At 41.8% G+C, this 58107-nt stretch overlaps 1 protein-coding gene across 1 annotated transcript; it reads right to left on the bottom strand.

The window, feature by feature from the left end:
• Window positions 1-36438: 36438 nt before the first annotated feature.
• il34 (interleukin 34) lies at window positions 36439-57778 on the bottom strand. Its single transcript, XM_084168202.1, has 7 exons — window positions 57473-57778; window positions 51606-51741; window positions 49693-49793; window positions 49435-49512; window positions 40643-40825; window positions 40383-40545; window positions 36439-37976 (listed from the first exon to the last, which is right to left on the bottom strand). The coding sequence occupies exons 2-7, from the start codon at window positions 51643-51645 to the stop codon at window positions 37927-37929; spliced, it is 615 nt and encodes a 204-aa protein (XP_084024328.1). The 5' UTR covers window positions 51646-51741; window positions 57473-57778; the 3' UTR covers window positions 36439-37926.
• Between the last annotated feature and the right edge of the window lie 329 nt (window positions 57779-58107).

The following is a 58107-nucleotide window of genomic DNA, read 5'->3' as shown; positions in this document are numbered from 1 at the left end:
ATGACTTTAAGATTGCTGTACACCAGCGGAACCCATCCAACTTGAAGGAGCTGGAGCAGTTTTGCCTTGGAAGAATGGGCAAAAATCCCAGTGGCTAGATGTGCCAAACTTATAGAGACATACCCCAAGAGACTTGCAGCTGTAATTGCTGCAAAAGGTGGCTCTACAAAATATTCACTTTGGGGGGGGTGAATAGCTATGCAAATTTTTTTGTCGATTTCTTGTTTGTTTCACCCCAGAAAATATTTTTCATCTTCGAAGTGGTAGGCATGTTGTGTAAATCAAATGATACAAACCCCCCAAAAATCTATTTTAATTCCAGGTTGTAAGGCAACAAAATAGGAAAAATGCCAAGGGGGGTGAATACTTTCGCAAGCCACTGTAGTGTACGTCAATAAAGTATCCCTGTGTGTAAATCTTAGGTTGAATCATGACCGGGGGCAGTGCTAGTTGGTCACAGACCAGCAAAATACGGAGAGCCAGGTCGCTTTTTCAAATGGTGAGTACAATGGTGTGCAATTATTGATGCACATACAGTGAGGGAAAAAATTATTTGATCCCCTGCTGATTTTGTACGTTTGCCCACTGACAAAGAAATGATCAGTCTATAATTTTAATGGTAGGTTTATTTGAACAGTGAGGGACAGAATAACAAAACCAAAAAATCCAGAAAAACGCATGTCAAAAATGTTATAAATTGATTTGCATTTTAATGAGGGAAATAAGTATTTGACCCCCTCTCAATAAGAAAGATTTCTGGCTCCCAGGTTTCTTTTATACAGGTAACGAGCTGAGATTAGGAACACACTCTTAAAGGGAGTGCTCCTAATCTCAGTTTGTTACCTGTATAAAAGACACCTGTCCACAGAAGCAATCAATCAATCAGATTCCAAACTCTCCACCATGGCCAAGACCAAAGAGCTCTCCAAGGATGTCAGGGACAAGATTGTAGACCTACACAAGGCTGGAATGGGCTACAAGACCATCGCCAAGCAGCTTGGTGAGAAGGTGACAACAGTTGGTGCGATTATTCGCAAATGGAAGAAACACAAAATAATTGTCAATCTCCCTCGGCCTGGGGCTTCATGCAAGATCTCACCTCATGGAGTTGCAATGATCATGAGAACGGTGAGGAATCAGCCCAGAACTACACGGGAGGGTCTTGTCAATGATCTCAAGGCAGCTGGGACCATAGTCACCAAGAAAACAATTGTGCCCACCATTTGCCTCATGCAGTGCGACACATCTCCTTCACATAGAGCAAAAATTCTTTTTAGACATTAATGGCTGTGTGTTGAGTTATTTTGAAGGGACAGCAAATGTACACTGTTATAAAAGCTGTACACTCACTACTTTACATTGTAGCAAAGTGTCATTTGTTCAGTGTTGTCACATGAAAAGATATACTCAAATATTTACAAAAATGTGAGGGGTGTACTCACTTTTGTGAGATACTGTATGTGATGAGTGTGGGAGTGTGTAAGTGGCGAATGTGTGTATGTGTTTTGTGTGTCTGTCTGTCTGTCTGTGTGTGTGTTTGGAGTGTCAGTGTAAGTATGTGTGAGTGTATTGGTAGAGTCCAGTGTGTGTGTATAGAGTCAAAAAGAGTCAAAGGTTCAATGAAGATAGTCCGGGTTGCTATTTGGTTAACTATTTAGGAGTCTTATGGCTTGGGCGAACAAGCTGTTCAGGAGCCTTTGGTCCCAGACTTAGCACTCCGGTACCGTTTGTTGTGCGGTAGCAGAGAGAACAGTCTATGACTTGGGTGGCTGTAGTCTGACAATTTTTAGGGCTTTCCTCTGACACCACCTGGTATAGAGGTCCTGGATGGCTGGGAGCTCATACACTAACCTCTGTTGCGCCTTGCAGTCAGATGCAGAGCAGTTGCCATACCAAGCGGTGATGCAGCCAGTCCAGATGCTCTCAATGGTGCTGTTATTGAACTTTTTGAGGATCTGAGGGTCCATGCCAAATCTTTTCAGCCTCCTGAGGGAAAAAGAAAATGTGAAGAAAATGTAAATGAGCCGTTGTTGTGAACGCTTTACGACTGTGTTGGTGTGATAGGTCCTTAGCGATGCGGACACCGAGGAGCTTGAAGCTCTTGACCCGCTCTAGTATAGCCCCATCAATGTGAATGGGGGCGTGTTCGGCCCTCCTCCGTTCGGCCATCCATTTCCTCTAAATATGTCTAAATCCCGCTGGCGAACTCATGGGACTTTTCTGTTTTTTGTCTTGGCCACTAGGGGGAGATTCATTGTTTTTATTCTGCATTAGGCTACCAGGAAAATGGAAGCCACCTCTTCCAGTTCAGCTTGAGTTAGTGGTTTATTGAAAATATATAAAAATACATTTTGAAATGTTTGATTAACTGCCCTGTGTTGACATTCAGCATTCATTAATTGGAGAGGGGTGAAATTTCCCCAGCCCCGTCCATCAGCTGTATACAAAAACTAATGTTTTGGACTGTGATGCGCCTTGTCAAAAGTCACACAGTCAAAAGTCACACTGGTGTCTTCTTCCTTTTCCACAAAGCTTAGCTATGCGAGTGTATAGCCTAATGCAGATTTAATGCGGCATACTGTTTAAACAATTGAGATTCAGTAGATACTGTTGATAAATGAATTACAGAACTTAGGCTACCTTAGAAGTTTTACATTTTTTAAGAAAGAGACAAGATTTTTCTATATAATAAGAGGCTGAAGCCATGACAATAGGATTAATGATGATGAAATATTATCTGCATTCTGTTGTCCTCTTCTTGATGTCAATCCTTCCTGTTTCTCCAATTAAAGTATATGTTTCTTCTTTGAGTGTCTTTCTTAGATGATTTAAGAATATTTTGCACTTGTTTGAATGTTTCTATGACAATCATTGCAAAAGTTATTGCAAGCAAGAGATTTAAATGCATTTTTATATGATTTGATTATTTATATCAGGGGTGTCAAACTCATTTTAGCTCAGGGGCCACATGGAGGAAAATCTATTCCCAAGTGGGCCGGACCGGAAAAATCATGGTATATATAACTTAAAAACAACAACTTCAGATTGTTTTCTTTGTTTTAATACGATCAACATACAACATAAAGCTGGAGCCTGAGGACAGTGTGTCCAAAATAGTACAAGCATAACATCACTATTAATCATAAAACACGTCAAGTTTATTTGAAAATTCTAAAGAAAAAGAACACACAAACACACAATGCCTCAGTGATTAACAGAACTGTTTCACAGATCACAGAACTATATCAGGGTGTCATTTCTCAGGCAGAAATGTAGATAAAAATAATGAAATCCTGTTCCCCAAACAAGTGCAAGAACCACAGAGTCAAGAATAGGTTAAATATACAAATAAAATAAAATAAATTTAAAACAATAGCACATCAACATAAAAACATATAAACATAAATCTGAAAGCGTTGCTCAAACTCCCGTAACGGTCCAGTTATTTTATCTTTGAACCGCTTCATGTCTGCCACATGTTGGGTCGCGCACACATTTTTCAGACAGGGGAAGTGAGCTGCATCACCACCGGCAAGTTGCGTCTCCCACAATGACAGCTTCAACTTGAAAGAACGTATGCTGTCATAATACTGCGTGACAACTTTGTTGCGCCCTTGCAGCTGTTTGTTCAAGTTATTCAGGTGCTCTGTAACATCCACCATAAATGCAAGGTACGGCATCCATTCTGCGGAATGAAATTCTAACACTGGTTTGCCCTTTTCTTCCATGAACTGTTCCATTTCTTCTCGTAAATCAAAGAAACGCCTCAGCACAGCACCTCGGCTTAACCATCTTACCTCAGTGTGGTATGGCAGGCCATAGATGTGGTCTTTCTCTCTGAGAAGGCTGTCAAACTGACGGTGATTCAGGCTTCTGGATCGGATGAAATTAACAGTTTGGATGACCACCTTCATGACGTTATCCATCTTTAATGACTTGCAACACAAAGCCTCCTGGTGCAAAATACAGTGAAAAGTCAAAAACTCACATCCTCCATTTGAAGATTGCAATTTCTCTCTGAACTTTGTCACAACGCCTGCTTTTTTCCCGATCATTGAGGGCGCACCATCTGTAGCCAGGCTGACAGCGCGGGACCAGTCCACTCCGACCCTGTCCAGCGCGCCGACGAGTGCGGTAAAAATATCAGCTGCTGTCGTTGTATCTGTCATCGGCACCAACTCCACGAACTCCTCGGTGACGGTCAATGTGTCATCAACTCCGCGGATGAAAAAATGGCCAGTTGTGCAACATCTGTAATGTCCGTGCTTTCATCAATTGCAACCGAAAACGCAATAAATGACTTTACTTTTTGCTTCAACTGGCTGTCCAAATCCACTGAAAGATCGGAAATCCTGTCTGCAACTGTGTTTCTTGTCAGGCTGATATTTGCAAAAGCCTGCCGCTTTTCAGGGCACACAATCTCCGCTGCCTTCATCATGCATGTTTTTACAAATTCACCCTCACTAAATGGTTTTGAAGCCACTGCGATTTCATTAGCAATGAGGTAGCTAGCTTTCACTGCAGCGTCACTGATGTCTCGGCTGTGAGTAAACACAGACTGCTGTTTCTTCAGACCCGCCAACAGTTCATTCACCTTCTCTCATCTCCGCTGTCCTTGAAAGTTGTCATATTTGTCGGCATGAAGACTCACATAGTGGCGACGAAGGTTATATTCTTTCAGCACTGCAACATGCTCTGAACACACCAAACATACAGCTTTCCCATTCAATTCCGTGATTAAATAGGATGACCATTTTTCTTGGAACACTCTGCACTCTGCGTCCACTTTTCTCTTTTTTGACAGAGACATATTGGGGCAATGAGGGTGCCAAAGCACATAATGTTAAAAGTAGAAGCCGTAATAAATATCGCGGGCAAAACAAAGTAGCTCATTGGCTGCACGTGCTTGACCTACTTGCTCTGCCCCGGTATAAACAGTTTGCTCGCTTAACACAATTGCTATTGCGCCATCCAGTGGACGCAATTGGAACAGCAGTTTATTTTATAGAAAAATTGCAGCGCATTTTTATACAAAAAAAAATATATATATATATATATATAATTTTATTTTATTATTTTTTCCGAAATCATCTCGCGGGCCGGATTAAACCCGTTTGCGGGCCTGATCCGGCCCGCGGGCCGTACGTTTGACACCCCTGATTTATATCAAATAAACAAATCAAATGTTGTAAAAGTAGGCCAGACCTTTTTAGAATAATTAACACTTGTTATGATGTTTCTGACAATCAATGCAAAAGTTATTGCGAACAAGAGATTTAACAGCGACTGTCTGTTGAATGTCTGATATAAAACCTGCTTTACCTTGGTCTTTACCTGGACAGACCCGCCAGTGTTTTCAAATCTGCGCATTGTCAGCTGTTGCACAGACAGACGCACAGACGGACTGACAGCCAGGAGCCAATATTATTAGCTTGAGTGCTTGTGAGGTCATAATGCTCGGATCAACCCGACTCCTCCGCCAGAGCGTCCAGTGTGCGCTCTGAACGCTCCGAGAGCAAAACGCTCTGAATTTACTAGTGACCCAGAGCGCACTCTGATACACTAGAGGCAATTTACGAATGCACCCAAAGCTGCTGTACTTATAATTAGTAAAAACGTCATTTGTATCACTTTGATGTGACCCAAATGGCTAATTATTCTTTAATCTATACATTTCGAGATACATTTTATTTATTTGGGACTCAGTGAGTCTGGCTTTAACTACGTCCCAATGGACCAATCATTATTGCCGAACTAAATTAAATATAGTTTTAAACATGAAAATGAGAACCCAATGTGCTGATGATAGTCAAAAGCATTTTTTTTCACAATGGCTGTCACATAGCATAATACCTTTCCAAATAAATAACTTGACATTGAGTATGGTTACATGCACACAATAATTTCCCTAAGGGAATGTACATTATTTATAATAAGGGTTACATGGAGAAAATCGGACCTTTGAAATGAAAAGGGATAAGCAAAATATATTTTACCTAAGCCCTCCCTGAATGCTTGAAAAATAAAAATAAAGTTACTGTCGTGTCCCGTCGGATGTTGGTGGCTATTGCTGTCAACCAAAGAGTCCGCTTAGGCTGCACCTTGATTAGAAGCTTTTATTAATATCACAAGTTTACAGCATAAGTTACAGACCCGCGGTGTCTGGAGAAGCACCGTCCCAAATTAATCTGAATGCTTCTGCCCGCTCTTTGTCTAGCTCCTACTTATAAACAATGGCAATAAATGGGTTGCTCCCTTTTTCGTCCAATCACCTATCCCCCCTGGGGCGTCACCCTACAACTGCTACATTTGAACTAAGATAAACAACATTCCATAATCCTAATACACTACATTTCCCCCCTTCGGGACTAACTAAAAGTCTCGAAAACAAACAGAATAGGATTATGACCAGTAACAATTTGTCTTATTGAGTAATAATAATAATAATAATATGCCATTTAGCAGACGCTTTTATCCAAAGCGACTTACAGTCATGCGTGCATACATTTTTGTGTATGGGTGGTCCCGGGGATCGAACCCACTACCTTGGCGTTACAAGCGCCGTGCTCTACCAGTTGAGCTACAAAAACATAGTAATGTATTCACACTTCATAAACAGTTATTCATATTTCATAGAAAGGTATTTACACTCTATAATGTGTGGAGAAGAGAAGCTTTGGTTATGAAGAATCAGAGTGAACCAAATCAACAATCACTGTTACAGCTTCAACTGAACAAGGCCAACCGCAATTGTACCAGCCACCAAGGGGGGTACCAGGTGTTCCATATCCACAGCCAGTTTCTGGACAGATAACGTCATGAAGGTGGTCATCCAAACTGTTAATTTCATCCGATCCAGAAGCCTGAATCACCGTCAGTTTGACAGCCTTCTCAGAGAGAAAGACCACATCTATGGCCTGCCATACCACACTGAGGTAAGATGGTTAAGCCGAGGTGCTGTGCTGAGGCGTTTCTTTGATTTACGAGAAGAAATGGAACAGTTCATGGAAGAAAAGGGCAAACCAGTGTTAGAATTTCATTCCGCAGAATGGATGCCGTACCTTGCATTTATGGTGGATGTTACAGAGCACCTGAATAACTTGAACAAACAGCTGCAAGGGCGCAACAAAGTTGTCACGCAGTATTATGACAGCATACGTTCTTTCAAGTTGAAGCTGTCATTGTGGGAGACGCAACTTGCCGGTGGTGATGCAGCTCACTTCCCCTGTCTGAAAAATGTGTGCGCGACCCAACATGTGGCAGACATGAAGCGGTTCAAAGATAAAATAACTGGACCGTTACGGGAGTTTGAGCAACGCTTTCAGATTTATGTTTATATGTTTTTATGTTGATGTGCTATTGTTTTAAATTTATTTTATTTTATTTGTATATTTAACCTATTCTTGACTCTGTGGTTCTTGCACTTGTTTGGGGAACAGGATTTCATTATTTTTATCTACATTTCTGCCTGAGAAATGACACCCTGATATAGTTCTGTGATCTGTGAAACAGTTCTGTTAATCACTGAGGCATTGTGTGTTTGTGTGTTCTTTTTCTTTAGAATTTTCAAATAAACTTGACGTGTTTTATGATTAATAGTGATGTTATGCTTGTACTATTTTGGACACACTGTCCTCAGGCTCCAGCTTTATGTTGTATGTTGATCGTATTAAAACAAAGAAAACAATCTGAAGTTGTTGTTTTTAAGTTATATATACCATGATTTTTCCGGTCCGGCCCACTTGGGAATAGATTTTCCTCCATGTGGCCCCTGAGCTAAAATGAGTTTGACACCCCTGATATAAATAATCAAATCATATAAAAATGCATTTAAATCTCTTGCTTGCAATAACTTTTGCAATGATTGTCATAGAAACATTCAAACAAGTGCAAAATATTCTTAAATCATCTAAGAAAGACACTCAAAGAAGAAACATATACTTTAATTGGAGAAACAGGAAGGATTGACATCAAGAAGAGGACAACAGAATGCAGATAATATTTCATCATCATTAATCCTATTGTCATGGCTTCAGCCTCTTATTATATAGAAAAATCTTGTCTCTTTCTTAAAAAATGTAAAACTTCTAAGGTAGCCTAAGTTCTGTAATTCATTTATCAACAGTATCTACTGAATCTCAATTGTTTAAACAGTATGCCGCATTAAATCTGCATTAGGCTATACACTCGCATAGCTAAGCTTTGTGGAAAAGGAAGAAGACACCAGTGTGACTTTTGACTGTGTGACTTTTGACAAGGCGCATCACAGTCCAAAACATTAGTTTTTGTATATAGCTGATGGACGGGGCTGGGGAAATTTCACCCCTCTCCAATTAATGAATGCTGAATGTCAACACAGGGCAGTTAATCAAACATTTCAAAATGTATTTTTATATATTTTCAATAAACCACTAACTCAAGCTGAACTGGAAGAGGTGGCTTCCATTTTCCTGGTAGCCTAATGCAGAATAAAAACAATGAATCTCCCCCTAGTGGCCAAGACAAAAAACAGAAAAGTCCCATGAGTTCGCCAGCGGGATTTAGACATATTTAGAGGAAATGGATGGCCGAACGGAGGAGGGCCGAACACGCCCCCATTCACATTGATGGGGCTATACTAGAGCGGGTCAAGAGCTTCAAGCTCCTCGGTGTCCGCATCGCTAAGGACCTATCACACCAACACAGTCGTAAAGCGTTCACAACAACGGCTCATTTACATTTTCTTCACATTTTCTTTTTCCCTCAGGAGGCTGAAAAGATTTGGCATGGACCCTCAGATCCTCAAAAAGTTCAATAACAGCACCATTGAGAGCATCTGGACTGGCTGCATCACCGCTTGGTATGGCAACTGCTCTGCATCTGACTGCAAGGCGCAACAGAGGTTAGTGTATGAGCTCCCAGCCATCCAGGACCTCTATACCAGGTGGTGTCAGAGGAAAGCCCTAAAAATTGTCAGACTACAGCCACCCAAGTCATAGACTGTTCTCTCTGCTACCGCACAACAAACGGTACCGGAGTGCTAAGTCTGGGACCAAAGGCTCCTGAACAGCTTGTTCGCCCAAGCCATAAGACTCCTAAATAGTTAACCAAATAGCAACCCGGACTATCTTCATTGAACCTTTGACTCTTTTTGACTCTATACACACACACTGGACTCTACCAATACACTCACACATACTTACACTGACACTCCAAACACACACACAGACAGACAGACAGACACACAAAACACATACACACATTCGCCACTTACACACTCCCACACTCATCACATACAGTATCTCACAAAAGTGAGTACACCCCTCACATTTTTGTAAATATTTGAGTATATCTTTTCATGTGACAACACTGAACAAATGACACTTTGCTACAATGTAAAGTAGTGAGTGTACAGCTTTTATAACAGTGTACATTTGCTGTCCCTTCAAAATAACTCAACACACAGCCATTAATGTCTAAAAAGAATTTTTGCTCTATGTGAAGGAGATGTGTCGCACTGCATGAGGCAAATGGTGGGCACAATTGTTTTCTTGGTGACTATGGTCCCAGCTGCCTTGAGATCATTGACAAGACCCTCCCGTGTAGTTCTGGGCTGATTCCTCACCGTTCTCATGATCATTGCAACTCCATGAGGTGAGATCTTGCATGAAGCCCCAGGCCGAGGGAGATTGACAATTATTTTGTGTTTCTTCCATTTGCGAATAATCGCACCAACTGTTGTCACCTTCTCACCAAGCTGCTTGGCGATGGTCTTGTAGCCCATTCCAGCCTTGTGTAGGTCTACAATCTTGTCCCTGACATCCTTGGAGAGCTCTTTGGTCTTGGCCATGGTGGAGAGTTTGGAATCTGATTGATTGATTGCTTCTGTGGACAGGTGTCTTTTATACAGGTAACAAACTGAGATTAGGAGCACTCCCTTTAAGAGTGTGTTCCTAATCTCAGCTCGTTACCTGTATAAAAGACACCTGGGAGCCAGAAATCTTTCTTATTGAGAGGGGGTCAAATACTTATTTCCCTCATTAAAATGCAAATCAATTTATAACATTTTTGACATGCGTTTTTCTGGATTTTTTGGTTTTGTTATTCTGTCCCTCACTGTTCAAATAAACCTACCATTAAAATTATAGACTGATCATTTCTTTGTCAGTGGGCAAACGTACAAAATCAGCAGGGGATCAAATAATTTTTTCCCTCACTGTATGTGCATCAATAATTGCACACCATTGTACTCACCATTTGAAAAAGCGACCTGGCTCTCCGTATTTTGCTGGTCTGTGACCAACTAGCACTGCCCCCGGTCATGATTCAACCTAAGATTTACACACAGGGATACTTTATTGACGTACACTACAGTGGCTTGCGAAAGTATTCACCCCCCTTGGCATTTTTCCTATTTTGTTGCCTTACAACCTGGAATTAAAATAGATTTTTGGGGGGTTTGTATCATTTGATTTACACAACATGCCTACCACTTCGAAGATGAAAAATATTTTCTGGGGTGAAACAAACAAGAAATCGACAAAAAAATTTGCATAGCTATTCACCCCCCCCAAAGTGAATATTTTGTAGAGCCACCTTTTGCAGCAATTACAGCTGCAAGTCTCTTGGGGTATGTCTCTATAAGTTTGGCACATCTAGCCACTGGGATTTTTGCCCATTCTTCCAAGGCAAAACTGCTCCAGCTCCTTCAAGTTGGATGGGTTCCGCTGGTGTACAGCAATCTTAAAGTCATACCACAGATTCTCAATTTCCCTGTAGAGTCATTCCTTCAATTCTGACCAGTTTCCCAGTCCCTGCCGATGAAAAACACTTTTAGTATCATCTGACCAGAGTACCTACTTCGATATGTTTGGGGAGTCTCCCACATGCCTTTTGGCAAACACCAAACGTGTTTGCTTATTTTTTTCTTTAAGCAATGGCTTTTTTCGGGCCACTCTTCCGTAAAGCCCAGCTCTGTGGAGTGTACGGCTTAAAGTGGTCCTATGGACAGATACTCCAATCTCCGCTGTGGAGCTTTGCAGCTCCTTCAGGGTTATCTTTGGAGAGCTCCTTGGTATTCATGGTGCCGCTTGCTTGGTGGTGCCCCTTGCTTAGTAGTGTTGCAGACTCTGGGGCCTTTCAGAAAAGGTGTATATATACTGAGATCATGTGACAGGTCATGTGACACTTAGATTGCACACAGGTGGACTTTATTTAACTAATTATGTGACTTCTGAAGGTAACTGGTTGCACCAGATCTTATTTAGGGGCTTCATAGCAAAGGGGGTGAATACATACAGTGGGGAGAACAAGTATTTGATACACTGCCGATTTTGCAGGTTTTCCTACTTACAAAGCATGTAGAGGTCTGTAATTTTTATCATAGGTACACTTCAACAAAAATCCAGAAAATCACATTGTATGATTTTTAAGTAATTAATTTGCATTTTATTGCATGACATAAGTATTTGATACATCAGAAAAGCAGAACTTAATATTTGGTACAGAAACCTTTGTTTGCAATTACAGAGATCATACGTTTCCTGTAGGTCTTGACCAGGTTTGCACACACTGCAGCAGGGATTTTGGCCCACTCCTCCATACAGACCTTCTCCAGATCCTTCAGGTTTCGGGGCTGTCGCTGGGCAAGACGGACTTTCAGCTCCCTCCAAAGATGTTCTATTGGGTTCAGGTCTGGAGACTGGCTAGGCCACTCCAGGACCTTGAGATGCTTCTTACGGAGCCACTCCTTAGTTGCCCTGGCTGTGTGTTTCGGGTCATTGTCATGCTGGAAGACCCAGCCACGACCCATCTTCAATGCTCTTACTGAGGGAAGGAGGTTGTTGGCCAAGATCTCGCGATACATGGCCCCATCCATCCTCCCCTCAATACGGTGCAGTCGTCCTGTCCCCTTTGCAGAAAAGCATCCCCAAAGAATGATGTTTCCACCTCTATGCTTCACGGTTGGGATGGTGTTCTTGGGGTTGTACTCATCCTTCTTCTTCCTCCAAAACACGGCGAGTGGAGTTTAGACCAAAAAGCTATAATTTTGTCTCATCAGACCACATTACCTTCTCCCATTCCTCCTCTGGATCATCCAGATGGTCATTGGCAAACTTCAGACGGGCCTGGACATGCGCTTGAGCTGGGGGACCATGCGTGCGCTGCAGGATTTTAATCCATGACGGCGTAATGTGTTACTAATGGTTTTCTTTGAGACTGTGGTCCCAGCTCTCTTCAGGTCATTGAAATATGAGAGAGGGCTGTGAGAGAGGGCTGTGAGATGGTGTGCTAAGAGTCTCCACCAGTTGTATGATTGAGTTTTCTGAGAGTTTCTTGATCCTGTTCTTTCTTGCTGTTGACATATCAGGATTCTTCAAAAGCTTATATTCTAAGTTCTGTCCTCGAAATATCATCTTCCATCATCTTCTTACTATTGGCCTTTCCTTGACCTCAATGTATTCTTCTCCTCCAATGCTTGGGATTATTTTCTCAGCAGGTTTTCTCCTTCTGTATCTTCTCTTCTTGAGTTGTTCATCCAGTTGTGTTACTTCTTCTAAACTATTCGCTTTATCCAGGCATGATAAGCATCGGTCTATATCTTCTTCTATTTCTTCTGTGCCAGTCCTTGTAGGACAAACTCCTTTTGAATACACAGCACCTTTAGTTTCCTCTTTATCGCTGTCTTCATCTGAACTCGAATCTCTTGTATCCTTCTTCCTTCAACTTTCCGAACCTCATTCTTCTCTTAGTTTCCAGACATCTCGGTTTTTCTTACTTCTGGAGTTTTGGATTCATCTTTCTGGTCGTTTCTGCTTGTCCTCTATCTATTATTCGTTCATCTTCATCTCTGATGCAATAATCACCCTCCTGGATGATCACTGGAAGCTGAGGATAAACATCCCTAAGCTCTACTTTCTTCTCATAAGGTGGGTGTCTTTTTGCTGAATCCGTATGTGAGAAAGGTGTACTAACTTCTGCCATTAGTTTTTCTGTCGCCTTTTCTTCCTTTAGCATTTTCTCTATACCTTTATCTTATCGCTGGAATCTTTTATCAGTTTTTGTTTGAGAATGAAGGGCAACTTTTATTTCATTTGCCGGATAACCTAACACTACTTTAGTTAAAGGATTGCTATTTTGTACTATATCAACCGGTGTAATGACTTTCATAGCCTTGCTGTCCTTTCTCCCCATTGTAACAACCCTTTTATATTCCTTTATTGTGAATTATTTTATTTTAGACTATATAGCCTATGGCTTCCCCCCTTTAATTATTAATATAAACCAAACAACCCAATTTTTTTTAAATCAACCAATAAAAATATGAATATGAAAAATTTCTATTAAAATTGTATTCAAAAACCATTTCTAATTAAAATAAAACATCAATTAAAAAATCAATTAAAAATTATGAATAATTAAAACCAATTTTTATTTCTATATCTTATCTTACCAATTTATATGTTCTAATATTAGTGGTGGTTATCTTACCACAACCCATCAGGAAAGTAAATGTAAGTTAGTCAACTTCAAAGCAATCCCAAAAACCAACGCCTTCTAACCTTACAACAATACAATTCCCATAAACCCCCTTGCTCTATAAGCACCTAATTATCTTAATTTTACCGAATAATGTCAGTACTCGATTCCCAACACAACTCCAATCAACCCAAGTGATGAACATAGCCTCCAAAATGCAATTTTTTATGAATCAGTATTTGCCAAGCCTATGTGAAATTGTCATAACATCAAACATCCTGTAGGGGAAGATTTTGTGAACAGAACCAGCCTCAAACCCTTGACTCGATCCTCTGTCGCGTCACGTGATGTCACGTCAGCACCCCCTGTCTTTCTCTCTCTCTCTCCTGTCGTATCGTCCTATTGCTCCTCTCATATGACAAAAGAACATAGACACAGACGAAGATTTTAGTAGTTAATGCAATACGGAGTTATTTCAACCATATTCAATATTCCCCCACTCACATTCGCGCTAAGACTTAACTCAGGACTAAACAGATCGCTCAAAAACATTTTTATTTTATTTTAATCCGTCATTTAATTTAATTCATTATAATCCGTCAACATATATCTAATTTATAAATTCACTACATCTCAACAAATAGTTTCATTTTCAAACAACAGCCGTTTAAACTAGAAGATCTAATTCATTTTCAAATATTTCCTCTTTGTTCCCTCGTCTGTGTTTCTCTGTCTCCCCCTGCAGCCCAGTCTAGTAAAATCCCACGCATGCGCGATACATTCAAAAATACTTTTTCACCGTGGAAGGGAGTTTAACAGTCCTGCTGTACCTCCGTTTTCCCCTCATAGTCAACAACATTTAACAGCGCTCACAAAACATAGAACCTGAATTACACACACACAAACACATTTAAGAGGGTTATCCTATCGCAATGGGACCTCTAAGGACACCCGTTAGCATGTAGCACGCAACACAATTAGCATTTAGCCTTAGCATTTAGCATTAGCCTTTATGTACAATGTGGCCTGAACCAGCATTTAGCATTAGCATTAGCATTAGCCTTTAGCTAACTGTGGCCTACCCCACACAATAAGCATCCTGCACTGCCCTTTTTCTTTTGACTTATTATCCTACCGTTTTGTGCTACCGTGGATTTAATGACAATTCACCGAGAAATTACACCCAAACAGACCCCCCGTCGGACGAAAGTCGAGCAATAATCACAAATCAGATAAATTCCATCAACCCGAGTTTTCTTTAAAACCCACCGACTGCACATTCTAACGTGCAACCGGATTTGTCGGCCCATTCTAAATGGCCCCCCCGGGGTCTTAAGCGGTACAGTGCTCTAATGTATGCACATATCTGCCTTAATTCCTACCATCGATTGCTCTAAAATTCCAATTATTTACCGTTTACCAATGCAACCACATTTTAGAATAATTATTACAGACTCCTAGTCGACCGCAATAGCACCACATCCGCACAATCCCAACTAATTTTCACTGTACACCTTCAATGCCCTCTCATGAATCAGCGGAATAACTAATGCCCAAATTTTGTGAGTAATCTCACCTTTAAAGCCGGCTTGAGCAGTAGTCAACTCGCGACTCAGGAAGGGAACCAAGAACGATGCAATCAGTATCCCGGACGAGCCCCCATTCTGTCGTGTCCCGTCGGATGTTGGTGGCTATTGCTGTCAACCAAAGAGTCCGCTTAGGCTGCACCTTGATTAGAAGCTTTTATTAATATCACAAGTTTACAGCATAAGTTACAGACCCGCGGTGTCTGGAGAAGCACCGTCCCAAATTAATCTGAATGCTTCTGCCCGCTCTTTGTCTAGCTCCTACTTATAAACAATGGCAATAAATGGGTTGCTCCCTTTTTCGTCCAATCACCTATCCCCCCTGGGGCGTCACCCTACAACTGCTACATTTGAACTAAGATAAACAACATTCCATAATCCTAATACACTACATTACCCTCCCCTTTACCCCAAATAATAATTACAACTAAGTGGATAGCAGAGAACATCTACCGTTAACCCTCACTTCATGGACAGACCAGAGCCTTTGAAAAGCGGTTTTAGAAACTGTTCTTCATCATGTTAGCATTGCATGGCAACACAGAAATATTGATAGTGCACATTGCTGCGGGACAGAAGGTTGTGGGTTCGCAGACCACAGTCGACAAGACTATGGAAAGATCTCCTTTATAGTAAAAGCGTTGCATGAATCTATCATCGTATCTGCAGGTCCGAGAAAAAAATGAATTTTTCATGCAATTCTACATCATTTGACATATTAGCAGAATCTTTACCGAAATGACAGGCTACGAATGGACAGAGAGATAGGTCTATGTGTTCATCTCATCATATTTCTCCAATGCCAAATCAGTGTCTTGTTTGCAACGAAACTGTCCCTGTTTGCAAATAATTAAATCTGAGACTTAATTAGCAATCCGAGCATGGTAGTTTCAAAAGTTAGGCCTTCCTTTACACCCCAGACAGAGTAGGCCTACCAATGTCTCCTTGGCGATAGAAGGTTGTAGCTCAGCCTCTGAATGCCAAAGAAACAAAACAATGATATCCAAATATGCAATGGAGTCACGTCTTTCTCAGGTATTTTACAGCTTGATGCTCGCATAAAGCATTGCGGACCAAATCGTTTGTATGGATCAATCTATATAATCATATCCGTTTTATTTTCTCCAAAATCTTAAACTAACAAGGGGTAGGTCTGTCCTTTTTGCAATTTTCTTTAATAAAAGGCAAGCCTATGGCACACCCTCTCGTACCCCTCAATTTGAGTCTTGGTTTTAACTTAACAGCCCTTCACTGACATGGAGGTAGCTAATTAAAGAGTGCATGGTGGGTGAGGAATTGACCAACAAATCTAAGGCTATAGCAGCCTACAGCCTAATTTAATCTGTCAAACATGTAGGCCTATCTCGTATTTCTTAAATAGGAAGAAATAAGCTCCAACACAAAGCCTTCTTGTTGCCATACAGATTGCAAAATAGTTGGGAAGAGATTTTCGATGTACCGATTCCATGGCACATGGTTTATGAACTGATACACAAAATGATGCTGGATTCAAAACTTTAGAGTTTATCAATTTTAAGTCTGGCAACCAACAGAATGGTATATACAGTTGATGTCGGAAGTTTACATACACCTTAGCCAAATACATTTAAACTCAGTTTTTCACAATTCCTGACATTTAATCCAAGTAAAAATTCCCTGTTTTAGGTCAGTTAGGATCACCACTTTATTTTAAGAATGTGAAATGTCAGAATAATAGTAGAGAGAATGATTTATTTCAGATTTTATTTCTTTCATCACGTTCCCAGTGGTTCAGAAGTTTACATACACTCAATTAGTATTTGGTAGCATTGGCTTTAAATTGTTTAACTTGGGTCAAACGTTTCAGGTAGCCTTCCACAAGCTTCCCACAATAAGTTGGGTGAATTTTGGCCCATTCCTCCTGACAGAGCTGGTGTAACTGAGTCAGGTTTGTAGGCCTCCTTGCTCGCACACGCTTTTTCAGTTCTGCCCACAAATGTTCTATAGGATTGAGGTCAGGGCTTTGTGATGGCCATTCCAATACCTTGACTTTGTTGTCCTTAAGCCATTTTGCCACAACTTTGGAAGTATGCTTGGGGTCATTGTCCATTTGGAAGACACATTTGCAACCAAGCTTTAACTTCCTGACTGATGTCTTGAGATGTTGCTTCAATATATCCACATAATTTTCCTTCCTCATGATACAATCTATTTTGTGAAGTGCACCAGTCCCTCCTGCAGCAAAGCACCCCCACAGCATGATGCTGCCACCCCGTGCTTCACGGTTGGGATGGTGTTCTTCGGCTTGCAAGCGTCCCCCTTTTTCCTCCAAACATAACAATGGTCATTATGGCCAAACAGTTCTATTTTTGTTTCATCAGACCAGAGGACATTTCTCCAAAAAGTACAATCTTTGTCCCCATGTGCAGTTGTAAACCGTAGTCTGGCTTTTTTATGGCGGTTTTGGAGCAGTGGCTTCTTCCTTGCTGAGCGGCCTTTCAGGTTATGTCGATATAGGACTCGTTTTACTGTGGATATAGATACTTTTGTACCTGTTTCCTCCAGCATCTTCACAAGGTCCTTTGCTGTTGTTCTGGGATTGATTTGCACTTTTCGCACCAAAGTACATGAATCTCTAGGAGACAGAACCTATCTCCTTCCTGAGCGGTATGACGGCTGCGTGGTCCCATGGTGTTTATACTTGCGTACTATTGTTTGTACAGATGAACGTGGTACCTTCAGGCGTTTGGAAATTGCTCCCAAGGATGAACCAGAGTTGTGGAGGTCTACAATTTTTTTCCTGAGGTCTTAGCTGATTTATTTTGATTTTCCCATGATGTCAAGCAAAGAGGCACTAAGTTTGAAGGTAGGCCTTGAAATACATCCACAGGTACACCTCCAATTGACTCAAATGATGTCAATTAGCCTATCAGAAGTTTCTAAAGCCATGACATCATTTTCTGGAATTTTCCAAGCTGTTTAAATGCACAGTCAACTTAGTGTATGTAAACTTCTGACCCACTGGAATTGTGATACAGTGAATTATAAGTGAAATAATCTGTCTGTAAACAATTGTTGGAAAAATTACTTGTGTCATGCACAAAGTAGATGTCCTAAACAACTTGCCAAAACAATAGTTTGTTAACAATACATTTGTGGAGTGGTTGAAAAATGAGTTTTAATGACGCCAACCTAAGTGTAATGACGCCAACCTAACTTCCGACTTCAACTGTATATGGGGGATACGACCATCCCAGCTCTGCAGATTTTGCTCCGGAAGAGACAGAATCATTATATAATTTGTTTTAGTAATGTCCATATGTAGCTTGTTTTTGGTTGCAGGTTCAGGAATGGCTGAAGAATTGCAACATTTACCTGGAGTGAACTCTGCAAATAGCACTGCTGGGTGATCTGAAAAGTCATAGTCAATCGATCAATAATATAATAATACTCTTAGCAAAAATGTTTATCTTTAATTTACAATCTGTAGAAACTATGAGAATAGAAAGGTTCAGAACTTTTGTGAAACATCACAGCACAGTTGAAAAATATATGGCAAATAGAAATAAAAACTGGATGGTGTTCAGAGATAGATGGGAGGGGTTGAGGGGAGCTGAAGGGTGGGACTAAAAATAACAAGAAAACAAGATAACTAATGTAAAATATACTGTGTCCGTATAATGTATAGCGATTCAGAACTTTTGTGAAACATCACAGCACAGTTGAAAATATGAGGCAAATAGAAATCAAAACTGGATGGTCTTCAGAGATAGATGGGAGGGGTTGAGGGTAGTTGAAGGATGGGACTAAAAACAAACAAAAGATAACTAATGTAAAATATACTGTGTCCGTAAAATGTATATAGTATGTACAGTGGCTTGAGAAAGTATTCACCCCCCCCCCCCCCCCCCCCCCCATGGCATTTTTCCTATTTTGTTGCCTTACAACCTGGAATTTAAATGGATTTGGGGGTTTGTATTATTTGATTTACACAACATGCCTACCACTTTGAAGATGCAAAATATGTTTTTATTGTGAAACAAACAAGAAATAAGACAAATAAACAGAAAACTTGAGTGTGCATAACTATTCACCTCCCCAAAGTCAATACTTTGTAGACCCACCTTTTGCAGCAATTACAGCTGCAAGTCTCTTGGGGTATGTTTCTATAAACTTGGCACATCTAGCCACTGGGATCTTTGCCAATTCTTCAAGGCAAAACTGCTCCAGCTCCTTCAAGTTGAATGGGTTCCACTGGTGTACAACAATCTTTAAGTCATACCACAGATTCTCAATTGGATTGAGGTCTGGGCTTTGACTAGGCCATTCCAAGACATTTAACTGTTTCCCCTTAAACCACTAGAGTGTTGCTTTAGCAGTATGCTTAGGGTCATTGTCCTGCTGGAAGGTGAACCTCCGTCCCAGTCTCAAATCTCTGGAAGACTGAAACAGGTTTCCCTCAAGAATTTTCCTTTATTTAGGGCCATCCATCATTCCTTCAATGTTGACCAGTTTCCCAGTCTCTGCCGATGAAAACCAACCAATGGTGTTCTCGGGGTGATGAGAGGTGTTGAGTTTGCGCCAGACATAGCGTTTTCCTTGATGGCCAGAAAGCTCAATTTTAGTCTCATCTGACCAGAGTACCTTCTTCCATTTGTTTGGGGAGTCTCCCACATGCCTTTTGGTGAACACCAAAAGTGTTTGCTTATTTTTTTCTTCAAGCAATGGCTTTTTTCTGGCCACTCTTCCGTAAAGCTCAGCTCTGTGGGGTGTACGGATTAAAGTGGTCCTATGGACAGATACTCCAATCTCCGCTGTGGAGCTTTGCAGCTCCTTCAGAGTTATCTTTGGTCTCTTTGTTGCCTCTCTGATTAATGCCCTCCTTGCCTGGTCCGTGGGTTTTGGTGGGTGGCCCTCTCTTGGCAGGTTTGTTGTAGTGCCATGTTCTTTCCATTTTTTAATAATGGATTGAATGGTACTCCGTGGGATGTTCAAAGTTTCTGATATATATTTTTAACCCAACCCTGATCTGTACTTCTCCACAACTTTGTCCCTGACCTGTTTGGAGAGCTCCTTGGTCTTCATGGTGCCGCTTGCTTGGTGGTGCCCCTTGCTTAGTGGTGTGCAGAATCTGGGGCGTTTCAGAACAGGTGTATATATACTGAGATCATGTGACAGATCATGTGACACTTAAATAAAGTCCACCTGTGTGCAATCTAACAAATTATGTGACTTCTGAAGGTAATTGGTTGCACCAGATCTTATATAGGGGCTTCATAGCAAAGGGGGTGAATACATATGCACGCCCCACTTTTCCATTATTTATTTTTTAGAATTGTTTGAAACAAGTTATTTTTTTCATTTCACTTCACCAATTTGGACTATTTTGTGTATGTCATTACATGAAATCCAAATAAAAATCAATTTAAATTACAGGTTGTAATGCAACAAAATGGGAAAAACGCAAAGAGGGATGAATACTTTTGCAAGGCACTGTATAAGGTCAAAGTAGAAGCCTAAGTGTTGTTGTCCATTAGTTTACTCCAATTGGGGAGGGGTGGTAGGGTTAGAGGAAAATAATAAAGGAAAATATATTTTAAAAATATACAGTACGTCAAAAGTTTGGACACACCTACTCATTCAAGGGTTTTTATTTATTTTTACTATTTTCTTCATTGTAGAATAATAGTGAAGACATCAACACTATGAAATGACACATATGGAATCATGTAGTAACCAAAAAAAGTGTTAAACAAATCAAAATATATTTTATATATGAGATTCTTCAAATAGCCACCCTTTGCCTTGATGACAACTTTGCACACTCTTTGCATTCTCTCAACCAGCTTCACCTGGAATGCTTTTCCAACAGTCTTGAAGGAGTTCCCACATACAGTGAGGGAAAAAAGTATTTGATCCCCTGCTGATTTTGTACGTTTGCCCACTGACAAAGACATGATCAGTCTATAATTTTAATGGTAGGTTCATTTGAACAGTGAGAGACAGAATAACAACAACAAAAATCCAGAAAAACGCATGTCAAAAATGTTATAAATTGATTTGCATTTTAATGAAGGAAATAAGTATTTGACCCCTCTGCAAAACATGACTTAGAACTTGGTGGCAAAACCCTTGTTGGCAATCACAGAGGTCAGACGTTTCTTGTAGTTGGCCACCAGGTTTGCACACATCTCAGGAGGGATTTTGTCCCATTTTACATTTACATTTACATTTTAGTCATTTAGCAGACGCTCTTATCCAGAGCGACTTACACATTAAGGTTTCGAGGCTGACGTTTGGCAACTCAAACCTTCAGCTCCCTCCACAGATTTTCTATGGGATTAAGGTCTGGAGACTGGCTAGGCCACTCCAGGACCTTAATGTGCTTCTTCTTGAGCCACTCCTTTGTTGCCTTGGCCGTGTGTTTTGGGTCATTGTCATGCTGGAATACCCATCCACGACCCATTTTCAATGACCTGGCTGAGGGAAGGAGGTTCTCACCCAAGATTTGACGGTACATGGCCCCGTCCATCGTCCCTTTGATGCGGTGAAGTTGTCCTGTCCCCTTAGCAGAAAAACACCCCCAAAGCATAATGTTTCCACCTCCATGTTTGATGGTGGGGATGGTGTTCTTGGGGTCATAGGCAACATTCCTCCTCCTCCAAACACGGCAAGTTGAGTTGATGCCAAAGAGCTCGATTTTGGTTTCATCTGACCACAACACTTTCACCCAGTTCTCATCTGAATCATTCAGATGTTCATTGGCAAACTTCAGACGGGCATGTATATGTGCTTTATTGAGCAGGGGGATCTTGCGGGTGCTGCAGGATTTCAGTCCTTCACGGCGTAGTGTGTTACCAATTTTTTTCTTGGTGACTATGGTCCCAGCTGCCTTGAGATCATTGACAAGATCCTCCCGTGTAGTTCTGGGCTGATTCCTCACCGTTCTCATGATCATTGCAACTCCACGAGGTGAGATCTTGCATGGAGCCCCAGGCCGAGGGAATTATTTTGTGTTTCTTCCATTTGCGAATAATCACACCAACTGTTGTCACCTTCTCACCAAGCTGCTTGGCGATGGTCTTGTAGCCCATTCCAGCCTTGTGTAGGTCTACAATCTTGTCCCTGACATCCTTGGAGAGCTCTTTGGTCTTGGCCATGGTGGAGAGTTTGGAATCTGATTGATTGATTGCTTCTGTGGACAGGTGTCTTTTATACAGGTAACAAGCTGAGATTAGGAGCACTCCCTTTAAGAGTGCTCCTAATCTCAGCTCGTTACCTGTATAAAAGACACCTGGGAGCCAGAAATGTTTCTGATTGAGAGGGGGTCAAATACTTATTTCCCTCATTAAAATGCAAATCAATTTATAACATTTTTGACATGCGTTTTTCTGGATTTTTTTGTTGTTATTCTGTCTCTCATGTTCAAATAAACCTACCATTCAAATTATAGACTGATAATTTCTTTGTCATTGGGCAAACGTACAAAATCAGCAGGGGATCAAATACTTTTTTCCCTCACTGTATGCTTAGCACTTATTGGCTGCTTTTCCTTCACTCTGCCGTCCGACTCATCCCAAACCATCTCAATTGGGTTGAGGTCGGGGGATTGTGGAGGCCAGGTCATCTGATGCAGCACTCCATCACTCTCGTTCTTTGTAAAATAGCCGTTACACAGCCTGGAGGTGTGTTGGGTCATTGTCCTGTTGAAAAACAAATGATAGGTCCACTAACCCCAAACCAGATGGGATGGCGTATCGCTGCAGAATGCTGTGGTAGCCATGCTGGTTAAGTGTGCCTTGAATTCTAAATAAATCACAGACAGTGTCACCAGCAAAGCACCCCCACACCATAACACCTCCTCCTCCATGCAGAGATCATCCGTTCACCCACACCGCGTCTCACAAAGACACGGCGTTTGGAACCAAAAATCTCAAATTTGGACTCATTTTACATTTCCATTTGAGTCATTTAGCAGACGCTCTTATCCAGAGCGACTTACAGGAGCAATTAGGGTTAAGTGCCTTGCTCAAGGGCACATTGACAGATTTTTCACCTAGTCGACTCGGGGATTAGAACGACCTTTCGGTTACTGGCACAGCGCTCTTAACCACTAAGCTACCTGCCGCCTCAAAGGACACATTTCCACCGGTCTAATGTCCATTGCTCGTATTTCTTGGCCCAAGCAGGTCTCTTCTTTCTTATTGGTGTTATCGTGTATCGCGTCGGATGCTGGTGATTATTGCTGTCAAACAAAGAGTCCGCTTAGGCTGCACTTTGATTAGAAGTTTTATTCATATCACAAGATGTCAGCATAAATTTACAGACCCGCAGTGTCTGGAGAAACAGCGTCCCAAAATAATCTGTCTGTTTCTAACACCCCCTGCCTCCAGCATATACTGGGTTGCTCCCTCTGCTGTCCAATCACCTGTCTCCCCTGGGGCGTCACCCTACAAATGGCTACTTTTGAACTAACATAAACATCTTTCCATTTCTTCATGAAAAACATTAACAAAGACATAATCCTAATACACTACATTCCCCCCTTCGAGACGAACTAAAAGTCTCGAAAACAAACCAAACAGGATTATGACAAGTAACAATTTATCTTATTGAGTATCTTTAACATTAAACCAAAAAAAACATTTTTCTCTAGAGTGTAAATACCTTTCTATGAAATATGAACAAATGTTTATGGAGTGTGAATACATTACTCTGAAATATGAACAAATCTTTATGGAGTGTGAGAGCGAAAAACTGTCTGGCAACCTTCGTTCCAAATCCATCCATCAATCAAGACAGTAAAATTCTCTCACGGTCCCTCTGCCCCAGGCAACCACCTAGGTACTCCCGATGAATTCATAAATCTTTATAAATGCATTTGAAACTATGATGCAATTAAATACACATGTAAGCCCCTGCAAACGAAATACTATCCAAAAAAATGTCCACTCTAAGGCTGGTCAACCCATCGGACCCTACAGTGGACTTCTATCCCTGCCTAGACTCCCTGTCCCTAAGCATTCACGAAATAAACAAAAACATCTAAGATCCCCACATGTATCAAATAACATGAAATATCATTCTACAAAAATTAATACCTAAGACTATGACACAAATTATGTATTACACATGCAAATATGTCTATATTTCATTGCAGACACTGGAATGTAGTCCACTACACTTCATCTCCCCCGTAGTCTCGACTTCCAATGCATTGTTGATGATGGAATCGGAACCTTTCCACCCCTTCCTTGTTCCATCTCCTCCAGCCATTGTCCTTTCATATTGTCCTTGTTTGAGTATTTCAATCTTTACATTTTCCCCCAAACGCTTCTGGAAGAAAAGAAAAGACCAAACAGTATCTTTTGCAAAACAAACACTTTCAAATTAAACATCAAGATCAACTAAGAATATAAAAATGATATATAAATGATGTATGAATCACATTATCCTATTCCCCCTTTGATTCATAAAATCATACTAAAAATCACACTAATATTGAAAAAAAAAATTTTTTTGAAAAATGATCAAATAATCAAAAAGGATATTTATCCATTAATACTCCATCCAGACCCCCTTGTCCATCTTCATCCAGATCAGGAACCGTCAACAACGGCATCTGAGTGTTGTCTCCAGGCATCACAACTCCAACCCATCTTAATATCATAGCTTTCGCAAATGTCAGTAACAAAGTACAAAAGCAAAACATCACACACAGCGCTATCAGAGCTGCAACTAAAATCTGAACCATCACTGCTCCTACTGGGCCTAACTGATCTTGCAACCAAGACTTCGCTGACCATCCAGCTCCTTCAGATCTACCAAACGCATCCCTTATATTCTTCAACGCATCTATAACACTCGTGATATTATCGGAACTATCTGGGATCAAAGTATAACAATCATCCCCCGTCAGATTCATAGCCAAACATAAGCCACCTTGTTTTGCTAAAATATAGTCAAGAGCCATGTCATGTTTCAACAGCGTCAGTCTGTGACTTCTTTGAGTATTTGACAGAAGGTTAAACCCTCTTATTGTTTCATTTGCAAACCCCTGCAAAGTATAGGTAATATTATCAATATGATCTGCCAAAAATGTTACACCATACCATGGAAAAAGTCAGAGTCCCCACTTCTCTCCTAGACTTATCCTCCAATGGTAGGCTTCAAGACTATGAAATGTCGCAATGTCTCTTTTCACCCTATTTTCAACCCTAGCTTCAGATTTATCTGTGTCCGGCGCTACCCCTCTTTTAATGGTAAAAGCCTCATATGGAAGCTTCAACGTTGACATGTAACAACATCCTGTCCATCCATAGGGTAAGAATATATATGCTTTATCACCACAAACCCACCAAATATCTCTAAAATTCCCAATAGTCACATTGCCAGGCAAAAGCTGATCTTTCACCATCAAAGTCCTGCTCTTCTTACTAACTGGTACATAAAAAGTTACATTATATTTGTCATCTCTAACCTTATGTTCATGCTTATCCAAAGTCATCATATAATCATCACAATCTGATATTCCCATGAACATACCCTTTCCATCATATGTTTTATTAGAACAAAAACAACTTTTAGCCCTCACTGCTTTCACCTCCAATGCTTCATATGCTTTCCATTTAGTTTCTCTTTTCCCTAACGAGCGGTATTGATCGGATGTATCTTCTGATGTTATGTTGAACTCAAAGAACTCATCCTGTACCTCCATGATATTATCTTGCACTATTTCAGATGAATCTATATTGTTCTCTACCACTATCTGCTGAGTCATTCCTGCTACATCCTTTAATTTCAGAAAAGTTGTTGTCGGTGTCGGTGTCATACTTCCTACATTTGTTATTGCCGTCATACCATTAATTCCTTCCAAAGTTACCATTAAAGTAGTTGATTTAGTTGATGAATTAACACCCTTAATTACTTCTAGTGGGAAAGTTACCGATATCCTCTGTGTATTATTTACTGTTGGAGTGGCTACTGTAACATACTTCTCCTGAACTCCTTTGGTGAATGTGGATGCTACAACAGACCTCAACTCTTCCATTATAAGCGTCACTTTATGGATTACATAGCCTTTTAACCAATAATTCTTAACCGGAACAAATTTTAATGCTTGCACTAGATAAGTACACATATATTCTCCCTGATCTTTCTCTGTAACATTACGCAAAATAAGTGAACAATCACTCATAACCCTCTTCCCCTTCATATTGTTGTACAAAATATACTTCCTTTGACTAGGGGGCACCGCTTCTACATCTGGTCCTGATAACAATACTTCTTCTCCATAATTATCTCTCCATGTGGGAGGAACGTCCCCTCCCCCACTCCATCTCTCACAGCTACAAGGAAGATGAGCTGTCTCACCCCTCCTAACCTTAATAACAGTCTTTTCTTCTAAAATTGGTGCTGGAGCTATTGGTTCCCTTGTAATCAAATGCGATATATTTATGGCTTTAATAACTATCAATGTTTAAAGAGTTAAATTGCTTCCCACTGTTGTTATAACAGACTGAAGTGTTGATGTCATTGTTGTTACTTCATCCCTAGTTTTCGTAACGTTTTGGTCTGACTTTTCTCCTAACTGGTCTAGGCCTACTTTGTCTAACTGAATCACTAGCTTCTCTTGTAACAGAGTTGCCCTTGGTGGTCTCTGCTGCTTCACATTCCACTGAAATATTCCCTGTTGCTTCTGGGACGTATTGAAAATCAATTTCCCCAAATCCCCTTTCCTTTCCATCCCTTGCATAGTCATCTCTGGCATCATCAGAAGTGTAAACATTATCAACGTTATCCCCAACATTGACAATCTCTCCCTCTTCCTGTTCTCCCCTATCTCCATCCTCTCTCTCTGCGTGTGGCACCTCTTCTGTAGGCGCTTTAACACAATGTGACAAATGATACCACGTAGGAGACCCCTTAACCTGGACAGCTGTTCCAGTACTACGAACCACTTCAAATGGTCCTTCACGACGTTCGTTATACCACTTCCTTCTGAATACCTTTACGAATACTTTGTCCCCCGGTTGTACTGTATTCCTCTTATCCTCCTCAAGCTCCTCCTGCACCTCTTCTTGTCTTTGCCTGTCAGAAACATATGTGGACAACTTTTTATGAAAATTGGCCATATATGTAACGTACGCTCTCATTTCATCTTCCAACAGAGCCAAGCTTGGACCCTTTCCGCTTGTTCACAAACAAGGCGTAGGCATCCTTCTTCCTGTTACCAACTCATGGGGTGTCATACGTAGATCACGTAACTCACTTGAGCGACACACCATTAGTGCTAAAGGAAGCGCCGCTATCCAGTTTAGACCTGTATGTTGACAAATTTTCACAATGCGATTTTTCAAGACACCGTTCATTCTTTCACACATCCCTTGACTTTGTGGGTGATAAACTGCTCCAAGACGCTGCTTAATTCCCAATTTTTGCAACATCAATTTAACTGATTTATCCACAAATTCCCTTCCATTGTCTGAGGATATTCGATCGGGTAATCCCCACCTGCTTATGACTTCTTTACACAAGAACTTGGCAACCGACTGAGCATCCTTACGCTTGGTTGGACAAGCTTCCGTCCATCGTGAAAATCTATCTACAACCACCAACATGTATCTTTTCCCATCAACTGGTTTTATCATATCAACAAAGTCAATAACCAACTCACGCATAGGACCCCTTGGTGTAGGAATGTAACCCGGATGAACAGTTATCCCTCTTCGAACATTATTTTTAAGACAGATAGTGCACCTTCCTATCATATAATCAATTTGTTCAAACAAATATGGAGCCCAAAAACCTTATTCCTTTATGATCTTTCTGTTAACCTCCCCCCTCGCAACATGAGCTAACCCATGTGCTTCCTGAATCATCAGACCTAAGAGGTCTAGAGGCGCTACTATCAACCCCTCATGGTTTCTCCACAGACCAGTAGCATCTTTGACCGCTCCTCGGTCTAGCCATAGCTGTTTGTCGATCATAGAAGCAGCTTCTTGCATCAAAATTACATCCTGAAGCGTAATTTTGTCTTCCAAGTCCACTCCATGAGTGACCAGAAAAACTTTTCCCAATTTATCCGCTCCTGCGACGGCTTTTGCAGCTTCATCAGCAGCTTTGTTCCCTTGTGTCACTCTTGACATATCTGTTTTGTGAGCTGCACACTTAGCTATCGCTATCTCTTTAGGCTTCATCATAGCATGCAACAGTTTCATTATTTGCACATGATGTTGTATCGGAGAACCATCCGTTTTCTTAAACCCTCGACTTTTCCATACTGCCCCAAACAAATGACATACACTATGTGCATATGCTGAATCAGTGTATATAGTTACTCGCTTTCCTTCTGCTAACAAACATGCTTCTGTTAGCCCCACAAGTTTAGCAAGTTGTGCAGACGCAGGCTGTGGTATTACTTCAGCCTTTTCCACAACAAATCCCGTTCCTCTGCCTCTAACTACTGCATAACCAGCACATAATTTATCTCCCACCCGATAACAAGACCCATCAGTCCAATACTCCAGGTCTGCCTCACGTAATGGAAAGGCTTGTAAATCTGATCTAAGCCTCGAATATCTCTCTGCTTCTTGGACACAATCATGTGGCTCACCATCCTCTGAAGTTGGTAAACTCTCGGCTGGATTTACTGTATCACACCTCACTAGGGTGACATCTTCCTGCTCTAAGAGCCTATGATAGTCTCTGAGCCTAGGCATAGTTAATGTGTATTTCCCATAGTTCAGAAGATTTCTGAGACTATGATGGGTAAGAATTGTTACTGGGTAGCCCATTGTGACCGATGATGCTTTGTCATACATTGAATATACTCCCACCATTGCTCTGTAGCACAGTGATAACCCTAGTTCTACCTCTGAATAAGCAGTAGAGTAGTAGGAAATAGGCTGAGGATTCGTCCCTGTGCCTGTCGGTTGACAAAGAACCGCACACGCATATCTACCTCCAGTAGAAGTAGACACATATAGCAAAAAGTTATTTGAGTAATCTGGTAGTGTAAGTGCAGGTGCCTCCTGCAACCTCTGTTTGATCGTTTCAAATGCCACATGGCCTTCCTGTGTCCAGGAAAGATTGCTATGGAGTTGACCACTCTCAGTACCCCTAACCATAGCTCTCAAAGGTGCCATCAAACTAGTATAACCCTCCACCCAAGCTGAGGAATAACCAGCAATACCCAGAAATGTCATCATCTCTCTGACCGTTCTAGGCTTCGGAGCCTTACGAATAGTTTCCACTTGCCTGTCCGAAATGTTTCTGTGGCCATGCGTTATGTTTTGACCTAAATACACAACTTTCTCCTGGCAATATTGCAGCTTTTTCTGTGAAACCTTATGCCCCTTTTCTGCCAATACCTGTAGCAATTTAATTGAGTCTCTATGACATGTTTCGTTATTTTGTGAGCAAACCATTATATCATCCACGTACTGAATGACAGTGCTCTGCAATATCTGATCTATCCCTACCAAATCATCCTTCAGTACTTTATTGAAGATATGAGGAGAATGCCGGTACCCCTGTGGCATTCTACTGTACTCATAGAATTGTCCCTTATATGTGAACCCAAATAAATTCTGACTCTCTACACTAAGTGGAACACTAAAAAATGCTCCACATAAGTCTAACACTGTAAAATGTGTCGCATCAGGAGGAACTTGGGCTAACAAGGTATGAGGGTCTGGCACTTCTGCTGGAAAGTCAGTCACTACCTCATTTACTGCTCTCAAATCATGAACCACACGATAAGTTCCATCTGGTTTTTCCACAGGCCACAAAGGCGTGTTACTCCGAGGGTTTTTTGTTGTCCTTAAAACCCCTGCTTTCGAAAGTCCTTCAATTTGTGGTTCAATCCCTTGGATTGCTTCATCTTTCAATGGATACTGATTTTTCCATGGAGGTCTGGCTCCTGGTCGAAGTTCAACTTTCACAGGTTGGGCTGATTTCACAAGTCCAATACCGGTACTGTGTTGAGACCACAACCCTTCTGGAACTTGTTGCAACATCTCCTCTTTCATAGAGTCTGAATCCATCTTCATATTGCAAATAGATTCATGTGTCATTCCTACCGCTTGTGGCTCTCCTTGTCCTTGAGCCGAAATCATTATTTTAAGAAATCGTTGATCTTCACTTCTCCAGATCGCCAAATTCTCTTTCATTGGTCTGAAACTAAGTTTCTCTGCTTCTGTCATCATTTCTCCTATTTGCTTCTGCTCATAGCCTTCCGAAACCAACAAGGTAACATGTGGCACACTCTTCTCAATCTCAAATTCTTTATTCAGATAGTCGTCTGTGTTTATCTTCATAGCTGCTCCTTGTGGTCCTAAAATAATGCAACTTGAGCTAAGTTGAACATTCTTCGGTTGATGACTCAACCATTCCTCTGAGTGTGGTTGGGCAGCCTTCTTGAAATACTTGAGCGTACAATGGAATGGATATTCCGGAAGCCTCGCATCCGGCATATTTGCAACAATAAATCTCTCCCATATCTTAGCCTGCTTCATAAAATCTTCACTGAGATTTCCAATCCAGAATACTGAAGACGAATCCATCTCTGTCATCATCAACACTTGGTAAACCTTTTCCTTTGGCATTTCTACCAGACAGCCGTCTGGTGTACATCTTATTGTACAGTTCAACTTACACAATGCATCTCTTCCCAATAATGCCACAGGTGTATGTTCTGATACCAATATGGGTATTGTAATTTTCTGATCTTTATAGCAGAGCTCAATTGGTTACGTAAGAGGAATAAGCTGTTTTACTCCCTCAAATCCGATTGTCCTAATGAGTTGATTGGACATAGGAAGATGTGTAGCATCTTCAGGCCGAACACAGGTGAACGAAGCTCCGCTATCCGCCATCACTTCCAATGGTCGGTTGTTTATTTTCACCTCAATTGTTGGATCTTTTTCCGGTCCTGATGCTACCAGCTGACACCCCCCTTTCGGATCATCTAGGCACCTCTAGAATCCTTGCTCCGGACCCCTGTAGGGGTTCACCGGTCCTCCAGATGATCTTGACTGGCCTCTGTATCTTCCTCTGAAATTCCCTCTGATGTTTCCTCCTGACTTATTGCACCCACGGGCAAAGTAACCAACCTGTCCACAATTATAACATGCTTCTGAAAGTTGCTGGAAGGATGACTTAAATCTTCCTCTTTCTAAGTCTTCTCGTCCTCTTCCTCTCCAATTCTGTGTCTGTCCAGAAATTGGCTGTGGATATGAAACAACTGGTACCCCCATTGGTGGCTGGTACAATTGCGGTTGGACCTGGTCTGGTTGAAGCTGTGGCAGTGATTGTTGATTTGGTGCACACTGATTCTGCATAACCAAAGCTTGTTTCTTCTCCTTCTTATTCTCCCCAAGTTGTATCTGATTGAGTTTTCTGAGAGTTTCTTCGTCCTGTTCTTTCTGGTTGTGTTCCTTTTTCCTGTACAGATCCACTTGATGGGCTATATGATCGGTATAGACACCTTTTGTCATGCTTCCAAGTCCAACCACTTCTGCCAGTTTGCTCCTTACTGGTGAGGGCAGTCCCATTTGCAGTTTAGCTCTCAAAATTGACTGCTCAATTTGACTCACATCTGGATCATTTCCAGTAATGTTTCTCCACACTTGATGAACTCTTGACACATAGGCTCTCGGATTTTCTTGTTGTCCTAGTGGGTCAATCAGAATATTATCAGGATGCACATTTGTTGGAAATGTATCTTTCAATGCTCTCCACAGACGATTCCTACTTGCAGCCAACAATTCAGGATCGTTCACTGCAGTCCCTACATATCTAATGAGTCCAGCTCTCTGAAAGACTTCTTCCATATCTGGAATCCCAATGAGATTAGCCAAAAGTCTCTTAACGTCTCCTATGGCTGACTGTGTTCCCACCGTAATTTCTTCCAATTTTGAAATCCAAGGATAGGCCCCATCTAGGCAGCTTCTCAAGTATATTTGACATATCGGTATTTTGCAATGGCTTATATTCTAAGTTTTGACCTCGAATGATAACTGGTATCATTTTACTCGTGGCCTCTTTCCTTGGCCTTAATGCATATTTTCCCTCAACTTCTTTGGATTCTTTTTTCCGCAGTTTCTCCCTCTGTATCTTCAGCGTCTTGAGTTGTTCCTCTAGCTCTCTTACCTCTTCTAACGTCCTTGCTTTATCCAGGTCTGATAAGCATCGGTCTATATCTCCTTCTATTCCTTCTGTGCCAGTCCTTGTAGGATAAACTCCTTTTGAATACACAGCACCTTTAGTCTCCTCTTTATCGCTGTCTTCATCTTTGCTTTCATCAGAACTAGAATATATTGTATCCTTCTTCTTCAAACCTTCCTCACCCCTTCTCTCCGTTCTGGCCAACCTCCGTTTGATCACAGGATCATATCCACCCATGATCTCCTCTGAATCACTCTGATCATCATCGTCCTCATCCAGTTTCATCCTACTTAACCTCATTCCACCCTTAGTTTCCAGACATCTCGTTTTCTTTTTACTTTTGGAGTTTGGATGCATTTTTATGGTCGTTTCTGCTTGTCCTCTCTCTATTATTCGTTCATCTTCATCTCTGATGCAATAATCACCCTGCTGGAGGATCACTGGAAGCTGAGGATAAGCATCCCTAAGCTCTACTTCCTTCTCATAAGGTGGGGGTCTTTTCGCTGAATCCGTATGTGAGAAAGGTATACTGACTTCTACCCTTAGTTTTTCTGTCGCCTTCTCTTCCTTTAGCCTTTTCTCTATACCTTTGTTTCTCTTATCGTTGGTATCTTTCATCAGTTTTTGTCCTTCATCTTCAAACAGCTTAAGAACACCCAGCTCCCTTTGTCTCTTTTCTTTACGTCATTCCTTTTGTTTTCCCTTCTTTTGATCTGCCTTGTAAATTGACAGAAGCACTTTCATGATGTTGATGACGTCAGGGTTAAGAGTCCCTTCCACTGGCCATGGTTGTTCAATGTCAGGCCAACGTTTGTTTCATTTGCCGGATAACCTCGCAATACCCTTAACTAAAGGATTACTATTTTCAACTATATCAACCGGTGTAATGACTTTCATAGCCTTGCTGTCCTTTCTCCCCATTGTAACTACTCTTTTATATTCCTTTATTGTGAATTATTTTATTTTAGACTATATAGCCTATGGCTTCCCCCCTTTAATTATTAATATAAACTAAACAACTCCAAAAAAAATGTATAATCAATTAATAAAAATATGAATATTTAAAAAATTCAATTTAAAATTGTATTCAAAAAATATTTTTAATTAAAATAAAATATCAATTAATAAAAATAAAAAATCAATTAAAAATTATGAATAATTATAACCAATTTTTTTATCTCTATATCCTATCTTACCAATTTATCACTTAGTGTCTATCTTACCACAACCCATCCGGACAGTAAATACAAGTAGTCAACTTCACAGCAATCCCAAAAACCAAAGACTTCCAATCAAACTTTTTGTCCAAAAATGATGCAGAAAAGCTAATCTCCATTGGGATTATCTGGTTTACTGGTGCTTTCCATGCCGTCCCTAGGAGGGGTGCATCACTTGAGTGGGCTTAGTCACTGACGTGATCTTCCTGTCCGGTTTGTCGCCACCTCGGGCTCATGCAGTGGAGGAGATCTTCGTGGGCTATACTCAGCCTTGTCTCAGGGTAGTAGGTTGGTGGTCTGTTGATATCCCTCTGGTGGTATGGGGGCTGTGCTTTGGCAAAGTGGGTGGGGTTATGTCCTGCCTGGTTGGCCCTGTCTGGGGGTATCATCGGATGAAGCCACAGTGTCTCCCGACCCCCCCCCCCCCCCCTCTCAGCGTCCAGTATCTATGCAGCAATAGTCTATGTGCCGGGGGCTAGGGTCAGTCTGTTATATCTGGTGTTATTCTCCTGTCTTATCCGCTGTCCTGTGTGAATTTAAGTATGCTCCCTCTAATTCTCTCTCTCTCCCTCTCATCCCGGAGGACCTGAGCCCTAGGACCAATCTGGCCTTAATGGCCATGTACTGTTATAATCTCCACCCGGCACAGCCAGAAGGGGACTGGCCACCCCTCCAGAGCCTGGTTCCTCTCTAGGTTTCTACCAAGGTTTCTGCTTTTCTAGGGAGTTTTTCCTAGCCACTGTGCTTCTACATCTGCATTGCTTGCTGTTTGGGGTTTTAGGCTGGGTTTCTGTATAGCACTTTGTGACATCTGCTAATGTAAAAAGGGCTTTATAAATCAAATTTGATTGATTGATTGATTCGCACAATCCTCTTCTGAATAGGGTGCGGAGCACCGGCTCATTCCATCCGCTGGATGCTGCCACTGTACGGAAGGCGAGGGCATACTCCGCAGCGTTCTGGCCTTCCTGCCGCAGTTGAAGTAAGCGGTCGCGTCCATCTCTGCCCTCTGGTGGATGGTTGAGACACCCCTTAACAGAGCCATGAACCCCTCATAGGAATCCAGCTCCTCCTCTCCTCTCTCTCAGACAGCCGTAGCCCACTCCAACGCCCGTCCAGTCAGCAGGGAAATAACCGTGGCAACCTTGGATCTCTCGGTGGTGGGGGCTCCCATCTGATGAGTAAAATAGAGGGAGCACTGGACCTGGACAGACTGCTGGATGGGCTGGGATACTGTTTTGCTAGGTCGACTGGTGGTAGATAATCCTCCGCCCGAGGGAGGTGTTGCCCCTTGGGTAACGTCGAGACACTGCAGAACGCGGAGGACCTCTTCCATAGCCGTCCCCAGTTGAGCCAGCTGGTCTTGGTGTTGGCGAAGTACGTTTCCCTGTTCGCTGACCATCTGGGAGAAGCCTTGATCAACTTCTGCTTCCATAATATGGAAGCGTTATTCTGTAACGTAGATGCTGGGAGTCAGGAAGCAGGTGCAGTTGGAGAGTTTAATAGAACACGAACAATAAACAATACAAAAACAGGAGTAGCGTCGGGACATGGAATGAGTCAATAACGCCTGATGGGAAATAAGTCCCATTTAGCTCAGTTGGTAGAGCATGGCGCTTGCAACGCCAGGGTTGTGGGTTCGTTTCCCACGGGAGGCCAGTATGAAAATGTATGCACTCACTAACTGTAAGTCGCTCTGGATAAGAGCGTCTGCTAAATGACTAAAATGTAAAATAACAACAGAGTGCTATATATATGGGGAGTAATCAGGAAGGTGATAGAGTCCAGGTGTGCCTGATGATGAGGCGCAGGTGTGCGTAATGATGGGCAGCCAGGGCCGGTGGTTAGTAAACTGGCGACGTTGAACATCGGAGGGGAGGAGCAGGAGTAGATGTGACAGATGGGGTTGAGATGAAGGCTCTGTGCAGGCCAGTCAAGTTCTTCCACACTGATCTCGACAAACCATTTCTGTATGGACCTCGCTTTCTGCACGGGGGCATTGTCATGCTGAAACAGGAAAGGGCCTTCCCCAAACTGTTGGAAGCACAGAATCATCTAGAATGTCATTGTATGCTGTAGCGTTAAGATTTCCCTTCACTGGAACTAAGGGGCCTTTATTCCTCCTCCAACAAACTTCACAGTTGGCACTATACATTGGGGCAGGTAGCGTTCTCCTGGCATCCACCAAACCCAGATTCATCCGTATGGCAATGGCAGCAAGCTTTACACTACTCCAGCCGATGCTTGGCATTGCGCATGGTGATCTTAGGCTTGTGTGTGGCTGCTCGGCCATGGAAACCCATTTCATGCTCCCGACTAACAGTTATTGTGCTGACCTTGCTTCCAGAGGCAGTTTGGAACTCGGTAGTGAGTGTTGCAACCGAGGACAATTTTCTTCAGCACTCTGTGGTCCCGTTCTGAGCTTGTGTGGCCTACTACTTCACGGCTGAGCCGTTGTTGCTCCTAGACATTTCCACTTCACAATAACAGCACTTACAGTTGACCGGGTCAGCTCTAGCAGGGCAGAAACTTTATGAACTGACTTGTTGGAAAAGGATCATCCTATGATGGTGCCATGTTGATTAATTAAATGCTCACATGCCCCCATCACTTCTATAATTTTTAGCTATCGGTGGCTAAAGTTACCTGAAGTTTGTAATGGCTGTTTAAAGACAACTGGACCATGGATTACAGTTTTTCCCAGCCCATAGATTACTTTCAAGGTGAGGAACCGTCTAACACCAAGTTGTAAAATAGTGAACTACTCCTTTAAGAGTACATCGTGGGCTGAGGGCACTCTGATAGTTTGCAGAAAATCGCAATCAAAATAAACGTTCTACCACAGCAGCCATGTTATTTTTGTGAAGCATATTTGATTCGGAGTTTGGACATATAAAGTTTGTATGTGAAAACTACAGGCATACATACAGTCAGTTGTTCTGAACACACATAACTCGCGCTAAAGAGGGAGGCTCACTTGGCTGGTGCTAGCACATGCGCATATCAAATACACCGCTGGAACGCCGACTAAGGTGTTTGTTGTTTTAATAATTTGAAAGATTGCACAGAAAAACAGGGGTTTGACCTCACACCGATTAAGATAAACAGAGTAAGGTGTGACATGATTATTGCATAATCTGTCTACTGCCATAATCAGTTTCATATCCAATTATTAGTGTGCATGTAAACAATCTCTTGTGTATATAAACAATTGATGTAATCTGACCACAATCAATCATACAGCATAAATGCAATATGTCTGAACTTGTTGAACCTGGAATAGATTTGCACAAATAATAGCTTTATTTCAGCATGTGAATAATGCCAAAGAATTCACTGACTATGCCTGCAAGTCAGCAAAACATCTTAAAGCAATTTATAGAAAACATAGAACAGAGAAATATCATCATTGTTTTAAATGAACACATTTACTATAATATTCATAAAGAGAAACAGTCAGAGATGAGAGTAGCTGGCTATGTTTGTGTTCTTATTTTTGTACATTGGGCAACAGTTGCTAATTCCTATGTCACTTATAAGTGTTCCCTGATTGCAAAAAAGTAAAAAATATATAAATGCCATATCGGGCTCTGCTTGAGCATAGCCACCTGCCCTATACCATACAACTGTCTAAACACAACATAAACATCAGCAGACAATATATTATAAATATACATATGAAAACAATCAAATATCTCTTTCAAAGTAGAACACAACATAAGAGGTAATGAATGATGAGTAAAAAAAAACTGTAGACAAGCAGAGGCAATAATGGTTAGAGGATAAAGCTGCAAAGGCCACAGGGAATGTACTGATGGTGATGTGCACAGCTGCAGATGAAGTTTTGTTGCTGGACAGTTTTGGGATATATTGTTGGTGCAACTAGATCAGAATTTCACAAGGAAGGGACTGACATGCAGATCAACTGCAACATTGGACATACAGTACACTGATTGGACAAAACATTAAGAACACCTTCCTAATATTGAGTTGCCCCCCCTTTTCCCTCAGAACAGCCTCAATTCATCGGGGCATGGACTCTACAAGGTGTCAAAAGCCTTCCACAGGGATGCTGGCCCATGTTGACTCCAATGCTTCCCACAGTTGTGTCAAGTTGGCTGGATGTCCTTTAGGTGGTGGACCATTCTTGATACACAGAAAATTGTTGAGCGTGAAAAACCCGGCAGCATTACAGTTCTTGACACAAACCAGTGCGCCTGGCACCTACTACCATATCCTGTTCAAAGGCACTTCAATATTTTGTCTTGCCCATTCACCCTCTGAATGGCACACATACACAATCCATGTCTCAATTGTCTCGAGGCTTAGAAATCCTTATTTAACCTGCCTCCTCCCCTTCACCTACACTGATTGAAGTGGATTTAACAAGTGACATCAATAAGGGATCATAGCTTTCATCTGGATTCACCTGGTCAGTCTATGTAATGGAAAGAGCGGGTGTTCATAATGTTTTGTACACTCATTGCCACTGGTTGGAAATAGCGCCCTCCTCAGGTTTACTGTAGTTGTCTCTTTCTGCCCTTCCGCCAGTGAGATAAAGCACAATCTGAGGGAAGAAAATTGTGTAAGTGACAGATTAATCATTATAAAATCATACCTAAATATTTCTGATAAAATCATACCAACTGTTTCTAATGATCAATGACACTTCATGAAACTTTTTTTGGTCTGCTTTGAACATCCTAGCCATGAAGCAAGCCCTTAACCTATTCGCTCTATTTTTCTGTTGCAATGTTATTGCTGTTTTTATATTCATTATTCATGTTCCTCACATGAGTGCTTTATACTCCTTCCTGCCTTATATTTTTCATATGGAAAGCCCTTCAATTGATTTGTTAACAGATGTGCTATAGCCTCAACAACTCCACTGATCTCTCTGTAAAATAGGGAACAGATCAACCTTAAGAAGTGCTGTGTAGTTAATCGTGAATGATTCAGACGTGTTAACAGGCGTTAACAGAACATGTCCACGGCTCTATGCTATACATGTAAAGACAAAGAAAACAGTAAGAGGCCTGGCAAGACGTGTGGGAAGCAGCCAACACCTCACCTTCCCCTTTAAGATAGTGTCGAAATCAGCCAGTGTAACGTCTTTCCCACGGTCTGACATGATTTATCTTTCTTTATATTAACCCTTTCATCTAAGGGGTTGACTAACAAGGCAACACATAGCTATGTCTTACTGATATAGGACGTGTAAATGATTAATAAATAGGCTAACATATAATAATATTATATATTATTATATTATATTATTATATTATATATTATATATTGACAGGCATGTCCAAGTCCTTTTATGGCACAGACCTCAATGGGTACTACAGTGTTGAATAAGAACATAGTGTCTACAGACACTGAAGAGACACAATGAACACAACAAGCCCATACAGTATGCCAAACCAGTTGAGTAGGTTTGTGTTCCTGGGGAAAATGCCCACTTTTGGTATTCAGCAGTCATACAACTATGCCTTATTTACTTTGAAGAACTACTAAAATAGTGATTTTGTCAGACAGCATAGGCAGCAGCTCTATAGAGATGAGATGATGACTTGGAATTAAATAATACATTCATCAAATAAAACAAATGTAATATACAGAACAACTAAAATATTGTATTAAAGTAAAGTAATGTGAATAAATTATGGTTAATAAGTGATAAGAAGTAATGGGCAATCACTACCATCATGACCCTTCATTAATTGTTTTATTTTGTGTTGCTACAGCATTCAACCCACATAACGCATAGTGCATTTAACGTCTAATGCACTACTTGTTATTCTAACATACACTACATGGCCAAAAGTATGTGGACACCTGCTCGTCGAACATCTTATTCCAAAACCATGGGCATTAATATGGCGTTCGCTGGGGTTGAGGTCAGGGCTCTGTGCAGGCCAGTCAAGTTCTTCCACACCAATCTCGACAAACCATTTCTGTATGGACCTCCCTTTGTAACACGGGGGCATTGTCATGCTGAAACAGGAAAGGGCCTTCCCCAAACTGTTGCCACAAAGTTGGAAGCACAGAATCATCTAGAATGTAATTGTCTGCTGTAGCGTAAAGATTTCCCTTCACTGGAACTAAGGGGCCGAGCTCGAAACATGAAAAACAGCCCCACACCCTTATTCCTCCACCAAACTTTACAGTTGGGACTATGCATTTGGGCAGGTAGCGTTCTCCAGGCATCCACCAAACCCAGATTCGTCCGTCGGACTGCCAGATGGTAGAGCGTGATTCATCACTCCAGAGAAGGCGTTTTCACTGCGCATGGTGATCTTGTGTGCGCCTGCTCGGCCATGGAAACCCATTTCATGAAGCTCCCGACGAACAGTTCTTGTGCTGACGTTGCTTCCAGAGGCAGTTTGGAACTCGGTAGTGAGTGTTGCAACCGAGGACAGGCGATTTTTATGCGCTACGCGCTTACTCGGCGGTCCCGTTTTGTGAGCTTGTGTGGCCTACCACTTGGCGGCTGAGCCATTGTTGCTCCTAGATGTTTCCACTTCACAATAACAGCACTTACAGTTGACCGGGGCAGCTCTAGCAGGGCAGAAATTTGACGAACTGACTGGAAAGATGGCATCCTATGATGGTCCCACGTTGAAAGTCCCTGAGCTCTTCTGTAAGGCCATTCAACTGCCAATGTTTGTCTATGGTGATTGCATGGCTGTGTGCTCAATTTTATACACCTGTCAGCAACAGGTGTGGCTGAAATAGCCGAATCCACTAATTTGAAGGGGTGTCCACATACTTTTGTATATATAGTGTATCATCTGACTTCTGTCACACTTTCACTAGTAGTTAAGACTCATGTTACAAGAGGAGGGATGAATGAAAACTGCATGTCTGGAAAAGTACACTCTTGATGGACAGTGGGTAATTGAATTAGAGAGGGCAGAGTTAAGAGGTAATGGAAGAGAGGAAGTACAGTAAGGGAATGAAGTGCACTCACAGTCTTGCTCTCCCTCTTCACTGGGAAAGCAGTCTTTGAAGAGACAGTGCATTGTCCGATAGCAGTTATCCAACAGAGATTTGGGGGTCACGAACCTCCAGCCTTTTGAGTCAATATCCTTCACTCTTTTGTAGATCTCCTCTATTCGCTCTGGTGGCTCTCTCTGAGAGATAAACATACATGGCCATTATGAGATAAGTTTGTTCAAACAGAGAGATGGGCAGAACAGTGATTGTGACACTATGTCCGGTCTTACACACCTCATCACTCTGTGTTGGGAACACCTGCTGGACCTTCCTGAAGAGATCCTCCAGGTCGGCGGTGTACTTGTAGGAGGGGTGTCTCTCTGGCAAGACCCTCAGGATCCTCTTCAACACCTCCTGGTTGACCAACAGCCACACATCCTGCAGGTCCCCGTCTTCCAGATCCTCCACCCTTGCCCTCTGGAGGTACAGAGAGAAGAGAAAGAAGTGTGGTAGATTGGAGTGGGATGGGGGAGGAACAGATCGAGATGTTTTATTTATTTTATCAAGGAGTCATACTGAGACCAAGGTCTCTTTTACAGATGAGCCCTGAATTACATAAATTACAGAAAATACACACATCAAAATATAAATACAAAATGCAAGCAGAAAGAAAGAAAAACACGGTAATAAAAAATAAAAACACATTCATCAGTAGTAAGGTCCTCAATCAGCTTTCTGAATTGCCCTAGTGGCACCAAAACATCATACACTGCTCAAAAAAATTAAGGGAACACTTAAACAACACATCCTAGATCTGAATGAATGAAATAATCTTATTAAATACTTTTTTCTTTACATAGTTGAATGTGCTGACAACAAAATCACACAAAAATGATCAATGGAAATCAAATTTATCAACCCATGGAGGTCTGGATTTGGAGTCACCCTCAAAATTAAAGTGGAAAACCACACTACAGGCTGATCCAACTTTGATGTAATGTCCTTAAAACAAGTCAAAATGAGGCTCAGTAGTGTGTGTGGCCTCCACGTGCCTGTATGACCTCCCTACAACGCCTGGGCATGCTCCTGATAAGTTGGCGGATGGTCTCCTGAGGGATCTCCTCCCAGACCTGGACTAAAGCATCCGCCAACTCCTGGACAGTGGCGTTGGTGGATGGAGCGAGACATGATGTCCCAGATGTGCTCAATTGGATTCAGGTCTGGGGAACGGGCGGGCCAGTCCATAGCATCAATGCCTTCCTCTTGCAGGAACTGCTGACACACTCCAGCCACATGAGGTCTAGCATTGTCTTGCATTAGGAGGAACCCAGGGCCAACCGCACCAGCATATGGTCTCACAAGGGGTCTGAGGATCTCATCTCGGTACCTGGAGGGCTGTGCGGCCCCCCAAAGAAATGGCACCCCACACCATGACTGACCCACCGCCAAAACGGTCATGCTGGAGGATGTTGCAGGCAGCAGAACGTTCTCCACGGCGTCTCCAGACTCTGTCACATGTGCTCAGTGTGAACCTGCTTTCATCTGTGAAGAGCACAGGGCGCCAGTGGCGAATTTGCCAATCTTGGTGTTCTCTGGCAAATGCCAAACGTCCTGCACGGTGTTGGGCTGTAAGCACAACCCCCACCTGTGGACGTCGGGCCCTCATACCACCCTCATGGAGTCTGTTTCTGACCGTTTGAGCAGACACATGCACATTTGTGGCCTGCTGGAGGTCATTTTGCAGGGCTCTGGCAGTGCTCCTCCTGCTCCTCCTTGCACAAAGGCGGAGGTAGCGGTCCTGCTGCTGGGTTGTTGCCCTCCTACGGCCTCCTCCACGTCTCCTGATGTACTGGCCTGTCTCCTGGTAGCGCCTCCATGCTCTGGACACTACGCTGATAGACACAGCAAACCTTCTTGCCACAGCTCGCATTGATGTGCCATCCTGGATGAGCTGCACTACCTGAGCCACTTGTGTGGGTTGTAGACTCCGTCTCATGCTACCACTAGAGTGAAAGCGCCGCCAGCATTCAAAAGTGACCAAAACATCAGCCAGGAAGCATAGGAACTGAGAAGTGGTCTGTGGTCACCACCTGCAGAACCACTTCTTTATTGGGGGTGTCTTGCTAATTGCCTATAATTTCCACCTGTTGTCTATTCCATTTGTACAACAGCATGTGAAATGTATTGTCAATCAGTGTTGCTTCCTAAGTGGACAGTTTGATTTCACAGAAGTGTGATTGACTTGGAGTTACATTGTGTTGTTTAAGTGTTCCCTTTATTTTTTTGAGCAGTGTATTTAAGAATTTTTTAAAGATTGTTCCACAAATAAGGTGCAAGAAAACTAAAAGCTGATTTACCTAACTTCCAGAATTTCAAGAGTTAGCCATACCTGAGACCAGGTGTGGTAACTCGTATGTCTAAAGTTTAGTAAAGATGTTAGGAACAGTGAGATATTTTGTAAAAGGGCTTTATAAATGAAAACATAGCAATGTATCAACCTATGTGACATCAAAGAGGGCCAACCAACTTTCTGGTAGAGAATGCAGTGATGAGTACTAAAATTGTCGCCCGTAATAAAGCGCAGTGCGCTATGATAAACTGCATCTAACAACTTTAATGAAGTGGCAGGTACATTCATATAGATGATGTCGCCATAGTCTAGGACCAATAAGAACGTTGACTGAATAATCGGCTTTCTACTATTTAGTGAGAGGCAGGACCTATTTCTAACTCATCAATATGCTTTTTAAAAGACAGCTTTTCATCTATTCAGATGCCCAGATATTTGTAAGCAGGGACACGATCAATATGGACACCATCCAAAGTACATAGTTATTTTTATGTGCTCTAGAGAACAACATATACTTAATTTTACCTGCATTCAGTACTAATTTCAGGTCAATAAAGTTTTTCTGTAATACAATGAAGGCAGACTGTAGTTCAGATAGAGCATGGTCAACGGTGTGGGCAATAGCATACACAACAGTATCATTGGCATACAAGTGCAGGTTACATTTTTTTACAGACAAGTCGATATTGTTAATATAAAGAGTAAAAAGTACAGGACCCAAAATCAATCGCTGCGGGACACCTTTCGTAATATCTAGGAAACCTGATTTAACACCATCAGTAGATATACATTGAGTTCTATCTGTCAAGTAATTTTAAAACCAGTTACATGCAGCCTGGTCTAGGCCAATTGAGGAAAGCCTCTGAATTAGTAGTGAGTGATCAACAGTATCGAAAGCCTTTTTATGTATTTTTTAATTTTTAATTTCACCTTTTATTTAACCAGGTAAGCCAGTTGAGAACAAGTTCTCATTTACAACTGCGACCTGGCCAAGATAAAGCAAAGCAGTGCGATAAAAACAACAACACAGAGTTACATATGGGATAAAACAAAACATAAAGTCAAAAATACAACAGAAAATATATATAGTGTGTGTGCAAATGTAGCAAGTTATGGAGGTAAGGCAATAAATAGGCCTTTGACAGGTCAATGAAGAGGGCAGCACTTTACCCCTACCTACATGTACAAATTACCTCGACTAACCTGTACCCCCGCACATTGACTCGGTACCGGTACCCTCTGTATATAGCCACGTTATTGTTATTTTGTTTTACTTTAGTTTATTTAGTAAATATTTTCTTAACTCTTTCTTGAACTGCATTGTTGGTTGAGGGCTTGTAAGTAAGCATTTCACGGTAAACTGTTGTATTTGGCGCATGTGACAAATAAAATGTGATTTGATTTGAGTCAGCTAGAGGCTGGCAGAGGGAAGAGCAGTCGATTGTCTGACCAGGGTCAATTAAACCACCGTTTGTCTTAAATAAAAAGCCTGCCGATTGATTAAAAGCATCACTTATCCCATTCTTCTCAGTTATGATGCCAGAGTCAGACATAACTCTCTTAGGTAGGGAAGAAGAGGAATTTGTACGCTTCCGTGCATTTACTGTTTTCCCAAATTTTGAAGGATCCCCAGCAATCAGAGATAGAGCTTAAAAGGTAGCTTGATTTAGCTTCTTATTCGAGATAGTACATCTGTTTCTCAATTGTCTGAAAGATTGCCAGTCCACCACAGTCAGTTTTCCTTGCTTTGGCCCAGGCCTGATGTCTCATCTGAATGAGCTCAGATAGCTCCGAAGAAAACCAAGGGTTAGATCTATCTTTGACTCTGAATTGTTTAAAAGGGGTGTGTTTATCTGCCAGAGGAATAAATATGGAGGATCAATTTTCTAGAGCCAACTCAGGGTTAGGAATACAAGAGACAGTGGCTAAATCAGAGTATAACATGCCATGTAAAAACCCTTGAGATACATTTTAAAAAGTTATCTTCTTAATTAAATGAGGATTAGTATTTTGCTGTTTCGTATCTCTAATACATACTATGGGACTATGATCACTGAGATCATATGCAAATACTCCACTAGACAAATATTTATGGGGGTTATTAGTAAGAATTAAATCAATCAATGAGGAGTTAACAGGGTTTATCCCATTTAGCCATGTGGGTTTTGAGATCAATTGAGTAAAACCCAGCAACAAATACATGTGTATTCTGGTTTAGGACACATCTACAACCAGGAGCAAACATTTCTTGGGAACAGAAATATTTAAAGATTGGGACCCCATGAAATTTGATTTGACATATGGCTAATTACAGGCTGTGAGATGGGGACGGAGGGGGTCAGCTTGGTTGGTGAATTGGTTGGTTATGTTGGTTGGTTGGGCTGCTTGGTTGGTGGGTTCTGATTCAGCTGTTGGCTTGGTCCTGGGTTTTTGTGCGACTCTTTGTAGAGTGGATGGTGGTGGCTGAGAAATTCCTGCCTTCGCTCATGTAGCTCCTTCTGCAGGTCCTGCATGTGGCTGGTGTTGACTGTGCTGGACAGTTCCTCTCTAAGACTGTGCACTTCCATCCTGAGAGCCTGGTTGTCCTCCTCAACATTTTTCATTGCACACTGCAGCTCACAGATCTCATCCCTATGCTGACGCACCAGGCTGATCTCCTCCTCTATAAGATGCTGTGGTACTGCAGGTGTCCCGTGTGAGAGAGGCATGCTCAGGGCTATGTCTGCTGCAGGTGAGGGAGGGAGAGGGACACTGGGGACTACATACTGGGGCACAGAGAGAGTGGAGGCTGTTGTAGGTACTGACAGTGGAGAGGTTTTAAGTTCAGCCACAATAGGTTTTATTTTGTCGAAGGAGTGGACAAATTGATCCAGACTGGCCTCCGAGCCTTGAACCATCACAGTGCCGTTATTATAAATATTAATGTTAAATTTGGGAGTGCCTCATTGTTAGGTTTTCTGACATTTTAAGTTAATTGTTGGTCTTGCGGAGAGCTTTGTGCCAAGCATTAGGATCATCCATGTAGAACAGAAAGCCTCCTTTTATTTCCTTGTTCACTTTTAGGATGAAGTCTGCCCTCAGAGTCTCTAGGGATTCTCATAGCAATTTCTTTTTCCTGACTCACTTCAAAAATGTTCAGGATAGCCCCAGTCGGTATTCACGTAATAATAAGGAATTCCCCTCGACCACGCCCACAAATTGGGGAAAACCAACATTATGTTCTATTGACCCCCATTTCTATTGACCACCAAAAACGTAGTCGTTGATTTTTTGTTATACAGAACTAACAAAACATGCCGAAAGGCTGCTGTGCTGTTCAATGTACATGTAGCCAGGTCAAAAATCCCGACCTACGTTTCGCATTCCTCCCACGTAGGGAAATAGAGTCTGCGAGAAGAGCCCTGTGGCTTCAGGCTATGTCGTGGGAGAGTGGGAAATGTGGGGACCCAGTGTCCAAGTAGGCTACACGTAGCTAGGTGTGTGGAAAACATTTAATCCCAGGTAAGACATTTAACTTGTTTAGTACAGTCCGTTTGTAACTCCACTCACTACTTGTAGTGGCTGCTAGCATAGTAATGAAAAGAAGCATGAGGGAATCCCTACAATATTACGTTTTTCTAAGTAGTGAGAACGCTAGGGAGCAGGCAATGTTGAAAAGCAGGCAATGTTGGATGTTGTACTTTTCTTAAATGTAGTTTTGTAATTTACTAAAACAAGCAAACAAGAAAATTGCATTTGAAAAAGGTCAAGTTTTTGTTGTGAGCCAATGGGGTAACCTAAGTAACCACAGGTTGTTTTCCCCACAGGCAGGCAGGATTGCGACGTTCTATTTAATACCAACTGGGTCTATACGTGATGGCCATAGAAATAAGAATAAATAGAATGGGCGTCCCCATTCAAGTCAAAGATGGCATAATGGGTGGACTGGTGGCCATTACTAATGTACCCATAGGAGCAAAGCTGGAAGTAAAGGCAGGAAATAAAAACATTCCATTGCATGAACCACATGCAAAAAGTTCTACAGCTGCACCATCGAGAGCATCCTGACTGGTTGCATCACCACCTGGTATGGCAACTGCTCGGCCTCTGACCGCAAGGCACTACAGAGGGTAGTGCGTACGGCCCAGTACATCACTGGGGTCAAGCTTCCTGCCATCCAGGACCTCTATACCAGGCAGTGTCAGAGGAAGGCCCTAAAAATTGTCAAAGACTCCAGCCACCCTAGTCATAGACTGTTCTCTCTGCTACCTAACGGCAAGCGGTACCGGAGCGCCAAGTCTAGGTCCAAAAGGCTTCTCAACAGCTTCTACCCCCAAGTCATAAGACTCCTGAACAGCTAATCATGGCTACCCGAACTATTTGCACTGCCCCACAATTTTTTTAGATGACTAATGTTACTGTCCCCTCTATAACAAAAACATTGTTAAATACATTTAATTTTGTCCTTGAAACATTTAATTGAAATACTGTAGAATTCCATTTATTCCTATGGAGGACTGCTCCTACTGGGGAGTGCCAATATTGCAGTCAGGTGGCTTCAAAGTCTCTCAATGGCCAATACATAGCATCAGCAATCCAGGGTGTATACAAAGACAGTACAGTATGATGATAGGCTAAAACTGCTTCTCCAATTGAAATCCCCGATGACACTTGTAGGCAATGTCATGGCTAGCTAAAAGGCGCTGCATGGTCAATCTGACATCTGCATTGGCCGTGCAGTATTTACGCTACAGAAGTCAGGGCATTCATATTTATTGCACTTTGTGGAGCAGTGCAGAGCTGTTGAGCAGAGCTGTTGTGAAGGAAGTTGGCAAGAAAGTAAGTTTGTGTTTATACAGAACCTCCCACCCCCGGCTACTGTCAACCAATCATGTTTGGAATACTGGCACACAGCTCGGACACCCATGCATATCCCAGAAGAGATGCCACCAGAGGTCTCTTCACAGTCCCCAAGTCCAGAACGGACTATGGGAGGCGCACCGTACTACATAGAGCCATGACTACATGGAACTCTATTCCACATCAGTTAACTGATAGCAGTAGAATCAGATTTTAAAAAACAGGTAAAAATACACCTTGTGGAACAGCGGGGACTGTGAAGAGACACACACACAGGTACATACACACATGCATATAGACACTCACTATACACACACGTACACATGGATGTAAATATGTGATAGTGGAGTAGTGGCCTGAGGGAACACACTAAATGTATTGGGTAAAGTGTTATGAAATATAATGTCATGTAATATTTTAAATTGTATATAACTGCCTTAATGTTGCAGGACCCCAGGAAGAGTAGCTGCTGCCAGCTAACGGGGATCCTTAATAAATACAAATACAAATGTCAATGCGGAGCTGTATGGAGCTATACAGAGCCCTCCGCATTGTTACAAAATTTGGGGGGTGCATGGCGATGCGGTACAGAGCTCAATTTGGCCTCTGCATGCCCCCGGAGGCTCCGCAATTGCGTCACACCCTCCATAAGGAGCTTCCGACCAAATTTTCTGATCAAGCACAAATTGGCTTTTAGCTAGCTAAGCTCATGCGTTGGGTCTAACGGCGGTCACATGTTCAACTACTTAAGACGTTGGCTCGAATCTAGGTTGTGCCTTTAGATTTTGAGAAAATCAACAAACTAATGAAAAAAATATATATCTCATTGCCTTCTCAAAACCCGGCCGGGTCTGTTTGGTCTGTTTCAAAAGCATTCCCAGAATTCTCGCGATATTGCACCTTCGGGTTTAGTAACTATGTGGTTTATATACATCATTGGATAGAACGCCTGCCTGTGGGGAAAACAAGGTGTAGTTACCTACGTTACCCCATTGGCTCGCAGCAAAAACTTGACCCTTTTCAACGCAATTTTCTTGTTGTCTGCTTGTTTTAGTCAATTACAAAACAACATTTAAGAAAAGTATAACATGTCTAAATATTACTTTTCAACATTGCCTGCTCCAGAGCGTTCTCACTACTTAGAAAAACGTTAATATTGCCCCTTTTCATGACGGTACTAGCAGCCACATGAGTGAGTGCTAGCTAGCTACCGACCGGAACATTAAGCTAGCCAACACCAACAACACAAACAAATGGACTATACAGCTACAAGTAGTGCGTGGAGTTACAAATGGACTATATTAAACAAGTTAAATGTCTTATTATTTTTTTGAGCAGTGTATGTACATTGAACAACACATCAGCTTTTCGGCATGTTTTCTTATTTCTGTATAAAAAGCAAGAGCTGGCGCACACCCAGAGAACATTCTTTAGTGTAGAGGTGATTACTAACGGTGAATAAACTGTAAGCTATAAAAACAAAGAGAGTCGCACACTCCATATGTATGACCTCCCTGTCATTTATTGTGTAAAAAAACAAAAGATCGACTACAATGTTGACTCTTTTACAATGGGTGTGAAAGGGAAATAATGTTTGTTTTCCCCAATTGGTGTGCGTGGTCGAGGAGAATTCCGTATTATTACGTGAACTTGGGCTATGGAATTGGTTGCTAGGGGACTGATGGAGTGATAAGAGTGAAGATAAAGGAGGGAGAATAAGGAAGCAATGTAGTGCTCCTGTAAGTCGCTCTGGATAAGAGCGTCTGCTAAATGACTAAAATGTAAAATGTAAATGTAGACGACGGGTGAGTGGGCGGTGTGACAAGTAGATTTTTCACATTACTTAAGTTAGATCAGTGATAATGATAAAGGTTAGGAAACAAAGGGAGGGACTCACCAGCCTGGTGATGTTGCTGAGTTTGAAGACCTCCTCATAGTGAACTCTGATGGTGTAATTAATGGGGAAATTGTGCTTCTGTTAAAAAGACAGGAAAGATTTTGGTGTCAGATTGTGTTTGTAGAAAAATACCACCTTTAATGTAATCTCCACATGTATCAACTGTCATTGTCATTATTCTATGCTGTAGTCTTGCCTAATTTCATTAATATTCCAAACTTGTTGTAACTGTCCCAATATATCCTGTCCCCTTCTTACCATGTTACGTCTTCTGCCTATGAGTTTGTTTTCCAATGTCTTCAAAGACGTGCACTGGGCAGTTGTGGGTGTCATCAAAACAGGTAGTACACATATCAAACCTACAGGGGGCACAACATACATATGAAATCATATAACATGTCACTCACTGACGCAGTTAAATATTCTAAAACAGTTTCATAGCAGTATTGAAGTGGTATAATTGTGGTGAGAACTGAACTCAGATGAGTAAAGATGTTAAGACTGTCACAGTGCAAAGCCAGACCATAGCTCCTAGCTAGACATCTGTGGTTGCTAACCATGACCTCTTCTTTCCATCAGACTCATCATCTCACTGAGAATCCACCAATCTAAGAGAATGCCCCAACTGAGCCAGATTACAATACTGAGTAAACACTTTATTTTCACACAACAATAATCTCCTCTAAAACACTTCACCTTAATATGCATGTGGTCAAGTGCAGGAGACATCCAATACAGACATGGTCAGCGGTACATTTTTGCTATTATGTTTGAGATCACAGGATTTGGTTTGGTCCTGTGGTCTAAACGCAGATTGAGACAGTAGTGCCTATTTTGACAAAAGGGTATTTTTTCTCAGGAGTAACTAACTCTGACTAGCACCTTTTCATAGAACGTGGGGGGCAGAGTGAGTGGTTACATGCAGTCCAAAGCCAGTCTGTTGTGGATCAGTGTGTGGTTAGATCCTGTGGTCGAGGGCTTGGATGCAGATGGCTGTATAGAGACTCAGAGTCAGCAAAGACCCCAAGACCTCACAGCACACTTCACAAAGCATCAAATACCTCACTCACCCAACCCCCCTCTCTTGCTTTCAATACACGTTCTTCCTCTCATTCTTTACTCCTGTGTGTGTATTTCTTTCTCTCTGTTACAGGACGTGGTTAGATACAAAGATACCTCGGTTTAACTGCTTTTTTGCAACAGAAACCGGACCTATGCAACACTTTTTTTTGGTCTCTCTATCTGAGATAGAAACTGATCAGACCTATAGACGTCTTCTACAGTCTCTCCCCTATGCACTTTCTAGCTTGAGCTCTCTGAAATACACATTGTTTGTCTATTATGACTATTATGAGTTATGGTTAGGGTTACAGTTCTTCAGTTTAAAGGTGGGGGGGGGGGCTTTGATCTCTTTTACGAGAACACTTTAGAGGTTTCTCCATAGCAGAACAACCTTTGTGTAAACCGTGATGAAGGTCTATTGTCCGAAACATTTGTGGTCCATTAAACCCTTTGTAGAATATACAAAAAAAAAGAAAAAAAAAGAAGCCATTTAGCAGACGCTTTTATCCAAAGCGACTTACAGTCATGCGTGCATACATTTTTGTGTATGGGTGGTCCCGGGGATCGAACCCACTACCTTGGCGTTACAAGCACCGTGCTCTACCAGCTGAGCTACAGAGGACCACGAATGTCAGTGTGCTTGACTTTCTTTTACTTACATACATGTGCAAACGAGGGTGCCCAATGGGAAAAGGTATGCATCATTCGATTTACCACTGTCCAAAGACAACTGGGGCTCAGTTGCTGAACAGACATATGGTACTATAAACTCCCAGCGGTCTCTACTGACAGATGTATTTCCTCACACTATTAAGGGCCTCTTAGCTCTCAGTAGGCATAGAAGTGTCTGAAGTGATGGCGCCTCGCCCAGCCCATTGCAACACAAACATACATTTTTAAGAAACCAGGAATAACATACATTATGTCAAACTAAACTCCCGGGAACATAATCTCAGTTCTGATCCCACACAACTACATCCCCACAATATGTCAAGACTCTAGCCTTTGGCCTAATACGTAGTTCCCAGGGCAGTTGCTGTAGGTTAGAGTGACATTCGCAAGCCCCCCAATTCTTCACACATGCACATGCACCACAGGACTTCTCTTACCCAATAGAGCTCCCAGGAGCCAGGCTGTTGACTGGACCATGCTCCAACGTATGCCCCTGTTTAAACCCGCTGGAGGCCTCTGACTCAGAGCACACTATTCCAGAGCACCACCAGGCCCTTCTCGCTCCTTGTTAGCCTGTAACAGCAACACACACAGACAGGCCTTTTTAGACAGTTCAACATTCACTTTCTTCACTGGTTTCAATCAGATTTGTTCTGAATAGCTATGAACAACACAATACCCTTGTCAAGTTGAAAGGACAGGAAATAATCAATGTACAGTATACGTTGGCATTCGATGACAGACGTGTGTGTACATCTAGGGCCACCAACCACTTAATGCCAAAATAAGTTTGAATATTGAAACACTGCATTGCCAAAACCAGTGCATAAACACATAGCTGCGGGAAGATGTTTGGGGGTGGGGGAGATTTTTTATTTTTTTGCCTGTGCTACAGACGGCTGTATCGGTCCGCTAATACAGGACTAGTAAAGGCCCAAAAGTATGTGGTCACCCCTTCAAATTAGTGGATTCAGCTATTTCAGCCACACCCGTTGCTGACAGGTGTATAAAATCGAGCACACAGCCATGCAATCTCCATAGACAAACATTGGCAGTAGAATGGCCTTACTGAAGAGCTCAGTGACTTTCAACGTGGCACCGTGCTGCCACCTTTCCAATAAGTCAGTTCGCCAACTTTCTGCCCTGCTAGAGCTGCCCCGGTCAAATGTAAGTGCTGTTGTGAAGTGGAAACGTCTAGGAGCAACAACGTCTCAGCCGCAAAGTGGTAGGCCACACAAGCTCACAGAACGGGACCGCCAAGTGCTGAAGCGCGTAGCTCGTAACAATCGTCTGTCCTCGGTTGCAACACTCACTACCGAGTTCCAAACTGCCTCTGGAAGCACAATAACTGTTCGTCGGGAGCTTCATGAAATGGGTTTCCATGGCCGAGCAGCAGCACACAAGCCTAAGATCGCCAAGCGTCGGCTGGAGTGGTGTAAAGCTCGCCGCCATTGGACTATAGAGCAGTGGAAACGCGTTCTCTGGAGTGATGAATCACGCTTCACCATCTGGCAGTCCGACGTACGAATCTAGATTTGGCGGATGTCAGCAGAACGCTACCTGCCCAAATGCATAGTGCCAACTGTAAAGTTTGGTGGAGGAGGAGTAATAGTCTGGGGCTGTTTTTCATGGTTCGGTCTAGGCCCCTTAGTTCCAGTGAAGGGAAATCTTAATGCTACAGCATACAATGACATTCTTGATGATTCTGTGCTTCCAACTTTGTGGCAACAGTTTGGGTAAGGCCCTTTCCTGTTTCAGCATGACAATGCCCCAGTGCACAAAGCGAGGTCCATACAGAAATGGTTTGTCGAGATCGGTGTGGAAGAACATGACTGGCCTGCACAGAGCCCTGACCTCAACCCCATCGAACACCTTTGGGATGAATTGAAACGCCGATTGCGAGCCAGGCCTAATAGCCCAACATCAGTGCCCGACCTCACTAATGCTCTTGTGGCTGAATGGAAGCAAGTCCCCATAGCAATGTTCCAACATCTAGTGGAAAGCCTTCCCAGAAGAGTGGAGGCTGTTATAGCAGCAAAGGGGGGACCAACTCCATATTAATGCCCATGATTTTAGAATGAGATGTTTGACGAGCAGGTGTCCACATACTTTTGGTCATATAGTGTATATATATATATATATATATATATATATATATATATATATACTGAACAAAAATATAAACGCAACATGTAAAGTGTTGGTTCCATATTTCATGAGCTAAAATAAAAGATGTCAGAAATGTTTTTCTCAAAAAAAGCTTATTTCTCTCAGATTTTGTGGACAAATTTGTTTACATCCCTGTTAGTGAGCATTTCTCCTTTGCCAAGACAATCCATCCACCTGACAGGTGTGGCATATCAAGAAACTGATTAAACAGCAGGTGGACCTTGTGCTGGGAACAATAAAAGGCCACTTTAAAATGTGCAGTTTTGTCACACAACACAATGCCACAGATCTCTCAAGTTGAGGGAGCGTGCAATTTGAATGCTGACTGCAGGAATGTCCACCAGACCTGTTGGCAGAGAATTGAATGTTAATTTATCTACCATATGCTGCCTCCAACGTTGTTTTACAGAATTTGGCAGTACGTAACTAAGTAAAATCGTTGAAATTGTTGCATGTTGCATTTATATTTTTGTTCAGTGTGTATATATATATATATATATATATATATAGCATCATGTCTTCTTGGGTATGACGCTACAAGCATGGCACATCTATATTTGGGGAGTTTCTCCCATTTTTCTCTGCAGATCCTCTCAATCTCTGTCAGGTTGGATGGGGAGCGTTGCTGCACAGCTATTTTTCAGGTCTCTCCAGAGATGTTCGATCAGGTTCAAGTCCGGGCTCTGGCTGGGCCACTGAAGGACATTCAGAGACTTGCGTTGTCCTGAGGTACTGAGTGCTCTGGAGCAGGTTTTCATCAAGGATCACTCTGTACTTTGCTCTGTTCATCTTTGCTTCAATCCTGACTAGTCTCCAAGTCCCTGCCGCTGAAAAAAACAATCTCGAGCTCTACGGACAATTCCTTCGACCTCATGGCTTGGTTTTTGCTCTGAAATGCACTGTCAACTGTGGGACCTTATATAGACAGGTGTGTGCCTTTCCAAATAATGTCCAATCAATTGAATTTACCACAGGTGGACTCCAATTAAGTTGTAGAAACATCTCAAGGATGATCAATGGAAACAAGATGCACCTGAGGGTCTGAATACTTATGTAAATAAGGTATTTCAGTTTTTTATTTTTAATACATTTGCAAACATTTCTAAAAACCTGTTTTCAATTTGCCATTATGGCGTCTTCTGTGTAGATTGCTGAGGAAATTGTTATATTTAATCAATTTTAAAACAGGGCTGTAACGTTACAAAATGTGGAAAAAGTAAAGGGGTCTGAATACTTTCCGAAGGCACTGTATATGTATATATATATATATATATATATATATATATATATATATATATATATATATATATATATATATATATATATATATATATATATACACATATATATATACATATATACATACACAGTGGGGAGAACAAGTATTTGATACACTGTCGATTTTGCAGGTTTTCCTACTTACAAAGCATGTAGAGGTCTGTAATTTTTATCATAGGTACACTTCAACTGTGAGAGACGGAATCTAAAACAAAAATCCAGAAAATCACATTGTATGATTTTTAAGTAATTTATTTGCATTTTATTGCATGACATAAGTATTTGATCACCTACCAACCAGTAAGAATTCCGGCTCTCACAGACCTGTTAGTTTTTCTTTAAGAAGCCCTCCTGTTCTCCACTCATTATCTGTATTGACTGCACCTGTTTGAACTCGTTACCTGTATAAAAGACACCTGTCCACACACTCAATCAACCAGACTCCAACCTATCCACAATGGCCAAGATCAGAGAGCTGTGTAAGGACATCAGGGGAAAAAAATTGTAGACTTGCACAAGGCTGGGATGGGCTACAGGACAATAGGCAAACAGCTTGGTGAGAAGGCAACAACTGTTGGCGCAATTATTAGAAAATGGAAGAAGTTCAAGATGACGGTCAATCACCCTCAGTCTGGGGCTCCATGCAAGATCTCACCTCGTGGGGCATCAATGATCATGAGGAAGGTGAGGGATCAGCCCAGAACTACACGGCAGGACCTGGTCAATGACTTGAAGAGAGCTGGAACCACAGTCTCAAAGAAAACCATTAGTAACACACTACGCCGTCTTGGATTAAAATCCTGCAGCGCACGCAAGGTCCCCCTTCTCAAGCCAGCGCATGTCCAGGCCCGTCTGAAGTTTGCCAATGACCATCTGGATGATCCAGAGGGGGAATGGGAGAAGGTCATGTGGTCTAATGAGACAAAAATATAGCTTTTTGGTCTAAACTCCACTCGCCGTGTTTGGAGGAAGAAGAAGGATGAGTACAACCCCAAGAACACCATCCCAACTGTGAAGCATGGAGGTGGAAACATCATTCTTTGGGGATGCTTTTCTGCAAAGGGGACAGGACGACTGCACCGTATTGAGGGGAGGATGGATGGGGCCATGTATCGCGAGATCTTGGCCAACAACCTCCTTCCCTCAGTAAGAGCATTGAAGATGGGTCGTGCCTGGGTCTTCCAGCATGACAACGACCCGAAACACACAGCCAGGGCAACTAAGGAGTGGCTCCGTAAGAAGCATCTCAAGGTCCTGGAGTGGCCTAGCCAGTCTCCAGACCTGAACCCAATAGAAAATCTTTGGAGGGAGGTGAAAGTCCATATTGCCCAGCGACAGCCCCGAAACCTGAAGGATCTGGAGAAGGTCTGTATGGAGGAGTGGGCCAAAATCCCTGCTGCAGTGTGTGCAAACCTGGTCAAGACCTACAGGAAACGTATGACCTCTGTAATTGCAAACAAAGGTTTCTGTACCAAATATTAAGTTCTGCTTTTCTGATGTATCAAATACTTATGTCATGCAATAAAATGCAAATTAATTACTTAAAAATCATACAATGTGATTTTCTGGATTTTTGTTTTAGATTCCGTCTCTCACAGTTGAAGTGTACCTATGATAAAAAATTACAGACCTCTATATGCTTTGTAAGTAGGAAAACCTGCAAAATCGGCAGTGTATCAAATACTTGTTCTCCCCACTGTATGTATGTATGTATATATATATATATATATATATATATATATATATATCAGATTTTTAAGGGGGCACCCTCAGCACCCCTACTTCCTGCGGCTATGCATAAAGAATTCCACTCTAGGAATGACTTTCCCTCACTTAACCAGGAATTCTTTCAATAAATGGTTGTAAATGCTCTGCCATCTTTCTTAATGAAAATAATAATGTATCTATATCGCACATTCACCTCTAAGAAATGCAGTAAAGCCATTGTTATTACAGAATTATAAATACATGGTGTTACAGTATGTAAAATGGACATATCAGTGATAAAATCTATGATTTAATTAATTGGCAATCTAGAGAGACAGTCAGAGGTCAGGTCTGAGTACACCCCTCCAAACCATGTCATTATCACAATGACTCACCAGTCTGTGTATTCCTCCACTACTCTTCACTTTATTCACTCCAAATTATGTTCCTGACATCAAAATAAAAAAATATGAGTTGGAATAATATAAAAATGCATAACTATACTCTGTCATTCAATGACATCATATCGAAAAGACACATATGAATGAGAATATACTTCTTAATATTTGTATGTGAAGAATGAAGATTCAACTTCACATGTGAATCCAAATGACATTTGAATTCTGTAATTCCCACATCTGTAGGCATGACACGTGTGAATGAGGTGTGAATGATGTGATCATTCATTCACATGAATTTCCATGATCAGTTCCAAAAAAAGTACAGAAAATGATGACAAAATTGATAAGAAAATGTATCACACATCACAGCTGTAACTTGGAGAAAAGTAGAGGACAGTGCCCCAAAAATAACTTACATATATCACATGTATGGACACATGGTATATAACAATAAAATGCATAACAAATAGAGTCATAGCCTACACTGGCAAATAACAACATAACATGCCTCTAAAGTGTGAGGGTAAATGTTACATAATCTATCCTATGGATCATGGATCCCAGGGATCTTTATTATTTAGCCATTTAGCCTACAATATCAAAACAGCACCTTCGGGTTGCATCCTCAGCGTTCATATTCAATAATAGCATGTCTTATAAGACCATATAACTAAAGTTGGTTAAGCGCAGCAATACACAACACATCCAATATTTGCTCAAGGCGTTACAAATCGCACTTCCATATTCACCTGCCCAATCACAGCTGTAACTCCACCGAAACTTGCCACTTCAACACTCCGTTATCTTCAGGATGACCATCAACGACCAAAAGCACACATGGTTCACACAAATGACTTACAAGGCTTGGAAACAACGCGTGCGTGTCTGGTTAGTGACATTGGCACAATTTGTCATCTTTAATAGATGATCTGCGCGTAGCAATACCCAGAGCAAAACCCCCTTAGAAGAAAGCGAATTTGGGAAACTCCCTGAAGCCTCGGTTTCTTTTCCCCAGCTCTCCAAAATGCGCAAATATTAATCAATTGCGCAATGCCAATGTGGTCGTCTCCAGCTCCACCCTGTAGGCGCAAATAGTTAGGTTTTACTTTCACTTTCCATGCAATGCGCCTACCTCTCTCCCAAATAATAATCTCACCCCAGACTAGACTGCCCTAAATATTACATTCTAATTCAATATCCTAATACAAATTCAAAATTATGGAATTCAAATACAATTTGTTGGCACAGATATCGCTACATACTCCACATTCGGCTCCTTATGCTTAAAACTTTGTCCATGTGCTCAACAGCCACGCCAGCATGTACGGCAATTTATTCACAAACACATCATTTCATGACATTCACATCACTTATCTTCTAGGGC

The sequence above is a fragment of the Coregonus lavaretus genome (genome assembly GCF_964263955.1).
Source record: "Coregonus lavaretus genome assembly, chromosome: 9".
Classification (NCBI taxonomy): Eukaryota; Metazoa; Chordata; class Actinopteri; order Salmoniformes; family Salmonidae; genus Coregonus; species Coregonus lavaretus.
The sequence above is the reverse complement of the archived record's forward strand: the minus strand, read 5'-3'. Positions and strand labels throughout refer to the sequence as shown.

What these genes read in the sequence shown, in the direction of transcription:
- il34 (XM_084168202.1), bottom strand. Translation starts at nt 51,645, where the DNA reads ATGGTCCAGTCAACAGCCTGGCTCCTGGGAGCTCTATTGG. An exon ending in GCTCCTGGGAGCTCTATTGG is followed by an intron (nt 49,794 to 51,605) that starts GTAAGAGAAGTC and finishes TGCCCCCTGTAG; the next exon opens with GTTTGATATGTGTACTACCT. An exon ending in TCCCAACACAGAGTGATGAG is followed by an intron (nt 40,546 to 40,642) that starts GTGTGTAAGACC and finishes TTTATCTCTCAG; the next exon opens with AGAGAGCCACCAGAGCGAAT.